This window comes from Cibotium barometz, chromosome 24 (assembly GCF_041138505.1).
Source record: "Cibotium barometz isolate CiBa-2024 chromosome 24, ASM4113850v1, whole genome shotgun sequence".
In the NCBI taxonomy this organism is placed as follows: Eukaryota; Viridiplantae; Streptophyta; class Polypodiopsida; order Cyatheales; family Cibotiaceae; genus Cibotium; species Cibotium barometz.
In genome coordinates this window covers 56274498-56346586 of record NC_141069.1, presented here as the reverse complement: position 1 = coordinate 56346586, position 72089 = coordinate 56274498, and the positions used below count along the sequence as shown (strand labels likewise).

General features: G+C 42.5%; 1 protein-coding gene, 2 long non-coding RNA genes and 2 pseudogenes across 3 annotated transcripts; 4 read left to right on the top strand and 1 right to left on the bottom strand.

Annotated features, from left to right (window-relative positions):
• Nucleotides 1–27163: 27163 nt before the first annotated feature.
• LOC147625485 (uncharacterized) lies at nt 27164–30010 on the top strand (annotated as a pseudogene).
• A 784-nt stretch (nt 30011–30794) lies between these two features.
• Nucleotides 30795–31484, top strand: LOC147625484 (uncharacterized; annotated as a pseudogene).
• Nucleotides 31485–58742: 27258 nt separating this feature from the next.
• On the bottom strand, nt 58743–61897 carry LOC147625483 (uncharacterized). Its single transcript, XR_015269002.1, has 3 exons — nt 60476–61897; nt 60089–60238; nt 58743–59974 (listed from the first exon to the last, which is right to left on the bottom strand). It is a non-coding gene; the product is annotated as an uncharacterized LOC147625483 (long non-coding RNA).
• LOC147625482 (uncharacterized) lies at nt 58744–63958 on the top strand. The gene is made up of 2 exons (XR_015269003.1): nt 58744–59009; nt 63439–63958. It is a non-coding gene; the product is annotated as an uncharacterized LOC147625482 (long non-coding RNA).
• A 4342-nt stretch (nt 63959–68300) lies between these two features.
• LOC147625481 (putative L-type lectin-domain containing receptor kinase S.7) lies at nt 68301–70748 on the top strand. Its single transcript, XM_086819036.1, has one exon. The coding sequence runs from the start codon at nt 68463–68465 to the stop codon at nt 70638–70640; it is 2178 nt and encodes a 725-aa protein (XP_086675162.1). The 5' UTR covers nt 68301–68462; the 3' UTR covers nt 70641–70748.
• The last annotated feature ends 1341 nt before the right edge of the window (nt 70749–72089 follow it).

Below are 72089 nucleotides of genomic sequence, written 5' to 3'. Positions count from 1 at the left end.
ACCATAGAGCGTGTTATGTTGAAAAGCATGGATCTAGGCTAGGTTATGGGGGATCAAAATAAATCAACAACACCATAATGAAGATTAAGAAAATTTCCAACTTCACCTTTTACAAATGACCATACAAATCAACCTTTGCTAATGTACCCTTAGTCTATCCTTTTCTAATGTGCATGCTCCTCCCCTTGCTCTACTCATGTTGCACCCTCACACATTGTATTTCTCAATGCCTCCCCTCAATGAGGGTTTAACACCTAACATGTATTGACCTAACCTACAGTCCATCCTCATATGGTTGGAGCGGTCCATCTAGGTTTCTCTTTTAGTTACATTGTTGGCTTTGTCTAGACACTTTACACATCAGAGACTGGGGTTACAACTAGGGGTTAGAAGCCACTCCATTTCTTTACTAGCACCCTTGGTTCCCTTCATTTGTTGGGCTCTTTGACTTGTTCTTCACCTTGGACTCAGAGGCTTTTAGCTTGTTCCTTTTGCTTGTGAAGACTCAGTGGCTCTTGCCCATTTCTTTCCCAATAGCTCTTTCTTTGCCCTCACACACTTACTCCATGCGTACTCATTTGGCTGCCTTTCATCTCACGGGTTACATTTTCTTAAATTCTTGGTTTTCATCTTCCTCATGCAGCTCCATCATCATGAGCCCATCCATCATCTTGACCCATGAGTATTCATGAATCTCATACATGATAATGCATGGCATTGTAGGAAGCATCTTGACATGACATCTCACCAACATAACGACATACTAAAAATAACATGAGGTCATTAAAATGCTGCATAGTTTCATGTAGCATCAATACGCATGGCCCAATGATAGTGACATGTAGAAGGCCCATACAACTTCTAAACCCCATGTGAACAGCCTCTTCTTCTAAAGCTATTTTACACCAAGATTTAAATAGAACCTTAATCTTATCTATAGATTGTGTGGTGGAGACGGGAAAGGGTGATTGTGGCTATCCTTCTAAATGACTGCAATGGCGATGGCGTAGATGACAATCCTCTGCTCTGTCGAGACTGCTATGTTGTCTATGCTTTAAATGCTCTCTGCCGAGACTGCTATGTTGTCTATGCTTTAAATGCTCTCTCTTTCGGCTCATTGCTCGGCGGTTGAAAAACGAGGTGGTAAAAACCTTGGTCTCCGCCTGCTGTGCTGTTGACCGCCAGCTTGGCTGATATGCCACGCAGGCACCAAGTCAACAGCAGGCCGATTTCTAGTGTGAGCCCTTGTTCTTACACAAGCTTCAGTTGCCATTTCTTTGCTGTTCAGCCTTTTGCACTTTGGGCAGTTCTTCAGAGTCCTCAGTGTCTTTGTCGGAGGGGTCACTAGGTAAGGCAGCATCATCTTCCATCTTAGAACACGCTTTATCTATTTTAGCCCGACTTTCAATTCTTGTTGTGGGCTTCCTCTTTACTTCCCCTACTTCCTTTTACTACTTCTTTTCTTCTTTCTCTCTCTGTTCCCACTATACCTTGCTTTTTGGTTTTGCTCTTATTTTTCCCATTATCACTATGCCTGCAGGTACTTCCCATGAAGATGGTAAGTCATCTGGTCTTTCTAAGGCAAAATAGATAATTCTTGTGATAGCTAGGACCAGGGATTTCATATTCACGTGATCACAGCCTTTTTTCTTGTGATCACAGCTATTGTTCACAAATCTCAATGTTCACAAAATTCACAGTTCTCAAATCCTAGAGGGTGGGATGACCTGGTAACCCACAATTGGCCCGCCGGGCTACAAGTCTGGACCGCCGGGCCCGCCGGGCGCGCAGAAGCCCGCCGGGCCCGACTCCCGGCCCGGCGGGCTATATTGTGGTATAAAAGGGTGGTCCAGGGGGTCACTGTTCACAGAATCTTCCTTGTACTTGGTGTCAGTGGTGCTAGTGTGATCAATTTGAGGTAATTTTTAAGTTGAAAGTGTTGGTGTCATTTAATTTTTTGAATACGCTTAAGTTTAACGTTGTTTGTGATGCATGTGCATGTGTCGTTAAATGTTAAGAGGCCCGCTGCAGATGGCCGAGCGATTGGCTAGGTCTGCTGATGTGCACTCTTAATATTTAACTTATGTAGAAGTTTTCGTTGTGGCACGGTATCTGCAAATGGTCGGTTTACTGACTAGGTTTGCAGTTACCAAGTTACAATGCGGCTTTGTTTTTGTTAAATGCTTTGAGAGCCCGCTCTGCAGATGGCCGGTTTACTGGCTAGGTCTGCTGATGTGCACTCGTAGCATTTGACATGTGTGATGCTTTGCTACTTAGTACGGTATCTGCAGATGGTCGGTTTACTGACTAGGTCTGCTGACACCAAGCTATGTGGTGAAGTTTGTTTTTGTTATTTGGTTTGATAGTCATCTGCAAACAGATGGTCGGTATACTGACTAGGTCTGCTGACGATGTGTCAAAGCATTTAACTTGTGCCATAGTTTTCATCTTAATGCGATATCTGCAGATAGTCGGTATACTGACTAGGTCTGCTGACGTCAAGTTAAGTCGTAAACTTGTGTTTTGTGTTTGTTTTTGACGATGACTGTGATTATTTAGTTTGCATGACATGAGTCATAAGTGTGTTGGATGTAGAAATCTCTTAGTTAGCTTACAAATAGCATTTTTTGTGGTTATAAATGTTGCAACTATTTGTCAATTATATTGTGCAGATTGATGTGGCGACGCTTGCACTTACTCCTGAAATCAAGAAATCAATTCGTATCAAACTCGTTACCCTCATTAGTTGCTTGTCACCTAATCACATCGAGGGTATTGTGTCTGATAGGAATCGATTTGAGCAAATATTAGGTGAGGTTGTCCGCGCAGTGAAAAATATCCATGAGGGTGCTGATGGAGCAGCCATCAAGCATTTTGTTACTAGCATTGTGGGCAACATGCCTAGATGCGCTGTTGACCTAGGTGACGACAGACCAGCGGAAACAAATGAATCCAAGCTGGAGCACTTCCACACAAAATGGAAGGTAGAGAAAGAGAGGTCCAAGCGTGCAAAGGCCATAGACACCCAAGCTATCCTGAGCAAGAGAGCTCGCAAAGAGCTGGACCGGCCTGCTGATGAACAAGAAGATTTATCATCTGGTGCACGTGAGGTCTCTAAAGGCACCCACTTGCAGCGCACAATGCATAATACTAACTGCAGCATGACAATTGGGTTGCCTGCAGAGGCCATCATCACAGAAAAGAAGATGGGCTCTGGATCGTACGGCGTTGTACATAAATGCCATATTCAAGGTGTCTCCTGGTTTCCAGAAGGCATTTCTTATTGTGCAAAGCAATTCCTTGGTAGCCGAAGGGCTCAATTGAAGTCTTTTGCTCAGGAGGCTTCAATCGACCTAACCCACAGGGGCATAGTGCGCGCCATTGGGCACACAAGGAAGGAGCCATGGATACTGCTCTTCCCCCTCTTTAATGGGGAAAGTCTTGGAGATATAATGGAGTGTGTTCCGCCTCCTAAGGGGACCCTCAGTTCCATGCTTGCTGCAGGCAAAGGCAACAGATACAAGAAAAAACAAGTGGCTCCTCATGAAATGGAGCGATACAAGTCTTTGATTTTTCATGCTCCCGAGCTTATCTGTGCCCTTGTGAATACCATGGCCTTTGCACATGCTGAAGGGATCATCCACAATGATTGCCACCCCTGGAATATAATGATAGATTTCACCAAAGAAGGGGTGCCACGAGTAGGCATCATTGGCTGGGGTCTTGCATTGAGGGATGGGATTGAGTTCAAACCCACAAATATCGCCAACAAAGCAGAGCACGATCAACGCCCCTGGAGAGCCCCTGAGCTCGCAGATGTAAGGTCCCCTTGTCCATGGAGCAAGGCATCAGATGTCTTCTGCTTGGCTTGGGTGATTGAAAAGTTTACATTATTTTGTGCTGAGTTTGCAGAAATGACCAAAGTGCCGTGGGTGGGTAAAACTGCCATCCACACAAATTTGATTAAGGAATGGACGGCTGCCTATATGACGCCATCAAAGGAAGATAGGAAGACCATGGCAGATTTTGAGGAGCAATTGAAGAATTTGGAAGTGTCACCTGCTGCATGCTTACGTCCACTATCTGAGATGACACCACACTTATTATAAAGCCTCTTGTAAATGATATGTTTTGGTTGGCTATCTATTCCATGACCTGCCTTTAATCGACTGACATTATTTTGGTCCCGATTGTTAAATATTATTTTGTTCCCAATTCTCTCTCTCTCTCTCTCTCTCTCTCTCTCTCTCTCTCTCTCTCTCTCTCTCTATGAGTATTTGAAAATAACAAGTTTGCAGTAAATAAACATTGATTTTATAAACTTATACCTAACATCTGAAAATAACTTTAAAGCTATTCCTAAATTAACTTTGATTCTATAAACTTAAAGTGTACATACTTTTTCTCAGATGGCTGATAATAATGAAGCCGCAAAGAAGGCATTTGAACGCTTAAAGCAAATCTCGAGCAGTGGCACTGTGAATGATGCGGCACGTATTGCCGGACGCACCTCCAAATGGGCACCGGCCCATGGATTACAGTATGCCCAAGTAAACAAGAATGTGTCCAAAGAGATGGTCAAGAGCATCTGGCCTGACGTCTCCAATGATGCCATAAAAAAAGGGCGCTTGAAGCTGACACAATGTAGTGTTCCTTTAATTATCGAGCATGCGGAGCGCATTTTTGTGGATGTCATGGCCCAACCCATGCATCACGGTGACTGTCCCCTCTGGTTTGCTAAAATGCTATATGCACAATTTGTGCAGAATTCAGTTGTAGACTTTAGCTCTCGACCTCCTCATCTACATGTGGAAGACATTCGGAGTGAGTCAATCACTATGCCTCGAGATGAGTTGCAAGTGGCCATTCTTGGAGCCTCAATGGAAGTTCATCACACGGTTGATGAGCTTCAAACTCAAATCAACCAAATTAGAGGCACCCAAGGCCCTCAACAGACGGAAGCAGCACCAGAGCGCGGGCAAGCACCTGAAAGTTCTAGCGCTAGAGATATACTAAGAGAGAACAAGCTCTTGAAGAGACGCATAACGCAAATGGAGGAGCAAGGCCATGCAAACTCTCCTATGACGGCATTTGAACACCCGAATAGTTTGGAGCAACCACCTCTACATGGGCACGAAAGTGGCGGACCATGCCCTATTTGTTATAGTTTCTTTCACTCATGGTCTGGCCACTACACTGCCCCATGTGGGCACATGTACCACTTGACCTGTCTTTTGCAACACATGGTCAACAGTACTACGTGTGCTTTGTGCGGCAAAGAATTTCACAAAAATTTGTATATATGTTTTAAATTGGGTGCCGACTATGATCGGTTGACCAATGCACGACACATGGACGAGTTAGAGCCGCATTTAAACTTATCTCTCTCTTAAATGCAACCCTGGAATTTAACAATATTCGGCAACTTTGTTCAAAAGATTTCCAATGCTCTCTCTCTCTCTCTCTCTCTCTCTCTCTCTCTCGCACACACACAAACACATGCACACAGATTACTTTGGAGTGTGTCAAAACTAACATGATTTCGTATTCTAAGTTTAACATGACATGACTAAAAACCATACTCTCTAAATTGACACTAACATGTTTGATATCCAGTTGTTGCAAGACGGATTACTTTGGAGTGTCTCAAAACTAAAATGATTTCGTATTCTAAGTTTAACATGACATGACTAAAAACCATACTCTCTAAATTGATCACCAACATGTTTGATATCCAGTTGTTGCAAGACGGATTACATTGGAGTGTGTCAAAACTAACATGATTTCGTATTCTAAGTTTAACATGACATGACTAAAAACCATTCTCTCTAAAATGTTCACCAACATGTTTGATATCCAGTTGTTGCAAGACGGATTACATTGGAGTGTGTCAAAACTAACATGATTTCGTATTCTAAGTTTAATTTGACATGACTAAAAACCATACTCTCTAAATTGATCACCAACATGTTTGATATCCAGTTGTTGCAAGACAGATTACATTGGAGTGTGTCAAAACTAACATGATTTCGTATTCTAAGTTTAACATGACATGACCAAAAACCATACTCTCTAAATTGACACTAACATGTTTGATATCCAGTTGTTGCAAGACGGATTACTTTGGAGTGTCTCAAAACTAACATGATTTCGTATTCTAAGTTTAACATGACATGACTAAAAACCATTCTCTCTAAAATGTTCACCAACATGTTTGATATCCAGTTGTTACAAGACGGATTACATTGGAGTGTGTCAAAACTAACATGATTTCGTATTCTAAGTTTAATTTGACATGACTAAAAACCATACTCTCTAAATTGATCACCAACATGTTTGATATCCAGTTGTTGCAAGACGGATTACATTGGAGTGTGTCAAAACTAACATGATTTCGTATTCTAAGTTTAATTTGACATGACTAAAAACCATACTCTCTAAATTGATCACCAACATGTTTGATATCCAGTTGTTGCAAGACGGATTACATTGGAGTGTGTCAAAACTAACATGATTTCGTATTCTAAGTTTAACATGACAAGACTAAAAACCATTCTCTCTAAAATGCTCACCAACATGTTTGATATCCAGTTGTTGCAAGACGGATTACATTGGAGTGTGTCAACTAACATGATTACATCAAACGTGACGAGCGTCTGCGGGTGGCTTTACTAACACCAAAATCGGGTTGCAAGTTTTCTTCTATCTCTTCAATAAAGCACAAGTTATCGCTCGTATGTGGGACATTAGGCTCTACATCTCCATTCTCTTCTGCATCATACTCATCCTGAGTAATGTCATATGTCCACTTAGGCATCTCTTCGTTGTAATCATCTGACTCAATTGACTTCACCAATTTATCATTACAATACATATACACCAACTTCTCAGCTCTATCACTCAATAAACGATTTCTGCTAATAGAATGCACATACTTGTAACTGCTCCAATTACGTTCAGAACTAGAATTTGAAGCACATTGCGCAAGCACTCTCACAGCTAAGCGTCGCAAAGTTGGAACACTTCCCCCATTCAACATCCACCATTTCCAAGCAGGCTGTTCCTTAGCAAGCTTTTGCACAAACTCCAAGGCAAATCTACCTTCTTTCAATTTATACTTGGTTAGCTCAATTACCGCTGTTGCTTGCTCATCTGGACCTTCATAAAATCGCTCCACAACATCATAGAAATCATCGATTACCTCCTCATCTAGGGCATTCACGTCCATATGCCAGTATTCTGGGTCAAGACAATATGCAACACTATGCAATGGACTATGTGCTCCTACCCACCGAGCGCTTACATACTTGGCCAAGATATTTCTCCTTGCTCTGGTGAATGGAGGACTCCAATGCTTGACAACAGTTTTAGTGGGCTCCTCTGGGTTTGCGAGGCTTTCTTGAATGGACCACCACGCCATCCAAACCTTCCCGATATTTGGCAATCTAGAATCCAACTGGCGCAAAGCAAGCATAACTGGCATCATAACATGATAACAATCTACTGCTTCCTCCCATAAACTACAATCCGATATCAAAGATCGCATGTACCTCACCTTTTCTTTAACCTTTTCGGACTGGTCAACCTCCCACTCAGAGAAGCCAGCACACACAAAGGTTTCCATCACTGCATTCCTATTTCTTAGGAGAGATTGAAGCATATAAAAATTAGTGCAAAATCTGGTTTCACAAGGCAACTTTAGCATTGTTTCCATGCGTTGACGATACATATCTAAAACACGTTGCCGTTTGAGCACAAATTTGACAATCTTACTTGCACTATCGATAATCTCCTTGAACCACTCTGTATCAGCATTTTTGTACCAATCTTGTAACACCAAGTTAAGGCTATGAGTGTTACAACCAAATGTATAGATATTGGAAAATCGAGATTCCAACATATGACCTGCTGCTCGACAATTAGCTGCATTATCCATAATCACTTGAAGTACATTTTCAGACCCAACTTGGTCGATAACATCACCAATGATATCGGCGATAAATTGACCAGATTTAACTTCCCCGGAGCTATCAACAGCTTTGATAAAGCATTCCCCACGAGGACATACCAACATTACATTTATCAATGGACGTCTTTGGGCATTCGACCAACCATCACTGACAATTCTGCATCCAGACTGATTTGTGGTGTCAATTATGAGTCTTTGAACGCTTTCCCGTGTGTTGTCATAGCACTTGTCAAGTAATTGATTTCGCATGTGGTGATAAGTTGGTGGACAAAACCCAGGTCCATATTCTCCAATCTTCTTCCAAGCCATCTTCCATGAATCTTTCGTGACCATAGACAATGAAGAACCAGTAAAGAAGATCGCTTTCGCTAAAGCAAGTTGAGCATCCTCTAAAGCAGTGGCACGAAAGCTGTCAACTAGATTAGTTTGTCTGGTACGAAACATACCCACCTGAAACTCAGGAGATGCATCCATCGGTATTGAGACATCTGGACCTTGGGTGTCATTTTGGCAAGTAGTATGTGTTGGAGTCACTCCTTGGTTGGAGATCCCTCCACTTGATGCTGCCAAATTCGGCGATTGGTGATTTCTTGCACAGAGATTGGGCCTCTTGTTTTGTGATACTTGTTTACTTATCAAAGCTCTAAGGCGCTTTGCAGCATCATCAGCTCCTGCACCCTTGCATTTACCTCCGGGATTTTTTGTGTTAGTGCCAAGCAAATGCTCCCTTATTCTGGGAGCACCCCCAGATTTTACCAAGCCACAAAAATTACACTTCCATTCGACAAATCTAGAAAGATTGGAAGCAAATTGCCATTCAGGTCCCGGTGATTTTCCTCCGCTCCTCCTCTTGCCACTTTGAGACGCAACATTCAAAGTTTGTGTTGTCATATCTCGTTGCAAGGAAACTCCACTAGTTTCTAATGGTCTGTTGCTTCGTTGGGTTGATGTGCCGCAATTAGAAGCAACCATTGTAACACCTAAACAACAATCATGCAAGATTTGAGATCCAAAACAACCTGAGTAAAACCAAAATATGCAATTATAAAGTCTAAAACCCACTTCTTGCCAATGCAACCGAACGTTTGGTGAGATGCATTTGAGGCAATCCATCCCTAAATAGAGATGATGTCCCGAACATCTCACCACCTATATCCTCCTCTAGAGAAGCTCCTACCCAGACCAAATGGCACTCGAGTAGACCACCCAAGAGGAGGTAATTGCTAGTCGACCTAAAGAAATCAAACGTTTGGTGAGATGCATTTGAGACAATCCATCCCTAAATAGAGATGATGTCCCGAACATCTCACCACCTATATCCTCCTCTAGAGAAGCTTCTACCCAGACCAAATGGCACTCGAGTAGACCACCCAAGAGGAGGTATTGCTAGTCGACCTAAAGAAACCAAACGTTTGGTGAGATGCATTTGAGGCAATCCATCCCTAGATAGAGATGATGTCCCGAACATCTCACCACCTATACCCTCCTCTAGGGAAGCTCCTACCCAGACCAATTGGCACTCGAGTAGACCACCCAAGAGGAGACATTGCTAGTCCACGTAACAAATACGGTAAACCATTTACAATCAAAATCTTATAAAATACAAAATATTATTAACAAGCTTCAAACAAAAATCCAGAATATTTATACTCACCTCTTGTGTCTTTTAGCCTGAGGTGAGCCACCCAAGTACGTTGGTAAAGTACATTTGGAAGTGAGGGGAAACCCTTTATATAGGTCTCTCCAAAACGGCGAAATTTTTGGCGCAAAAAAAGGCCCGCCGGGCTAGATAAGCAGCCCGCCGGGCTGAATAGTGGCCCGCCGGGCCAAGCTAGTAGCCCGCCGGGAAAACCGGGATAGCAAGTTTCTCCTGGTTGTGTGAATATCTATGATATTAACAAGTGTGTGAGAGTGTTATTAACTAGTGTTATTACCACTTCGCGGTTAACGTGATCACGTGAATGAAATCCCTGGCTAGGACACCTCCCAAGTATGGATTTGGAGGGTGATGTGCTTTGCTCTCCGCCTTGGTGATGCTACTTCTAACACCCTTGTGGATTTCCCATAGCAAATAAACTGTGTAGTCCAAGTTTAAAGGAGGATTGTGTACCAGCCTCAAAGTGTATTCTATTGCTAGATCTTTCTCTTGTTGGCTCCACCAATGTGGGTGTGTCATATGAAGATGTTGCATATGCAGCTGCAGTGCTAAGAAAATTTCTTGGTTCCTTAGCTTGTACCAATGGGGTTGCTTGACCCATGAACACAATTGGCACTCCTCTTCATTGTGGGACTTGATGTTGAAGGATAGGTTGCCTTTTGTGAGGTTCAGAGCTATCCTCACTAAGTCTTTGGCGATCCTCAGTCACTTTGGCCTGCCCTCAAAGTCTATCTTTTTGCAATAGTAATCTTTTGTCATAGTGCACTAGGCTTCCCATGCTCTCCTTAGGTTGAAACCCCATGGAGGTAATCTAAAATAACGATCACATTAGCGGGACAAAGTTGTGCCATTCTTGGTAAATAATTTTACCAAATGGAACAAAGGATAGGTGGCACCTATATCGGTGGTCCACCCAAATTTACGCAATTCCTTCATTCTTATCCCCTGTCTGCTTGATGTAGTGTTGATGAAAATGGAAACAGGGTAGGTTGCAGTTATATAGGATGCAAGTATTATTGTGGTATATACAAATGACATGTAGGATGAAGGGAAAAAACCAAGTGGGAAAAAATTTCCTTCATCTTTATTTATGACCATGCTCGTGTTGGTAATATGTGCAATGCATATGTACATGGGTAAGAATCACAAAAGCATGCCTAATGCATGCATTCAATCTTGGAATTCCCTATGTGCACAAATTGGAATAAATGCAGTGCAAGTGAGAAATATTGATAGCATCCTCAAGGTACAGATAGCACACTAACCATACAAGACAGTCCATGAGCTAGCATTTGTACGGTCGAGGGGCTTTTGATGTCCAAGTTATCCAATTAGATTTGTACATGCTCAGTGTGTGCATGAAGGGACTCTCCACCACTCCTCCAATTAAAAGTAATATAATTTGACTCTTTGCTTACCCATCTAGCATAAGCGACAAAACATACATAGTCCAACTCTCCAACTTGGATGTAAAACAAGCATACAAAATACAAAATAAAGAACAAAACTATGTACATGTAGTCTAGTCACATAATATTACTTTAAGCATTAGGACTAATATACAAGCACGTTTTGCTTGAAATGCCCGACTCTAGACTCTTATGCCAAAACTAACCAGTAGATTGGCAATTTGACTATTGTTGGTGGACCAATTGGCCCAAGTTTGCCAAGATTTATTGCAGTTGTCTGGCACTGTTGAAGTGGTGTGGGCTCTTGTTCTTACCGCCGAGGAGTTTGTAGTACTTTGAAAATTTTCCATGTGAGGGGTTGGGAGAGTATTGATGACTTCTCAGAATTTAGCTTTGGCCCAGCTGTTAAATGTTGACGGCAAAGGAGTAGCACTGGTGGGTGGCTTGGCTGTTGCTTGAACGAGTGTCGGGAGACGTAGTCATGGTAGCCATCCCAGCATTCTGTTTAGCTTTGGGAACCCACTTCAACTTGCATTGATTGATGATTTGGGTATTTGGGGCTAAAATGGTTGGATTGATTATCAAGCTTGATTTTGATGTCCCGTCAATATTGACCCTAGTAGTTGGTGTACGGTCCTAGCCCAAGTTTTTTTTTGTACTTTTTAAGTGTGTAGACTAAGACCAAAATCCCGTTTGTGAAACTCCTTGGTACGTACATTGCAATCATGCCATCATTTTTTGCATACAAGCCAATCATAGTTTGTCTACACTGCTCATCCAATCGCTCCTGCTCTTCGGAACTATCAAAGAATTTGTGGCCTGTCTATCCTAGTGACGTAGCAACATGTAAAATTGGTATTTAAAAGTCTATAGGGAGGATAGCATCTAGTCCATACACTAGATTGTATGGTGTAGTCCCGATAGATGTCCTGTAAGCTATGTGATACGCCCAAATAACACTCTGGCGCTTTTTCTCCTAGTTGCTCCTCGAGCCTTCTACAATCTTGGTGAGAGCTGTGCAGAGAACTTTGTTAGTGCTCTCAGGTTGGCCATTGGCTTGTGGGTGATAAGGTGCCAACTTATGGTGTATGACCATGAACTCTCATAGCAGATGCTTAATGACTTTGTTAATGAAGTGCATCCCCTGATCACTCACAAGCTCAATTGGTAGTCCATAATGTGTGAACACATATTCATAGAAAAACTTGGCTGTTGTGCAAGCATCATTCTTGATTGTGGCTTTAGCTTCCACCCAATTGGTAGTCCATAATGTGTGAACACATATTCATAGAAAAACTTGGCTGTTGTGCAAGCATCATTCTTGATTGTGGCTTTAGCTTCCACCCAATTGGTTAGGTAGTTCGTAGCTACCAAGGTATACTCTACATGCATGCTCTTAGTTGGTGGTTTTATCAGTCCTACAAAGTCCAGTCCCCACTTTGCAAACACTCTTGTGCTTATGATTGGACATTTCTGTCATACATGGTTGGAACTTTGTAACATTGACACTCTTCACAACTCTAACTACTATCCTACAGCCCAATTTCTTGTAGCTTAATTGGGGGCATATATACTCTCTCTCTCTCTCTCTCTCTCTCTCTCTCTCTCTCTCTCTCCCTCTCTCTCTCTCTCTCTCTCTCTCTCTCTCTCTCACACACACACACACACACACACACACACACACACATACTCCCACACACATATACATCTCTCATTTCTTATGCAACTCTAATTGCTATCATGCAGCCCAATTTCTTGTAGCTTCATTGGGGGCATATACTCTCTCTCTCTCTCTCTCTCTCTCTCTCTCTCTCTCTCTCTCTCTCTCTCTCTCTCTCTCTCTCACACACACACACACACACACACATATTGTCAATTGTCATGGACGGTGGACATGGTGGTGGAGGCATCGTTGTTGCTACCTTCGCCGTCTTGCGGGCCACTGTCTCTAGGTTGACATGGCCATGAAGCTCCTACAAGGGACAAAGAAAACATCTTAAATAAATCATACTTAAAATTGTCATTGATCTTTTAAATATATACTTGCATGGGTGATGAGCAATTAACTAGTTACCTCGTGTGCTCATGGAGGCGTGTCATGCTGGAGTGCCTTGTAGCTCCCATAAAGTGCCGATACTGTGGCCTCTCATCCATAGTCCTTTGCCTAGTTAACAAAAAAATAAGAAGAACTTTTTAAAAACCATCTAACATGATTCTTTTGCATGTCGTGTGCAATGCTTTTTAAATAGCTATATCTATAAATAAGGCACGTAGCCCTGCGTATCCAGCCCTTTTAAGCCGTGAGTAGCTTCTGCAGTCTTCATCTTGCTCCAACTTCTTTTCTAGCAGACCTCATGCCTAAAGAAATTCCATGAATCTTTTGACATGGTCATTGGGTGTGTATTGCTAGGCTTGTCTACCCATTGCTTGCACAACTCAAATATTTTGTATTTGTATAAGAAAGTGTAAGTTCTAAACTCATGGTAGTCATACACAAAACTGCACCAATGCCTAACAATGGGGGTAGATTCATATATTCTCCCACACACACACTCCCTACACCACATGTGCTACCATAGCGCATATGGGCTTATGGTCAGTCCATATACTCTATGGTAGTACATATAGTGCATTTGGAGAGTGTTTTGGCTCTCCAAATGCACCATATGTACATATGGGCTTATGGTCAACCCATATGCGCTATGGTAGCACATATGGTGCATTTGGAAAGTGTTTTTGCTCTAGAAATACACCATATCCATAGTGCATATGGACTTATGGTCAACCTATCTACACTATGGTAGCACATATGGACTTATGGTCAACCTATCTACACTATGGTAGCACATGTGGTGCATTTAGAAAGTTTTTGGCTCTCCAAATGCACCATATGGGCTACCATAGTGCATATGGCCTTATGGTCAGTCCATATGTGCTATGTTTGCACATATGGTACATTTGGAAAGCATTTTAAACCCATATGTACTATGGTAGGACATATGGTGTATTTGGAGAGCCAAAACGCTCCCCAAATGCACCATATGCACTACCATAGCACATATGGGCTGACCATAAGCCCATATGCAGTATGGTAGTGCATATGGTGCATTTGGAAATCGTTTTAAGTCCATATGCACTATGGTAGTGCATATGGTGCATTTGGAGAGAAAAAACGCTCTCCAAATCAACCAAATGTGCTACCATAGAGCATATGGGTTGACCATAGCACATATGGTGCATATGGAGAGCAAAAAGACTCTCTAAAAGCACAATATGCATTGCCATAGCTCACATGGGCTAGCTATAGCCCATATGGTGCATATGGAGAACCAAAATGCTCTCCAAATGCACCATATGCACTACCATAGTGTATATAGGCTAACCATAATCTCATATGCACTATGGTAGGACATATGCTACATTTGGAGAGCAGTTTGGCTCTCCAAATGTCCCATATGCACTATGGTCAGTCTAGATGCATTATGGTAGTGCATATGGTGCATTTAGAGAGCATTTTGGCTCTCCAAATGCACCATATGTGCTACCATAGCACATATGGGCTGATGGTCAGTCCATATGTGCTATGGTAGCACATATGGTGCATTTGGAGAGCCAATACGCTCCCCGCACACACACACACACACACACAAGAGCATACATTCATACAAAGGAGTGTTTTTTTGTGTGTTTCAATATAAGTGCTACTTAGCATGTTGATATGTTATCTTTGTAGGTTGAATATAGTCTCTCTTCTCATTGTCTAACTTGCACGACACTCCATCACCCATGCTTTGACCTGCTCCTTTACCATGTCGAGCCTTGTCACCATTATGAATTAAACAACAATCACACCACCCATGTTCATCCTCTTCCTCCTAGTCTACCGACCATGATCACGATGACTACTAGGAGATAAGAGTATAGTGTTGATGTACTATTTGCAATGGAGACAGAAGGCATGCTTGTTGAATTTGCGCAGATCACATTTTTAAAAATGGTAGATGCATTGGAGAGCCACCAGAATGGCACAACTACCATGTGTGGGTAGGCCTAATTGTCCATACTACATACAAATCCATGTAATTGTGCATGTGTGTGCATGCACACGTTAGTGCATGTGAGAGTCTATAAATAAGCAATGTGTGTTCTAGACAAAGAACAATGGTGTAATCCAAAATTCACTTGTTTGTAGGAATTTCATTACGCAAATCTACCCCATGTGGCCTCTTTTTTTCTTGCATTCCTTGGAGAGCTAGAGGAGGAGGAGGATAGGACACCACATCTTGATTTGTCCTTGACTTGTACTCAATGTGGACACAACATATTACACATCCAAACTTCTTTTATGAATCACGCTACTTCCCCTCCACCCAATCTACAATACCTAGTTCTTTTATGAATCACGCTACTTCCCCTCCACCCAATCTACAATACCTAGTTCTTTCTACATTTCAAGCGGATGTGAAACTTGAAGGAATGAATCCTGTCTGGATATTTTTCCAATCTGGAGGTAGTGCATCCTTTTTCATTCCCCAATCCTATGTACATCCATTGTATCATATCTAAGTCTTTGGAGACAAGCGCACTTAGATCTTTAAAGTGTTCTCACATGAGACAAAGATCCTACTCATGTAGGTGAAGCTCTCTGATAGGAATATTGGAAGAAAGCAATGGAGTGGGAGATTGATGCCATTGAGAGGAATCACACCTAGGAACTAGTACCTTGGCTAGCAAAACAAAAGGTAATTGGAGTTAAATGGGTTTATGAAACCAAGTATTGAGAGGAATCACACCTAGGAACTAGTACCTTGGCCAGCAAAACAAAAGGTAATTGGAGTTAAATGGGTTTATGAAACCAAGTATTGAAGTGATGGATCACTTAAAAAGCATAAGACTAGACTTGTAGCCAAGGGTTATCCTCAACATTCGTGAGTCAACTATCATGGTAGTTTTACTCAATTGCCACTTAGGAAGATACACTTTCGGGGGGTGACAACTCACAAGGTGGAGCCCCCGGGGTGACAACTCACAAGGTGGAGCCCCCGGGGTAACAGGACTCTCACCAATGTGTGTCCCCTAATTGCTTGTACACTCTCTCACCAGTACCAAGTTAGTCTCACTCTCAAGCTTAGTGTTACACACTTATGTTAGAGTGAGCATCCCCTAGATCAAGATTACCTCACTGTTAGCAGCACATACAAGAGACATAGTAGTACACATAACAAAGATGACAAGTGTAGACACAGAATACCATTGCTTTAATTAACATGAGTCATACATAACATTAAGGCTGTGTCTTACAATACTGGCTACTCAACACATCTAGTGTCAACAACCTACTCAGGGCGCCATGGTCTGTTAAATAGATGCACCCAGGGGTTCAAGGTGCCAGGTCACCCCACTCCCGTACTAGCCTTCTTCTAACGGCAAACCATTATTCACTTCCTATGGCGGGACCCCTCATGACCGTAGACCTTTCTACAAGTGGTGGTTCCTTTGGGTCAACACCTGGCATGCCCAGTTGGGCATGCCAGGTGTTTAGGTGCCTGGTTGGGCACCTAAACCAGATTTGGTTGCCCTTGTGAAAATAGTGGGTGAGAGTGTTGTTTATCTTCAAATGCCCCTAAGCCCATATTTTTCTTCCTTAGATGGGGTTCTACAACAATTGCTTCGGGGTGCCTTTCCTGGTATTCTTGGGTGAACCTTTGAGAAAAATCCTCACTTAGATGATTTTTCGGTGTCGTGTTGAGTCTTCCCACTGGGAACCTTCATTGTGAATTTCTCGGAGCCATAGCATGTAGCCTTTCTGCATAAGGATGGCTTGGAGGCAAGGGCTCCTCCCATATTTTGGCTATCAGTTGGTGTTCTTCCTTGTAAAACGGTGGGAAAGGAGAAAATGATGTTAGTGTCTCATCCAATATTATTTAAGTAAACAAATATGTTAAATTTTTTTCCCTAGACACTTTAATGAACCTAATTGAAGAGTCTACTCTCTTTTATCTTTTGGGTATTTCAAAATTCATTCATGTTATGTTAAAATGTAATGAACCTAATTGAAGAGTCTTATCATACTTTACCAGTGTTGTGCGAGAAAGTTTTTTTCCCCAAACGGATGGAATTCCTCCTTGTAAAGATTCCAATAAGAAATACTAAGAAAATTTTAAAATTTTTTTGGCTTTTTGAATTATTTTCTTGTATTTTATATAGGTTTTTTCTCCTCTCAAACCATCTAATTTACATTTTCATGCGGCTCTAGGCTAGGCTAAGCAGAGGCAAACCTTTCGTACACAATGTACTTTACTCTCTTTTATCTTTTGGGTATTTCAAAATTCATTTATGTTATCATTTTATGTTTTGTTGTTAAAATGGAGTCTTGGGTATGTGTATAACATCTTCTCTAAAATATTCAATTTTTGAATGGAAGGTTGTGAACTCTTTAAAACTCTACTCTAAGTAGTGTAAGTAGGCGTAATCAAGACTTATTTTTAAATGGTGAACCCCAGGTTAAATTCTATTATGCCTTTTTTAAAACTTATATATAAGGAGGGTTACTTAAGGAATGTTAAATAGCAAATGTTTTTAGAAAATGAGTGTTTATACTATGATTTAATTATCATGTATTTTCTTTCCATTCCCAGACTAGCCCTTTACCCTCATAGGTCCCCTTTCCCACACACAAGGTGAGTTTCTCCTAGTAGATTGGTTAGCCCAATTTGCTCATAGAAGCGAGATTGGACACATTGTGTGTTCAAATCTCACAACCCATTGGATAGATCATTGTGGTCTCTTGGATTGTTCCTACGACGTTAAAATACTATCCCTCATGGGGTGTGTGTGTGTGTGCATAATAAAATGGACAAACTAGGCTAACCTTTCTATCACCCAAGTGTGGTAAATTGATTAATCCAATTTGTTGAACACTTTGTGTGTTCAAATCTCACAACCTATTGGATAGATCATCGTGGGATTGTTCCTATGACGTTAAAATATTGTCTCTCTCTCTCTCTCTCTCTCTCTAGATTCTCTTTGCTCTCTCTATCAAAATTATCTTGTAGATTTTTGAATTATTTTGCTTGTTCTTCCTTATCTTTTCTAAAATAGCAAGCCCTCTTTAATTGTTAGAGGGTGAGGTCTCTCTTGGTACTCATGCTTGACACTTTATCGAGGCTAAAGTGTATTTGTTAGAGGGTGTGGTTGATGAGGAACATAGACTTGTGGAAGTTCGCATCTGAAGTTGAGTATCGAGGAGGGGAGCCCCGGATGTGGAGGACCTTCAGTGCATTTGTTGTTGAAGAGATCGGTCTCAGAACTTTGACGAGACGCACATCTCCACTTTTGAGGAGATGCGCATGATCACATCCTTGGCTTGTTCTTTGATCTTCATCTCCACCTCAATGGCCTTTGTGATGGCAAAGGATGCCATCTCTTTGAGGTTTGGCCTCTAGCATGCCAAGGCATGCTTTGAGGTCTCGATTCTCATCAAGTACCTTATCAAGGGTGGCTTGGAGCCTCTCGATACGATCTTGCTTACTTGGGGCGGTGAGAATGGAGGCAAAAGTGGGTCGGTTGGTTGGGGGGGACCCTCCCCTTTGTCATTACTCTTGTGAGATGAGAATAAGAAACCCTAGCCAAAAAGGAGAAGGCGACTTATCTCTTATGTTGGTGGGGCGGCAACGGTGGAGAGAGAGAGAGAGAGAGAGAGAGAAACGTTTATGTAGGTATCGCGATGAGCACATGGGGGGAGAGAGAGAAAAATAAACATATATCAAAAGCCCAAAATGCCTATGAGACAATTTTGTTAAAATGCAAATCACTAAAAAATCAAGGCAATGTAGATTAAGCTCTAATACAATAAGTTTAACCTCCCTAATGCCTTCTCATCATTTAACCCCCCTTTCTCTCATCCCCCTTGTCTAGTGCTTGCCCCTTCTCTCTCCTCTCCTTCCCCCTTCTCCTTCTCTCTCCTCCCTCCTCCCCTCCCTACCCCTTCTCTCTCCTCAATCACCACCCTGCCATTGCCAATCTCCCTCTATAGCTCGAAGTAAGGCACACTATCTGGCGTGACACAGCATAGAGAACTACTTGATTATGTGTATTGGCAAAGAGAGAAAAAAGGCAAGTTCACAGTCAAGGAGGGAGAAAAAGAACAAGCAACTCAGATGACAAGAAGACATAGAAAGAAGGCTAGAGAGGCTATGAGCACTTTTGCAGACGTGGACCAAAATCTATTAATAGGGCTACAGCTTCCTCCTGCTCTCGCTACCCCTCGTAAATTCAATAGTCTTGATCGACTGTGAGTTTCTGCAAGCTTTCAGAAAGTCTTTCCCCTCCTTTGCCATCTTTGTCACTTTAGAACCGGGCTCCTCTTCCAATTTGCCAAGCACGCTCTGCATTGCAGGTTTCATGGCCTATGTGAAGCCTTGCATGAAGCCATCACTTCTACTCTTTCATCTTTCAAGGAAGCCGATGAGCTAGGCTCTATCTTCTCGAGGAAGAGGGTTGCTGGGATATCTACAATGAAAATTGGCTCCTACAAGTGCACTACATCAAGGCATTGAAGAGGAGAGAGCTTGAATGGTAGAGAGGGGGACTTGGTAGCCTATTGGAGAACTCCTACGTGTGTGCCATTTTGCAGGTGTTGCTCATCTAGAGAGAGAGAGAGGGGGGGGAGAGAGAGAGAGAGAGAGAGAGAGAGAGAGAGAGAGAGAGAGAGGCGGAGAGAGAGAGAGAGGATAACTTTCACCTATTCAAGTTTCTTTTATTAACACACACTCAATACCCTTCAATTAAAATTTAAAAAAAACCTTACTCCTCCTTTAATTAAAAGTAAAGTATGGGTATCCTATTACAATAAGTTTTTGTTCTAGGCTTGCAGAGTCCAGTATTAGGTTATTGAAGTGCTTCTCTTAATTGGTGTAGTACCAATCCTACTACTTTGGCAAATTACTTTGAGCTTTACGTTCCTCTTTTCTCCCATGTTAGACCAACCCTTTGTACCGTTCCTTACATTTCTTTGCAAATGAATTTCTCACATTTCTCGAAAAAAGCAAAGTTGCTTATTTGTGGAAGAGTCCTGATGGGCTATAGTTTTCTTAGGCTTTTCACATCAATAAATAAGTTTAAGCACTAATCCCAAACATGCTACAAACTACTATGTTTTTTCACGTGTAAAGTGCTCTATTCTTTACATGTAAAGTAATGTGTTTTCTCATAATCCTATGCTAGAACTTGCTATACGAGCATGGCCAACTTCACAATAGACATTTATCCAGAAATTCCCCATGTTTTTTTACATATATCATAGATGAAGATGCAATAATCTCATGTGTCATAAGTTGATTTGCAAGGGACGACCTTAACTTGATCATCTTATGTATAAGATTAAAAAAATTCATCTTCAGGTTGCCACGTGTCAACACCTAAGATGTGTGCCACGTGTCAACACCTAAGTAAGCAGGCAGCATTTAGCATACCTCTCTCTCCCTCTCATGGGCTCATTGTCTAACGCACAAACACACACATGTGTTTATTGTAAGTAAATCCAATGTGCTGAGAAAAGTAAGACTTTTGTTCACGTACACTCTAGAGGTAAAGAAGTCCAAAAAAGTTAAAAATTATTTAATGGCATTAACCTTAACCTGCGAATAAATTTGGTAGTTCCGGCGGAACAAAAGGTATGTGTGTGTGAGTGTGTGTAGAAGTGAATGGGCGTGGTTGAAAATGTGTGTCCCTAAGTGGTGGGTGTGATTGAGCTAGAAGAGCGCTCGGGGGGTGCACTACTAGAAAACCCCTTGTATAACGTGCGTTCAAGAGGTATTAAAAAAACCCCTTACCTAAAATTTTTCCCCTAATAAAATAACCCCTATTTACATATAAACTAACGGATGTTTTTTCTAAAGTTGAATTAAAAAACCCCTTCTGTTAATATAATCCTGTTAAATTTCCTCAATTTATCATTAATTTGAGAGCTTTTATGCATAAATTTGTGAGAGAAAAAGATCGCACAGATTCGCACTAGCAACAGCTGGAAGTGACAGTGGGGGTGGAGAAAGAGAGACTGCTTGATGAGAGCCTATAGTTGGGAAAGTAGGATGTGAGACCATACAATACTTTCTTTCCTCCATGAAGCTGCTACTACAGTGCTACCTTACACACCCCATACCTGGCAAAGAGGGGGAGAGAGATCAGGTGGGCGAGAGAGAGCGAAAGAGACAGTTTGTGTGAGCATGTGCATGTCCGCCACGCACAGTCTGAGATCGCCCACCAGCACGAATGCTAATATGTTGAGTAGAGGACCTCAGGGAGGGCTCACTGTCCATGCACGACCATAGGAGGGAGGGAGAGAGAGAGAAACTCTGCACGATAACCATGTGTAAGCCATTGCCTCAGGTATCACACGTAGGTCTCACTAGCCTCAAGAGGTGTTTCTCCACCAGCGCCTGAATAGGTCATCTCTCTCTCTCTCTCTCTCTCTCTCTCTCTCTCTCTCTCTGCGTTAAAAATCACACACAAGGGTTTCTCAATACACGCCTCAAGAGGTACAATGCCTGTGTTAAAAATCACACACAGGGGTTTCTCAATACACACCTCAAGAGGTACAGTTGCCTGAACAGGTCATCTCTCTCTCTCTCTCTCTCTCTCTCTCTCTCTCTCTCTCTCTCTCTCTCTCTCTTCTACTATGCGAGGGAAGTGTGACGAATACACAGCGCCTGAATAGGTCATCTCTGTGTGTGTGTGACGAATACACAGCGCCTGAATAGGTCATCTCTGTGTGTGTGTGTGTGTGTGTGTGTGTGTGTGTGTGTTCTACTATGCGAGGGAAGTGTCTGCCTATCTGAGAGAGAGAGAGAGAAAGAGAGAGGGAGAAAGAGGTGTTGCTGCCGTGTGTGCATGAGAGGGAGGGCAGGAAGGGGATTGGACTGGCGAGAGAGAGAGAGAGAGAGAGAGAGAGAGAGAGAGAAGACATAGGACGAAAAGGTGAGATTTGAACAACAAACATGCCAACGAGAGTTTCTAAAGAAATCATCCTCTTTAATTTGCTTTAAAGTTCACCTCCGCATGCCTCCCCCACGACGCCAAATCTTATCGTTCTCGCAACCACTCTTGATTTTCCTCCTCCAGGTTCTCATCATTGTCCTCTTACTATAGGAGTGTGTGCGCATGTGAGAGAGAGAGAGAGAGAGAGAGAGAGAGAGAGAGAGAGAGAGAGAGAGAGAGAGAGAGAGAGGCACAAGCGCAGGTGCTCTCTCTCTCTCTCTGCGCGTATGCATGTGTGCTCAAAATATGCAATACACACGCGAATGTGTGTGTGTGTGTGCGTATGTGTGTGTGAGAGAGAGAGAGAGAGAGAGATAATCATAATATTGATGTAGAGAGAGAGAGAGAGAGAGAGAGAGCACCTGTACTTGAGAGAGAGAGAGAGATAATCATAATATTGATGTAGAGAGAGAGAGATAATCATAATATTGATGTAGAGAGAGAGAGAGAGAGAGAGAGAGAGATAATCATAATATTGATGTAGAGAGAGAGAGAGAGAGAGAGAGAAAGGGGGCACAAGTGCAGGTGCTCTCTCTCTCTCTCTCTCTCTCTCTCTCTCTCTCTCTCTCTTTGCGCACACGCATGTGTGCTCAAAATCTGCAATACACACATGAATGAGTGTGTGTGTGTGCGTGTGTGTGTGTGTGAGAGAGAGAGAGAGAGAGAGAGAATCATAATATTGATGCAGAGAGAGAGAGAGCACCTGCGCCCCGAGTAATCCCAGACACTGAAACCCAAGAAAGCCACGAGTGCATCGAGCCTCCAGAATGGGCACGAAACCACAACAACATGGATTGGGAAGTCATTGAAGTGATTATAGAGTGTCCAACATACATTCCGATTTTAATAGAGACCATAATCACTTCAGATATTGGCTCAACAGTCAAACCCAACAAGGAGATCCTAATGCTAACATCTTCATCTGTTCAAGAAGAGGCACAATTTTGTGTCATTGTAGAATCAGGTATATCAGTAGGACACTTCAAGTGCCAACCGATCTCCACCCACTCAAGAACCTGCAAAACCAAGTCCAAGACTAAAGAACATTCAGAAGGACTTAGGTGCAAGCTCACAAATAGGTACAAAACCATCAAAGATTGAAGAGCAAGCACAACCAAACCGACAAGATGCAAATAGTGCAAATAAGCATGTCAAAATCTCTATTCCACCCACAAGAATTGGTATCGACATGTAAGGTACGAATGGCTTTCAAATTCAAAGTATATCTTTACTTGATAGAGTTGTGATGGAGAACTTAATGTCTTATCAAACTTGGCATTTTCTTGGCAAGTTGATCCTGCACCCGAGTTTGTAAGAAGTTCATGCAACTCTGCTAGTGAATGTATCAAAGCGTTAAACTTTGTTTTGAGAGTACACTCTCACTTCGAAAGTGGAAAGTTTTTTGTCATGGCTCTAGGTCACTTGCATGAGGAAGTCGTACTTGGTAGATATTGGATGGCGCAATGTCAATGCTACAGAGGAATAACCAAGTTTCTTCTATCGACACCCAATGACAAAGAACTAAGCATGAGCGTTCCACTGGTGCTAGATCACCCAACAACATTTTCAGGTGCTTCAAGTGCTCAGGAGTCTCAAAGATGTAAGGCCAAGGGCACTACAAGTACATACGTGGATAAAGGGAAGACCAGAGCCGAGCAAAGCCAACAGGAGATATCAAAGCATCAAAAAGCAATATGGGTGCCTCAAAAACTGATTAAAGCACAAGAAGGCCAACAATTAATGTGGGTACTAAAATATTTGTGTCCAGCATAGAAAACTTTCCCCCTTATGACACAAAGAAGGTACCTAAGAAGAAGCAAAAAGATAAAAAGCGACGGCCCAGATCTCGCAAAAAGTCAAGACAATCAACAAGGCCATGGTATGCTACAAAACATCCAACTACTCAATTTTGGGTACCAAAGGAGCTTCTTGCCGCACAGCAAAATTCAAGACTCATATGGATCCCCAAGAAGCTTAGGACTCCAGTAGCAAGCCAACCAATAAGAGTCCTACCATCTAAACAGAAGAAGTATTGAAAACAAACAGCTTCAAGGGGGGAAGCACACCTAGAAAGTGCCCATGTTGATATTCAATGAAAGTTTGCAGATATCTTTATACCAAATGGACTCAATCAATTTTGACAAGAAAGACTAGCATCAAGAGGGGTAGATATAGAGTATCAATATTTCCACATACTACTGTGCAAGAATTATCTAAACTCTTTTAAAATCTTTCAAAAATAAGGTACTAGTAGCTCTCGAAGATTCTAGGGGATAAACCCATTAAAGTTAAGTGGTTGTATGGAACCATAATTTAGGAGCATTTCAAAGGTGCACTAAAGCAGCTAAAGCCAACTGGGACAACATTGATATGCTTTGATATAGAGAGAAAAAGGGGCATGCATAGTAGTAGATCGAAAAATCATTTCAGTACTACTCTAACATAGTCATGCATTGGATGATGAGAGACATGCCCTACTTAAAACAATTCACGTAGTATGTGTTCTTGTGTCAACGAGTGTAAAGGGTTTAAATTGCATGCATTGTAAGACGTCACTAAAGATCATGGGGGTGCATTCCCCCTTTTATTTGGTTTTGCAAGAATCTATTGAACTAAATTTGTGGTTGCTTAGGATCAATACCACAAAATACAAAAATTAATTTTTTGATCACATTGATCTAGCATAGAACTCTTGCCTAACCGTGCAACATGTTTGACCACTTTGCCAAGCTATTTTTTATTGGGACCATCTTAACTAGTGGGTTGGCCATTGTCTCATGTGCTTTTTACAAAGAATTTCAAAACTTATAAGGTGGTAGATAAAGTCAAAGAAAGGCAAACTTCAATTATATACTTGGGCTAAAAAGAATATTGATAATGCAACGTCAGATGCATTTGCTATAGGCTTGTGTGCATCAACAATCCTAAGAGTGTACTTGAAAATAAATTGACATTTAATCTTGCATGTGAAAGGTTAAAACACACAACCTTAGTTGTTATCATAGCTTTTTTAAAAGTATCTATCAAGTAAGAAAAGAAAATGATGCTCACTTTATCTCTCACCTTGTGAAGACTAGTGTGACAGACCGGCCTACCGGCCGATCTGTTCCCCTTTTTTCGGGCCGCTTCGTGGCCAAGACAAACATCATGGGGCTCTTTCCTTTATAGATCAAAAGAGCTGCGAAGATAAGAGATTCTTACATAAGATATATAAGATTAAAAAAAATTTTACATGTTGAGGTCTGGCAACAATGAATTTTTTTTATCTTATATATCTTATGTATCAATTTTTTGCTTAGCCCTTCTCTCTCTCTCTCTCTCTCTCTCTCTCTCTCTCTCTCTCTCTCTCTCTCTTGCTCAATGAGTGTAGCCGAGGCCACATGTGTGTCTGTGTGCGTGAGAGAGAGAGAGAGAGAGAGAGAGTCGTCACAAAAGATAGTAGGAGTTATTTCATTCACGCACACATCTAGAGTAGCTAGGATATCCCTCCATCCTATTGGCTCTAATTCTACTTCTGGAAAAGGTTTTGGGATGTACACGTCATCACACATATCATTTTCGTTAGTTTCCAGTTCCTTTTCTAAGCCTCCTGCTTCCGAAGCTCCACACATCTAGATCTCCTTTTGTTTACTTATCCAAGATGGAACTGAGAATCTCTCTCACGTAGTAGCTGACTCAAAGTCTTCTACTGGAGTTCTAGCCATATCTCGATAATAGGAGTGATTGGCCAGATCGATTCTTGTGATGGCCTCTTGTTAACGTAGATAGATGTAGTTGTAACCCCAATCTTGAATCATCTTCAGTTGTCACTTCAGAGTCATGTGAAAAAATATGTGCTAGATGTAGTTGTAACCCCAATCTTGAATCATCTTCAGTTGTCACTTCAGAGTCATCTTCAGTTGTTACTTCAGAGTCATGTGAAAAAATATGTGCTATATGTTGAGGTGTAAGAAATCGTGATTCCTTATTCTGGTCCAAAATTTCAGCTTTCAATTGCATCTCTCTACCACAGCTCTAACATGATAAAATAAGTTGTTCTATGATGCCAAAATCATTATGAACACTTACATGCAAGTCTAGACCAGAAAAAGAGTGTTTTTAGCGCTTTTGATACTGTTCTGGTGATAACAGGTGATTTAGAGGTCACATTCATACAATAGCATCATCATTGTGCTCAGCTAACATAGGCCTTCAGGGTCATGCAAAAAATGTATATTGTATGTTGAGCAATAAGAAATCGCGATTTCTTGTCTGATACACAGTGGTATATTCTAAAGTGCTAGGCATGTAGAGCACATCCACTAGAGTCTAAGAAGTATATTGCCACTCAAAAGTGAGATCATTAAGCATATCAGAACATAAGAAATGTGTCAGACAATGCGCTACACTGATGATAAGAGGTGAATTAGAGCTCACATTCATGTACCAACATGCTCAGTGTACTCCTTAGACATAGGCCAACACAGCCATGCAAAAATATCAATGCTATATGTAGATGACAAGAAATCGCGATTTCTTGTTCTGGGATAAATTTTTAAAAATCAACTCTAGCTCTCTATCACAGCTCAATCATGCAAAAATAGACTGTTCTATCATACCAAAACCATTCTACACCCTCTCAAGCTCATATAACAAGCATTGGACACTATTCAAGTACTTTTTTCTGAGTTATGGTCAACAAGCCGATTTTATGGTTTATGCACCAATCCGTTGGTTCAGTATGGCCTACCTAACCTACTCCTATTGCGGAAATGAAGATACAAAGAAAGAAACAACAAAAAACAAGCAAAACATAATGAAAAACATCGAAAGGGGTTGTTCTAAAATTCTATAGTCTCATGGTTCAATGAAGCGGACAATGCAACATTCTCTATTGCACTAACTCACCACACACAACCTTACCTAATCCTATGAGGTCCTTGAGAGTCCCACTCTCTGGCTACCTCGAGAGCTTTGAAGTCCCACTCCAACCTCTCACCTAATCTAACGTAAACATAAAGAATGAACTCTAGATGTGAATCTAGAGGAACCTTCGACGGTGCTAAGAAGACAAGACCCGCTAATCTAAGGACATCGTCCCCGGCAGCAGCGATGCCAATGTTAGCGGACCGCCACGACGGACGTCAGAGCTTGAGTCGCTCAGAGACAGGTACTGCAGTTTGGACACAGATTTGCAGAGGTTTATGCATGTATATTGAGTGCGGATTTTGATGCGTATTGGATGCTCATGGTCTTGAGCTTGCAAGCAGACTTGGTTATATTGGTTTTATAGCCGTTTTGCTGCAAGAACTCTGGCGAAATTTTCCCAGGTTTTTTTATGCGCATTGGTTGCTGCTACGATCCAGTTTGTGATTGCAGGTAGCACTCAGGGTTTACGTGCGGTGTTCTCTGCAGACAGGTGGGAGATTAGTGCATGTATGCATCAATATCGCACATTGTGAGCTTGGCGATAAGCTCACGGGTGAGCATAGCGATTCGCTCATAGCGATAGTCTCACAGATTTGCATCTCGGTTTTGCCATATTTGTACACATTTGGCAGATGCTTTTGATCAGCGATTTGGCCTTCTAGTGTGCTACATGGTTCTCATGGCAGAGACAGGTGATCAGTCAGATTGTGACCTCTCACAGATGCGCATGTTTGATGGGTTAGACTTTGCGGCATGGCGAGAGTGTATGCTTGTTGCATTGACACAGAAAGGGTTGCATGGACCATCGAGTGGTGATGTAGGTAGACCTTCTAGTATGTCTGACGATCAGTGTGGCAGGAGCTAGATGAGCTGCCATCATCTCTACGATCTACTTGCACCTTGTGGAGTCTATTTTTGCTCTTGTTATGCATGAGACGACTATGAGAGCATTGTGGTAGCGATTATATGAGATGTATGATGGATCTGAGTCATCCAGGACTCAGATCTTGTTATGCATGAGACGACTACGAGAGCATTGTGGTAGCGATTCTATGAGATGTATGATGGATCTGAGTCATCCAGGACTTGTATGAGACAGAGGCATTCACATATACGTCGACAGGTTACATGTTGGCATTGTAGTCATTCATCGACGGCATTGTTTTCGTCGTATGCGACAGTGCAAGAGACATGGTTGTCTCGGAGATGCAGTTAGCTCAGTTGATTTGACAGTTGAGGGAGCAAATGTAGTGTCTGAGTACACGAGTGACGGTGATATCACATTTGCTTCGAGTTATGCACTAGATGTTGTTATGCATGCGGATTGTGCAAGAGACATGGTTGTCTCGGAGATGCAGTTAGCTCAGTTGATTTGACAGTTGAGGGAGCAGATGTAGTGTCTGAGTACACGAGTGACGGTGATATCACATTTGCTTCGAGTTATGCACTAGATGTTGTTATGCATGCGGATTGTGCACGTCCTTTGCAGTGGTTGCTAGATGCGGATGCTACGTTTCATGTCACGTCATGTCATGAGTGGTTTTGTAGCTATTCTAGCGGAATGCTTGGCAGTGTGCACTTGTCTGATGGTTCAGTGCATGACATAGTTGGTGCAGGAGACGTGAGACTGTCATTGTCGAGTGGTGCATCATATTTACTGCGACATGTGTCGCGATATGTGCCAGACTTGAGAGCGAGTTTGATCTCGGTTGGTCAGCTCAGAGATTGTGGATGCCAGATTTCGCTTTGAGAGCAATCTTTTACGATGCATTTGGGTTTGCTGGTCATTGCGAGAGGTGCCAGGGTTGGCATGGTTTACCCTATGCACGTGGATCAGGTACGAGATGGCATAGTCTCGATTTTTATGCAGCCAGGTAGAGAGCGAGAGAGCAGGAGAGAGTCTTTTGCGCATGGTCTGCAGGATGCTTTGCCAGTGAGCAGAGCAATGAGCTTGTTGTGCATGATACTCCTATGCCAGATAGACAGGTAGAGCGGTTTTGCTCTAGTGAGACACGATAGGAGGTAGTTGTGCGGGAGTCTATGCATGGAGAGTTAGAGCAGGAGTGCTCTAGTGAGTCATAGTAGGATGAGACGTCAGATATGGATGCTGAGACATTGGCAGTGATGCAGTCATTTCTTGAGATACTCGAGATTGAGCATGATGCTGTGCAAGATATATCTATAGGTGCAAAGGTAGAGCGAGATTGCTCTAGTGAGACACAGCAGTTGTTAGAGTTTGTGCATACAGAGGTAGAGCTGGTCTGCTCCCTACAGACACAGATTGACAGGATTGACTTGACTGCTAGTATAGATGTTGATGCGGCATCCGTGACACAGTCTGACTTTGATATGCTCATGTTAGAGGCTGATCTCGTTATGTCAGGACATGTGGATCCAGTCCTTATGGATGTCAGGGAGGTGATGACCATCCCCCGGGGAGTCAGCTAGTATGCAGTCATTCATCACTATGTTTGACATTGAGCATGAGGATTTAGTTGTGCAGGATTTGTCTTCTAGTAGACACCTGGAGTAGCAAGCTTGCTCTGAGGTCGCACAACAGGTTGATTCATCTTTTGTGGACACTCAGGAGATGCATGGGGTTGACATGCCTAGTCAACCAGAGATGCCTATTGCCAGGGACATTCATGTTGATGCATGTTCAGTACGGCTAGCAGGTTTAGCTAGTGTCGCATGGGGTTGACATGCCTAGTAAACCAGAGATGCCTATTGCCAGGGACATTCATGTTGATGCATGTTCAGTACGGCTAGCAGGTTTAGCTAGTGTCGCATCAGCATTTGGTGGTCTCATGTATGAGATGTTGATCTCGAGACCGAATTTAGCAGTTGCTGTGGGAGCATTTGCTGTCAGTCTATCGGTGAACTGATGCTGGCATAGCGCATGGGGGAGTTATGCAGGTATTGCATACATACTTGCAGGATGTGTGTGGTATGTCTAGTGGTGTATAGACTTACACGGGAGCAGGACAGCCGGATACACACGATCATAGACCATCTGTGGGCATTGGATGAGTGTGGTTCTCACTCATCAGTCTTGTACATTAGTCATTAGACTAGGTGCTCTTATTCAGAGGCACATTCGCCTTTGAGTGTGGTTCTCACTCATCAGTCTTGTACATTAGTCATTAGACTAGGTGCTCTTATTCAGAGGCACATTCGCCTTTGAGTGGGAGGTTGTTGGGGTCAGAGGCTCATTGCCTTTGATGACTGACCGCCCATGTCTTGGGCGAGCGCCCACTGATGATTGTACCTAACCCATATATATACTTATAGTGTGTATAGGGGGTTGCCACTTTGAGGTTTCCCCACCCACATCTTGTGTGTTCCTCTTCTCCATCTCCTCTCTTGCACCGCACAGCATCCTTGCGCGCACCCCACAATCCCTTCAATTCTTGCAACCCTAATTCCAACAATTGGTATCAGAGCAAGCATCTACTCCTTGAGCAGCGCCGCCAGCACCCTCTGACCTCTGTTCTCTGATTGAGGTGAGCTTTCATGAGCGCGTACAGGTCCCTAATCTCTGCAAGCTAGCCCGTAGGGCTTTTTGTTATGTCAAAAATCCCATTTTTGACTGTTTCGGGCTCCGTTTTTGCATCAAAAGCTTTGCACAGGTATTTTCATCATTTTCTGTAAAATTTTGGACAGTGTAGGTTTTTGCAAAATAGGCATACGTATACTATTATGGACTGTGCTACATAGGACGTGCTGTATTCTATTCAGTCCTTGTTGTTACAAGCAGCTTTTACATCAGTTTCAGTCATCGGCCATGGCTGATAACGGCAATGATGTATTCTGCATGGCTGATAACGGCAATGATGTATTCCGCATGTTGTCTACTGATGATAAATTGGATGGGGACAACAATTACCCACTGTGGGCATACATGATACAACATGTTTTGGTTTCAAAAGCAGTGTGGAACATTGTGCAGGGTTTGGAAGTACGTCCAGGTTCTGTGGATGCAGGATCTATTGAGGATGCTACTGGTCCCGGCGGTAGCTCTACTGCTCCTTCTGTTATTACAGGTTCACACAGCACTGCTGCTGCTGCTACTATTTTACCCACTATTGAACAAGCTTGTTGGGATGGTAAAGATGCACAGGCTCATGCCTTGATTGCACTTTCTGTCAAACGAAATATCACCCTACACATTCGTTCAGCTAAAATAGCAAAATAGGCTTGGGATACTCTAGCTCATTTATATGCAGGTCATAATAATGAGGCAAAAATCTCATACCTGCGTAAAGATCTAGAGTCGAAGATTATGCAGGAAGATGATGACATGAATGTTTTTCTTGCTGAGATTAAAGATCTCAAAGAGCAGTTGATTGCTGCAAGTGAGAATATTCCAGACCATCCTCTTGTGCAAACTGTTCTTGATGCATTACCAGAGTCGTATCAGACTTTTGCTTCCACTTGGAGACTTGTTACTAAGGACAGACCTGATGCTATCAATGATGATTCATTGGTAAACAAGCTTTTGTAGGAGGCGCAGTCTATGCAAAACAGAGCAGCGTGCAGTTGATCAGGCATTTGTTGCTGCATAGCAAAGAAGAAGTGGCAAGTTTGCCAACTCCAATATTTCTTCTCCTTCTAGCAGGCATACTATTGCATCTTCTTCTACAGGTAATAGCAATAAGTCTGAGAAAACAGGTGACAAAGGCAAGAAAAAGATTAGGTGCAATTATTGCAAGGCAGCTGATCATGTCATTAAGAATTGCCCTAAGCTTAAGGCTAAAGAGGCTAAGAAGAAAGAGTCTAATGCAGCCACCATAGCGGATGCTTCTACTAATTCAGATTTAGCAAATGTTATGCAGGATACAGAGTGGGTGTTTAGTGCGTATTGCCAGTATGAACCATCTGTACATGATGCATGTTTGGCAGTTTTTGATGACTCTTATGTATGGTATTTTGACAGTGGTGCTACTAGGCACATTACCTCGCATCGTGATATGTTCACTTGTCTTGAGGCTGTCCCCAATGGGAATACTGTCACATGTGCCAACAATGCTTCTTACCCCGGCGTTGGTAAAATTGTACTTACTGCTGCAAATGGCAGCTCTTTCACACTTGCAGATGCTTTGTATGTACCACGGATTAATTGTTAGTCTTTGCGCTTGCAAGACTTGGACTTGCAGATGCTTTGTATGTACCACGGATTAAGAAGAATCTTTTGTCAGTCTCTCTGCGCTTGCTAGACTTGGACTTGTAGTCAATTTTGTGGATGACAGATGTACTGTTCATGATTTGACTTCTGGTGATACAATTATTGCATTTGGCACTTTGTTTCGTGGGTTGTATAGGCTCAATTCGTATGACAAGTGTGTGGAAGATTCAGCAAATGCAGTCTCTAATCAGAAAGCAGTTTCAGATGCAAAACTTTGGCATGCTCGTTTTGGTCATCTGAATTTTGCTAGTTTGCTGCGTTTGCAGAAATCTGATATGGTTGCTTCGTTGCCCCCTCTTGAGGCACCATTGAAACATGTTTGTGAAGGCTGTATTTTGGGAAAAATGCAGCGTTCTTCGTTTCCAAAGGATGGTTTTGTGTGGGCTACTCGTAAATTGGAACTTGTACATAGCGATGTATGTGGTCCTATGCAAACTGCATCTGATCGAGGGGGAGAGTACGTCTAAAGAGTTGGATGCATTTCTGGCTGGTCGTGGGATAAAACACCAGTTTACAGTGTCATGTACTCTGCAACAAAATGGTATTGCTGAGAGGAGAAAGAACAGGTCTTTAATGGAAATGGCATGATGTATGGTTAAAAGCCAACAACAGTTGGTGCATGCATTTTGGCTTGAGGCTGTTATGTGTGCAGCATATATTTTAAACAGGTGTCCTACTAAGGCTTTGAAGTCTATCACTCCATATGAGGCTTGGCATGGCAAGAAGCCATTGATTGGTCGACCACTTGCGTGTATTTGGTTGTTTGGCCTATGCTCTAGTGCCTATACAACAACGTCGCAAATTGGATGACAAGGCTTTCAAATGTATCTTTATTGGTTACAATGATGAGAGCAAGGGGTACAGGTTATATCATCCGCAATCAAAGCGTATCTTGATTAGTTGGGATGTTGTTTTTGTGGAAGATGCTGTGCAGCCTTTGTTATCATGTACCAAAGAGACAGGTATTAGCTCACAGGATGTATTTGATACTTTGTTGCCTCTATTTATAGGTGGAACATCAATTGTAAGTCCTAATGAGGCACATGTATAGCCTATGCAAGTTTAAAATGACATCACATATCAGCCCATTTCTGATGCAGATTTATAGCATGTAGTTGATGAGGACATGGCTAAACATTAGGAAAATTCTGGACTCAAAAGAGGGCTGTTTCAACAATAATATAATAATAGACACATAGATTGAGTGACATGTAATCTACGAACGAGATTCACCGATGGTGGGACCTCTGTACAAACCCACCCAAAACGTGGAGAAACTCTTATCTTCATGAAATATTAAAAAAAACCATCACCTTGTCTTAAAATATTTAAAACCGTTTTTTTGTCAGAAACTAACACAATAAAAGAATGTTTTCCACATTCCTGTGTTAGACGTGGAGCACTAAAAAATTCTTTCCACCACCCCTAGAACTAATGAAGCTTGAATGCTTGGAATAGATAGATACACATTCTCCCGGTTATTCCCTCAACTTGGTTCCACTTTTGAATCTTGAAACATCTTTGGCGCCCAAAAAGAACACACCGTCCCTCATTTCATCCTCCCTCCTTGATCCACAAAAGCGGTTAGCCCAGTCATCCACTTTCTGCTACTTCTTCTTTCTCATACGTCTGTTATTCTATCATGGCACCCGAAAGTGGACTGAAACGAGCAAGGAGCAGTATCTCATCTGTTGTGTTGTATAACATAAAAGACGAGAACGAAGAATGGATTCCCCAAGTATACAGGAAGTACTCTTGGGTCACTATGCAGCCAGGAAAACAAGGCCACTACCGAGTGAAGGGAAAGGCATCTGAAGACTTGGCCAAACATTGGAAAGGAAGGATCCTTGACTTTAAGATGGCACCAGGAGGGAAAACTGTCAAAGAAGTGTTGATCCAGCATGTATTCATGCAAAAAGAGATCAACGTGGGACCATTGGAAGGACTTCCAAGACACAGACCACATTGTAAGTGCTTGTGTTTTGTATTTCAACGTTGCAAATAAGGTGATTGATATACATTTTTCTGCCTTGCACAGATTTGTACCCATCCAACCTTCAGGAGTGGGAGCCTGCACAATGCTTGACGGGGTTCTTGAATGTCGTACATGGTGAGGTGGGGGAACTTCAATATGAAGGTCGTGCACCAAGTGATCTCGCAAGAAGTAGAACATATTTCTATGACTCATTTTATACCTTGCCCACTCAATCGAGTCGACATGGAAAGTTGGAACGTATTCCGTTGCCCGCACTTGATAGTCCGGAGTGGCCATTGCTTGACACAGAAGTGATAGAGTCATACAGGACCAAAATGTTTAATGATATTAAATGTGCTATGAAGCCTAGCATTGGTGCAAGAAATGTGCACTTAAGTTTGTTTGTTCCAATTGCATGCTTTGTTCATTTATTTTCTAATTGTAAACAATTGAGAAAAACTAGAACAACTTTTGTGTGCAAAGATGTAGATGAAGTCTGGCTTGATCATTTGTTTGACAAAGGTTGGAGAGTGAAATCATCAAAGGGAGATGATTTGATCGAATGTCGATTGAACACCTCCGACATTGCATTTCGGTGAGTGTTAAAACATTAAAATGTATTTTTGTGAAACAGTTACAACGCTTATTTGATTATACTCGGAAAATTATCCTAATGATATTTTGGAATCAGATACTATATTGCCAGGCAACATCTGTGCATGTCATTTACTTATAGAAGGTGGCGATGGATCAACAACAACTGGGAAAGCATGGACCAAGATACAAGAGATGGCAGCCACTCTTGCTTGATAGATATAGTTATGATTCGACAGGGTCACCCATCTTTGACATTGGAAGTGGAAGAGAATTGGACTCTCGAATATGTTAGGAAGGAATTAGAAGTAGCTATTCAGAATCCTCCAGATCAATTTTGCTTCAAGCTCGATGGTCGGAAGCTAAGTAAAAGAAGAGAGTATCAGATCATTTGTAAAGATGTTGCAGCCCCACATGAATTAGAGGCACTAGAAGATATATGATGTGACCATGTATACGGTGACAATGTATTTTCCATATGCAATAAACTTATCTATTCAGAACATTGCTTTTGTAATGCTTTATTGTTTAAAACAATGTAATGAAGGCAAGAATTCCCCAATTGAATTTTTATGTACACAAAAAAAGGCTTAAAGTAAGAAAGCAAGCAGTGAAGGAACACAGTAGCAAATTTGATCCTCTGATTTTCAAATGATAAGTGTATTTACATTTGATGTTCTCCCTCCAATACATGTATAGCTGCATATTTACAAACGTACATTTGTTGGAAGAAGGAAAAAACTATTTATGGCTGGAACCCATAGGTATCGGCTTCAGGATGGAGCCAGGGCTCTTCTCCCAAGTATGGAGCCCATGTAAGAGGCTCAGGGGGGCCTATCCCCCCTCGTGGATTGGGCGGGATGAAGTCCACTGGCCCGTCTGGAGGCATAACTTCAGCGACCTCGATCAATTTCGCAATCGTTTCCTCCCTAAACGTTTGGACGTCTAGGTCCACGTAGCGAGACATTGATGGAAACTGCCATCACAATTCATCAAGGCATAAATAAGATCAACATGACAATATATAAGAAGATAAACAAGCGCACAAATGCGTATGGGAGCTGAAAATGCTTACATCCTCTGAAGGGAGCTGAAAAATGCTTCGTAGCAGCAACATTGCATTAAGTGCAACCCTCCACCCACAGCTGTAGCCATCTTCTTGTTTGGGGACACTAACCCTACGGATGGTCGATCGATCCAGGGTGTTGATGTCCATGCTGAGGCTCTCGTAAGCTGCCATTAGTTTCCTGACTCCACTGTAAACAGAGACCAATCATTATCCTGATCAATCCGGACTTCTAACTCAAACAATAATATGTATCTTAATGATTTTTACTTACAGCAAAACATTTCCATGGACACCAGATGTCGAATTTGCAAGGTAAATGACATTTTCTTGCACGTCGACTAGTAGAAGACTCCAATGGGAACTGCACAATAGAATTCTATTAGTTTCAATCCAAAGGAAGCACTATATAACTCGTGTACGGTGATTCCTATAAACATCATGCGAGAGAGAGAGAGAGAGAGAGAGAGAGAGAGAGAGAGAGAGAGAGAGAGAGAGAGACAAACTCACTTTTCATGATATGCCAAAAAAAAATACTCGGGCATCGTCCAGCTGGACCTCCCGAAACCAGTTCAGCACATCGAGGTACGGAACTGACTCTACTAGCAACAGTGTTGAGACCAGTGAATCAATCTGGAACACTCATTGTTGTACATCCTCGGGCAATAGCGAAATAACAAAACTTCACAAGGAAACATATCAAGAGTGAGGCATCAACTTTAAGAGACAAGAATGAAAAATTGTGGGAGGACAGAGAAAAGAGTATACCTTAAAACACATCTGAGCACTTTGTCGTTGACTTCAGTTTTGGGATCAAACAAAATGTTGATTTCTTCAGCATGAATCGGGAAATAACATCTATGCCCTCTAATATTAAAGGGTACATAGAACTCCGGCAACAAAAATTGCAGCGCCTCCCGATTCATGGCGTGGAGTGCGCGAACATTTTCCCTTTTTGTTTGCAATGCAAGCATTGCAGCTTGATGTTCCCTTTGAGCGCCTGTCATTAAATTTTCCCGAGTCTGATGCTCATGATCTGGACCTCCCTCGGTCACCTCTTCAATTCTCACTTTTTGTACAGGCCGGACATCCAAAATTTGTAACATTCGTTCATCAGTAAACGTAACTGGTCTAAGTGACTTATCGTATCTGAAACGAAGGGCTATTAGGCTGAAAAAATCCTTGTTCATTACTGTCACCCTGTGTGCGTGGGCAGCAAGAACGTAACTATCCAAAAAAAATTCGATCATCCAATCTTCTGTGGCCTCTTGCAAGCAAAACAAGGCCGATGCCTTCCACCTAAACAAAATTCCATTCTGCTCACAAATTCTCCTGGCAAGCCTCTGGAAAGGCAATCTGGGAATAGCAGCTGTCGGGTGCTTCATAAACTTTTTGATTTCTCGCAGGGCTGCCGAATGCTCTGCGAAACGCCTGAGTCTAGGCTGCGTTTTGGACAATCGGGAAGGACTGCTTGATTTTCTTGATCTTGAGGCTTTCAGAACGCCCATCTTCTTCCCAGTAGATGAGGGAGCTGCATTATCAATGCGTCTAGCTGTATGCCTTACACGAGCCATCTGAAAACGCAAGAAAAAGCAGAAAACTTTGCTATTCAGTAGTACACGATTAACAATTCACCATAAAGCGAGAGAGGGGGGCCAAGAAAGCAATATGCACTTCCTCGCGTTATGGTGAATCCATTCACCATAACGAGAGATGAAGGTCCACAGAAACACAATAATTTTTCTCGCATTATGGTGAATTCATTGACAACAATAAGAGGCGGATTATCATGCATTCTTTGAGCTTCGATCTTGCGTTAAAGTGATTTGATTCACTATAACGCGAGACTAAGAGCCAATCAAATCAAAACAATCCTCCTCGCGTTATAGTGAATCGATCTACTACAACGGGAGAAGGGTTCTCCCGAATCTCTTATCTTTCCGTCTTGCAGTTTGGTGAGTCGATTCACCATAACACATAGAGCAGTATTGAGATTCTAATGACTCGTCGTCTGCTTTACGGTGAATCGAATCACCATGACGGAGGGCAAACAGTCGAAGAGAAAACAATGGCAGGGGGCAAACAGTCGAAGGAAAAACAAAACAATCAAGTATTATACAAGAAACACAAAACAATCAAGTAATACACTTTCATCACATTCTATGAGTGGGAATGGATGGAGACTGTCGTGTAGGAGGTGATTTAATTGACACCAATAAGAGGTGGATTATCGTGAATCCTTTGCCCTTTGGTCATGCGTTATGGTGAATTCACCATAACGCGAGTCTAAGGGCCAATCAAAGCAAAACAATCCTCTTCGCGTTATAGTGAATCGATTTTCGCGAATCTCTTACGTTTGCCTTCTGCCATGGTGATTCGATCCACCATAAGACATGGAGCTTATTGAGATTCTAATGGCCCGTCGTGTGCTTTAAGGTGAATCGAATCACCACGGCAGAAGGCAAACAGTCGAAGAATAAACAATGGCACAGGACAAACAGTCGAAGAAAAAACAAAACAAACAAGCAATATACAAGAAACTTACAAAACAATCAAGTATTATACAAAAACTTACATTTCTTGCGTGTGAATGGATGGAGACTGTCGTGCAGGTGTTGGAAAGTCGGTTCAGTACTGTGGCGGTAGTCGGAAGTCAGCTGGAGGCAAGCAGGAGGACGGACAAGGCAAAATCGATAAGAGGACGAAAAGGTGGCGTGATTAACGGCTTTGATTAGTCTTTAGAGCGAACACACGTGCTGGCGGACTGCCAGGGCGACTAGGCGGCGCTAACGTGTCGTATAGCATTAAAAAGGGCTTTGATTAAACTTTATAGCTTGTACACGTGCTAGGTACACGGCGGGATGCCACGTGGCATTCATGGAATGGCGGGTGAAAACGCGGTGCTGACGTGTCGCGTAGCATTAAAAACGGATTTTCTAGGATACTCATCTCATTTATTGCCTCTTTTGGAGTTCGTATTCTCATTTATCTCCCCACCAACGGCCTTTATCTCCATCAACGACTGACTATCTCCTCCAACCCTCCTTCATCAATCATCCTCCTGTATCCAACGTCAAAGACAAACCTCCAACCTCCTTCATCTCCATCTCCTGCGACGATTGTATACAATTCGTTTTCCTGGTATTTTTATCTCCTTTGTGCTTTTTTCTTCTTTTGTTATTTCGTTGTTTTAGTTTCAGTCGTGGAGAACTTCTTGCTTTGTCTTTTCATCGCGTTAAGGTGAATTGAAAACCTATGACTCCTCGCCTTATGGTGAATTGACTGCGAAGAAGAGTATTTTAATTCGTTTGACACCTCCTCTCTCAGTATGGGTACTGGAGAACTATCTTTATTTTTAATTCAACATAACGTTAGAGGCGTTGCCAAAGGATGATAAAGTCGTCATATTGCGGTGAATCAATTCACCACAACGCGAGCGAAAGTCCCATAGGAAGCACAATACTCCTCCTCGCATTATGGTGAATCGATTCACCATAACGCGAGAAGAGGTCCTTGACTTAGCTGCAATTTTATTTGCGTTAGGGAAAATAGATTCACTACAACGCGAGGAGGAATACCTGGATTCCTCTGGCGTCTCCTCTCGCGTTATGTTGAATCCATTTTCATTTTCTTCTTTTGTTATTTCGTTGTTTTGGTTTCAGTCGTGGAGAACTTCTTGCTTTGTCTTTTCATCGCGTTAAGGTGAATTGAAAACCTATGACTCCTCGCCTTATGGTGAATTGACTGCGAAGAAGAGTATTTTAATTCGTTTGACACCTCCTCTCTCAGTATGGGAACTGGAGAACTATCTTTATTTTTAATTCAACATAACGTTAGAGGCGTTGCCAAAGGATGATAAAGTCGTCATATTGCGGTGAATCAATTCACTACAACGCGAGCGAAGGTCCCATAGGAAGCACAATACTCCTCCTCGCATTATGGTGAATCGATTCACCATAACACGAGAAGAGGTCCTTGACTTAGCTGCAATTTTATTTGCGTTAGGGAAAATAGATTCACTACAACGCGAGGAGGAATACCTGGATTCCTCTGGCATCTCCTCTCGCGTTATGTTGACTCCATTTACACCACACAGAGATTTGTTGTTTAAGATCGACTGTCTCTTGATTCATTGCCTGAACTAATATTTTCCATGTCTTTTCTACAGACTTGAATTCAGCCATGGCGCAAGTTCAAGTCGAATTTGATGTGGACGAAGAGATCAAAGAAACTCCTGCAACTCTATTATATGACTTCCTGTACAAATGTCGACATCATGATTTGCACCCTGCAATTTCGTTGATGTTCAATAGCGATTTTTCTCTGGAGGATACATTGTCTAGCCATCATGGATACTTCGAAGAGGCAAAGCAAGAGTTTGACGAGCTCACAAATGAAGAACCAATGATGATTGATGGGAAAAGTCACATTCATTTTAATCTCAAGGTTTCGCCGGAGAAGAAGCAGAGGTTAAACAGGGATTGGCACAAGGTGCCATGTGACAAGAAGAGAGCCTTGCTTTGCCCTTTTCACAAAAGAAAGTGCCGCTTGATGGAATACTCCTACGCCTTCTTATGCTTCTTGCACATGAACGTGCAATTAACAGATGAAGAATGTACAGAGCCGCTTGCAAAAATTGAAAGTGAAGACACGATTTCTCGTCAGGCAAGTCCCATCGTTGAGGATGCTGCTGAAGAGGAGGACACTCCTCATGTCATTGAGGAGTTCAATGTTGAAGAAGAGAGGAAGCTTAGTTCGGTGGTTGATATTGAGGCAGTTAGAGAACAAAACAGTGATGTAGGTCAGCTTGTGATTGAATCAGATGACTCCTCCCCCATTCCAACGCCATTACTCCCCTCCTACCAAGTAGGAGATTCAGAGTATATATTGCTGACAGACATACAACGTGTATTTAACTTAAGGGAGGATCATTGCATAGCTTTCATAGCCCAGAATCTGGAGGTCGATGACAATTTTGTAGATGATGATGGGATAGACAAGTACCTACTAGTGGATAGCCATGTGAAAGACACCGAGTTCCTTTCTGCTGCAGCAACACTAAATATGATCTATGCTGATGCCCTTAGATATGAAGGAAAAGATGCCACAGAGGAAGAGCTACAAGAAGCAAGGGACAGATTGAATATCACCAACATGGGAGGGTGTAGGGATGTGCCAAATAAGTCAGCGGAAAACGTTCCTAGTTCGAGCACTAATTTATGGCAAGACGCCTTGCTTGAAGCAGATGAGAACCAAGAGGTTAGTTTTTTTTTGTTGTGGATTTGGCTTTATCAACTTTGTCGTGAAATGTTTGGTGATATTGTTTCTGGATAATGCTCCTTTATTTTTTCAATTGGAAATATATGAAGACACATTCCTCAAACGTGCTTCAGGCAAGCGTATGGCGGGATTGGGCCACGATTCGACACTAGGAACATATATACACCGCCTAAAATTCCCTCAAATTGTGATATTTCACGCTAGCTACTCCAATGACAATGCCAGTTTTCCTCTGATGGCGATAAAGACTTTATCCAGGTATTTAGGTGGCTACCACGTAAGGCTGAATGCAAACAAGGCAATACTTCTGGAGCGGCAAGCAGCTGTTCGAATTTTTGGAAAGGGACCTGGAGTATATTCGTTAAGATGTAAATATTATTTTAACATATGCTGCTTACGGGTTGGCATGTGGAATCACAGATCCCAATCTGTTGAGTGATTGCGGGAAGAAGCATCTTCTTAGAACAGCAAGGCCAAAGGTCCCTCTTGTGCCATTAATAGAGGATGAAGAAGATGATGCAGAAACGTCAACAAAAAAGGCTCGGCTGGGGGAAGTCTCTGTTCCAGATTAACAAATTTAGATTGTTCCAGTTGCTAAGAAGTTTCGTCATATTTCTCAATACTCTTCTTGTTTACCATTGCAAACTATGAAATGTATATATATTGGAAACATTTATATGGGACATAGATGAAAGCTCTTGTTCTTTTAAAATCTTTCACAGTTACATCATTGTTTTACAATATATATTTCAATGATCAATTTTCTTCCACACTCTGCCCTGTCTTTGTCGTTGTCTTAGCCATTCAGCATGATTCTGCTTTCCCTGTGAGGAGACATATATTGAACGTCTCCGTTCAGCCTGAACCTTTCTTATTGCACATGACACAGCTGATTCAGCATGTTTGATCTTCACACAAGCCCTCACTTGAATCCGCCTATACCACCACTGACATAGTTGCTTCATGGGATTACTTTTCTTTATTCCTCCTCCATGTTGAGTGGCCCTTTGATAGGCACAACGTGCTTGCCAATGAGATCTTTCCATGCCTTGGGTAGACCAAATCCCAAGGCTTCCAAACTCTTCCGCAAAAAAGGTTCCATGTGCATGCAAAATGTGCTACAAATGCTCAACAACAACAAGACATTTAGTATCGTACAATATTTTTTGAACAACAAAAAATACTCAAAGCTGTAGGTTTTCAAGTAATAACCATGTATTGTGTCAAGTTTGTCGCACCCCATGCCTTTTCATAGCTAGTGTAGAACTCTGTCACAACTGCCTCAAATTTCTCAACATCCCCATCTTCAAACCTTGCTTTTTGCAACAAAGGTGCTAGGCGATCAAGTGCCAACCACGCTTTGGCCTTTGCCACCCTTGCTTGTCCTGAAGAGCCTCGGTCAAGTACAGCTGCATGAAGCTTCCTCCACACCTCAAAATCTGTACCCAGATGACCTCTCTGGGTATGATTAGATAAGAACTTTCTGGCTTTTGCACCTCCAAAACATGGTTTGCTAGGAACATTTCCGGTCTTCCCTGATCTTCTCAAGTCCTTCTCAATCTTCACTTGACCACAATGTAAACCTGCATCTGAAAGCACTTGCTCTATTTTTTTAATAGTTCTTTCACTCTCTACTGCTGGTTTCATATTCCATGAAAATTCGATGTACATGTAGACTAGTTTCTCAATTATTCTAACCAGCACATGCAAAACACAAATATGAACTCTGATCAAAGGGATAGGAAGAATTGGATCCCAAGTAGGATCCACTCCTGGAGCATCACGATTTGGGGGTTCACGCCTATTACTGATTGCATTTGGGCATTTCCATTCTCTCTTTTCCTCCTTTGGAGACACCTCGTTCGGTCATACAATACAGGCAAGGATACTTGGCCATTGCTCCTTGGGAAATACCAAACATGCATTTCAAGGTTTTAAGATCTGCAGCCAGGTGCCATTCAACCTCATATTCACCATATCCTTCTACATAAAGCTTTTCGCCATTCGACTGCTGCTGGATAGTGGAAGGAAGCTCAGTCTGGTTGAAGTACCACTTCAGAATTTCATGGGTCTCTGTTGGAACCTGTTAACAACAACTGTTAGATTGTCTACAACATCATAACAAGAGGATAGCAACATAATATTCTTTATTTAAAAATGGATAGCACGTCACCTCAAATGCAGCCAGCCACCAAATCTCATTTTCGGATTGTACACTAAAGTGCTTCTCATCAGCATTACTGATACTTGCATCCAAAGCTCTATTCATTAAAGTAATGCTAACCCTTTCCAGCTTCTGTCCTTTGATCACCTCACTCTCATCAAGTTTCAAAACAAATTTCAGCCTTCCATTGCACTCATGTACACTGATGTCATAAAATTTCACCATAGCCATTTGTAATTTCCGAACATCCATGATGAAATTGTTGAACTCTGTAAGCTCTATAATTTTCTGTTCCCCGCTCTTTTTAGTCACTGTCAATGTGCTAGACACGTGACAAGGCTCTCCAACAAGTTCGACCATTCCCAAGTTGAGAATATTTCGAGCTTTGTTTACGTGAAATGGTTTTGGAATGGGAATTACTGTTTTTTTTCCAAGCTTGCAATTGAAACCCTCTTTTACTTTATTAAACAACATCCTGTAAGACTTTGTGCTTATACCAGCCATGTCACATATACCTTGTGCATCTGCTGCAGGCGTGAATGCTTCACTCACCTCTTGCAAGGATTGCTTTGCTATGTCTGATCGAAGTCTTGCAAACTTAGGATGCTGTATTGCTGACTCCACGATGTCTTTTGTCAGAACTTTGCCAAATATATCAGAACCTTGCTCTTTTGGACCCACAACATCTGTGACCATCCTGAAGCAACAACGATAGCTATTTCAGTCCACCATTCATCTAACTATACCACCCCCACACCCAATCCCCCATCTCCAAGAAAGGAACTAAAGATGAAAATGAAAGTGAGTGCTCAAAGAAATTTAAGCTCAAAGAAATTATAGATCCCAATACCTGCAAGCTTTTACACGACGCTTCCATTAGCCACCTCCAACATTGAGTTCTTCCAATGGTTTGATCTTTCTCTTGCGTAATCGAGCACCTAATGGCGTGTCTTTCAAATATTGCAATTTTCTGTTGAACTTTTCAAGTTGTTTTCGAAGGTGTGCATTCTCACTCTCCAATGTGAAATTGTTGATTTCTCGAACTGCCAAAATTTCATTCTTCTCCTTTATAGTGTCCTGCATCTTACAAATAGTCTGCTGCTGCAAATGATCAAACTCTTTTTGTAACCCAGCACAAACTTTTGCCTTGTCCTCGTTTGAAGCTTGCAAAGCTGGTGTGATCGATGCCAAGTAAAAATTCGCACCTTCAAGCATTTTTATCCTGGCATCTCTATCACTCAAATGTCTTTCAAAGATACTTTGACATTGGCCAAACAGTCTTTTGCAATACCCAAGCAATCCATTTTCACCCTCACACACAAACTTGAAGAAACTTGTCAACCCAAAGAATGATGGAGATTGAGAGGAGGTTGGATCTGGTGGGTAAATACTACCATCCAACCAAAGGTCCATATTTTTCTTTCCTTCATTTCGAAGCTCAGTAATGCGGGCTTCGCATGCTGGCCTAGACCAATTTCTCTTACAGCAGGGAGCATAATCGGGTTCTACTTGGAAGTGGATGTCCACCTTTTTCCTCTTTTGCTGCACAGGTTCCATTGCATTGTTCTGTGCTTTAACAACACCAAAAAGCATAATGAACTCACACTTTAACCAAAAAAAACCAAAGATATTACACTTATCTCCCGTGAAGAAGATTGCTTCATTAAAACCAAAAGACAACATCACTAAATAATACCTCCTTGTCCATCAAACAAACTTGTTGGTATCCTGGATGAACCAAAATGTACAGAGTACTTGTAAGCACAACCCTCACTTGAAAAAGGTAAGAAATGGGATTGTTATTCATGCACAAGCAGGTATGGCGCATGAAGAACAAATACTTTTCCATCCTTTTTCAAAACTTGCCGCCTTGAGAAGAAGAGAAAATCAAAAACCTCCCGCTCAAAAAAACTCGGATTTGGAGTGGTAGTGGTTGTGCAATCGAGAAGACAATGAAGGAGACAATGCAAGATGATGGGTTGCAGGGACGAAGTTCGGTTAGCAGAGTTGGATTCGTTACATTCAAAAGTGTAATGAAGAAAGAGAGTGGTGTCTTTTTTCAATAAAATAAGGCACCATAGTGGGAATAAAAAACTATACTCAAGATGCATTGTTTTGAATTAAAAAACACCCTACATGTCAGTTAATGGAATAAAGAACTCAAAAACGACGCACGTGCCCTCCAATATTATATGTGGATTTATTGGCTTGCTTTGTCCACATCACCATCCCAAGGGATCTCTTACAAGGCCCCTTTTTGAGTCCAAATTTTCCCTAATGAATGAGCAGGCTAGAAATATGCCAAGGTGGCTGGTGTAGACTTTGCGTGATAGTAAATTAGATGCACCTATGTCTAGTCATACTCGTTCAAGTTTTCAGCATGGTTCTTATGCATCAGATTGCTATGCTTTGGTTGTGTCTAATTTGTGTGATGAAGAAGAGCCACTGTCATTTGATGAGGCACAAAATTTAGAAAATTGGTTGGCTGCAATGCAAAATGAATATGATGTTATCATGAAGAATGGAACATGGTCTTTACGCAATTTGCCTATTGGTAAAAAGACCATTGGATGTAAGTGGTTTTTCAAGTTGAAACGAAAGCCTCATGGCAGTGTTGACCGCTATAAGGCGAGGCTTGTTGCAAAGGGTTATGCCCAAGAAAAGGGTGTTGATTATGAGAAAACCTTGTTGCAAAGGGTTATGCCCAAGAAAAGGGTGTTGATTATGAGGAAACCTTTGCTCCCACTTGTCGTATGACTACCATTCGTAGCATTTGTGCATTGGAATGTACATCAGTTGGACATCAAGACTGCGTTTTTGAATGGTGATTTGCATGAGAAGGTGTATGTAATTCAGCCTCGTGGTTTTATTCAAAAAGGCCAGGAAAACAAAGTGTGCAGGTTGAAAAGGGCATTGTATGGCTTAAAGCAAGCTCCACGAGCTTGGTATGAGAAGATACATGCTTATTTGAGTACACATGGTTTTCTGAATAGTCCAACTGAGAGCACTTTGTATGTAAATAGTAATGTAAATGCCCCATGTCTGTGACATCAAATGCATGCTGCAAATCAGCTTTAAAAGCTGAAATATCACCCTCTTCAGGGCCAGTGTGATGAGCATGTCATCCACATAAAGAATAAGGATGAGAACATTGTTCCCAATGTGGCATACATAAAGTGTACTCTCAGCTGAACTATTCTGAAACCCTTTGGCAGTCAAGTATGTATAAATTTTGTGGTACCAAGCACGAGGGGCCTGTTTAAGACCATACAGTGCTTTATGTAAACGGCATACTTTATTTTCTGCACCTTTTTGAACAAAGCTAGGAGGCTGAGACACATAAAATTCCTCTTGCAAATCGCCATTCAAAAAAGCAATTTTAACATCCAAATGATGTACATGTCACTGCTTGTGGATAGCCAATGCAATAACAGTACGTATGGTAGTCATACGTGAAGTGGGAGCAAAGGTCTCCTCATAGTCAATGCCCTCACGTTGGGCATACCCTTTGGCGACCAAGCGAGCCTTATGGCGATCAACTGAACCATCAGGCTTACGCTCAAGTTTGAAAACCCATTTTGTGCCAATAGCACGCTTGCCCGGGGGCAAGTCACATAACTCCCAAGTACCGTTTTTGTCAATGGAGTCTAACTCCAAACGCATGGCTGCCACCCAATGGTCATCCTCCACCAATGCATCAACATGAGAAATGGGTTCCTCATTACAAGCGGTGGCAACAAGAGCTGTATCCACATAATGTGAAGATGCATGGCGAGAAGCAGCATGTGCACGTGTACGACCTGGCATAAATGTAGACTGTTTGCTATCACGCAAAGTGTCAACCAGCCATCTAGGAACAATTTTTGACTTCCTAGTATGTGCATCTTCCTCTGCCAATGCATCACGCGAGGTATCTTGATGAATTTGGGGCATTTCAGGATCAATTTCAGCTGCTGATTTTGCTGGTTTTCAGCAGGCATAGGTGGCTGTAAATGAGCTGAAACTGGCTCTACATTGTCCACATTTGAATTGAATAAAGGCAACAAAGTATCAAAGACATCTTCCGGCCCAATAGACGGCTGTTTGGTACATGAGACAAGTGGTTGAGATGCATATTCGTCAAAGATAACATCTCTTGACACAATGATCTTACCTGTATTAGGCACATAGAGTCTGTATCCTTTACTCTCAGTACTATAACCAATGAAAATGCATTTGATTGCCTTTGCATCAAGCTTGTGTCTTTGTTGTGTGGGCACATGCATATATGCCAAACACCCAAAGACTCTCATATGAGTCACCACTGGAATCCTGCCATTCCATGCTTCATAGGCAGCCTTAGATTTCAAGGCTTTAACGGGGCAACGGTTAAGCACATAATTGGCACACATAACCGCCTCAAGCCAAAACTTACTGGGCAGATCCTTGCTTTTGAGCATGCAACGTGCCATCTCCATGAGTGTACGATTACGTCTCTCTGCAACTCCATTTTGCTGAGGAGTATAGGGAGTAGTACACTGATGAGAAATACCATGTAACTGCATGTAAGCTGTGAACTGATTTGACAAATATTCCCCCTCTCGATCCGCACGCAATGTGACAAGCTTGTGTCCACAAGCATTTTCAGCCATGGGACGGAAGTCTCTAAATGCTGTAAAGGCACCTAACTTTATAGATGGAGCCCTCATGGGGCCACAAAGATCACTATGAACAAGCTGTAATGGTCGGACAGTCCTCATAGCCCCATCTTTAGGAAAGGAATTCCTGTGCATCTTTCCAAGGATGCATCCCTCACATACATGCTTGAAGGGAACCTACATAGGAGGAAGCTCATGCACCATACCTTGCTTCTGCAAGCGTACAAGAGATGGGAAGTTCAAGTGACCAAACCGAGCATGCCATAACTCAGTGTCACTCATCACACGGGATGTGGAGACAATCATAGCATCATGAGAATAAGTACTCTTGTCATACATATCAAGCTTATACAAGCCACTGTATAATGTCCCAGAAAGCATAAGAGAAGGTGAATCTTTGCTGTCATACACTGAGCAACAATGATTAGAAAACTGAACCTTAAACCCAGATAATGCAAGGGCTGAAACAAAAATGAGATTCTTCTTAATGCCTAGTACATATAAAGTGTCACAAAGAGTAAAGCTATCCCCATCACATGTTGTTAGCTCCACATTGCCGCGGATGATGTACATCTAATCATTGCACTTTATGTCGACGATGACATGCTGCTCTCTCTCATTGGACCGAATGAGACTCATATTACTATTTTTAAGGCTAATTTGAATGCCTCTTTTGAGATGTCAGGTTTGGGGCATTTGCATCATTATTTGGGGATACAATTCAAGCAGTGTGATGGAGGGATTGCTTTGTGTTAAACAAAGTATATCGAGACATTGTTGCATAGATTCGACCTTGAAGATTGCAAGCCTATGGCTACTCCTATGAGCCAGGCTTGAAGCTAAGTCTTCATGATGCTGGAGATCATTTTGATGTCATTATCTATCATCTGTTGGTTGCCTCATTTATGTATGCATTACGAGGTCGGACATTCAGTTTGCAGTCTCCCAGGTGAGCAGGTTCATGCATAGCCCAGGGTCTCAGTATTGGAAGGGAGTGAAATGGATCTTTCACTACTTGAGTGGCACCATACATCTTGGGTTGTTTTATCCCAAGGGGGGATCATTACCGTCAGATTTACATGTGTTCTCAGACTCAGACTGGGCTGGTTACTATGACACAAGAGTGTCCACCAGTGGTTTTTGTTTCATGCTCAGCAGCTCAAGCATATCTTGGTTCAGCAAGAAGTAGCCTACTATGTCCACTTCTAGAAGTGAAGCTGAGTACAGGGCAGCTTTCACAGCTACAGTTGAGGGTGTATGAGTCAGATGGCTTATGGCTGATTTGAGTGTTGGACACGATTCTACCACCATTATCTACACTGACAGTCAGAGTGCATTGGCAGTTGCGAGGAACCCAATGTTTCATGCTCGCACAAAGCACATTGAGGTGCATTATCACTATGTCAGGGAGAGACTCTCAGCAGGAGAGATCAACTTGGCTTATGTGCCAACACAGGACAACCTCGTTGATCTTTTCACAAAGGCACATCCTCATGAGAAGTTTGAAGCTTTTCGCAAAGCTTTGGGCTTGCTTCCCTTTGTGGATTGATCTACATAGGGCATGGCACTTCCCTATACATGAGTGCCAGCTCTCGTTCACACCATCACTCCCAGGGGGGATTTGTTGATATACATAGGTAGTGATGTGTGTGAACACACTTAGGACCGTTGGGGTACTTTTTCCCTCACTAGGAGGTTTTTTCCCCCGTGCATTGTATATACGCCCACTCATTCTAGGGCTACCTAATCTTTGTATTTGCACACCTATCAATACACTCCTGCGTTGTGTGCTCTTGAGCTTCTTCTTCTCCAAGCTTATGTTCATTCCTGCAACCCTAATTCCAACATCATGGATCATGCCGTATTCACGCATGAATGGACGACGGCCTAGGATCATCTCGTAGGAGTACACTTTATCATCAAAATCCATTACTGCAAATGTATGATGCACATAATGGTCTAGGACCTTGACTTTGAAATTTCTGTGCAATCCCAAAGCTTTCACTACCATTGGCCAACATTAGGAAGTGAATGGGGTCTTCTTGGGCCCTTTAATTTGCCCAAGCCTAATCAAGGTGATTAAGGAATAGCCAAATGGGGGGTTGCCATGTAGACTGAAATGTTGGGTTTTTAAGAGAGGTGTAAGAGTGGTCAAAGGGTGCACTTTTTCCCCAAAAAGGGGAGGGGGGCAATTTTACAATTTTTGGACCTCCATAACTTCTACATACAAGCTCCGATTTGAGCGGAGATTACAGATCCGTGATCTACGCATCAAGAGCTTTCCATAGATATGTTACATGATATGGTTTTATCCACTAGATTTTAAATTCTATTTTTTCCCCAAAATTCAAATTCAAATAAAGTAGTCGTTTTGAAGCTTCTAATTAGAAAACGTTTCTTCTTAAGAGAAAAGGTTTGACTCCCTTAAATTGCCAAATAAAAGGGCCCAAGAAGCCTTCCATTGAGGTCCTAATGTTTCACCTTGAGGTTAGCAACTTCCCTGGATGGTTTGCTCAGTTTTTCCCAGCAACGCTTTGTTACAATACTCACACCGGCACCACCGTCAAGGACTACCATGACAATATTGCCTTTGCAAACAAGTGGTAACACTGCATTTGAATCATCACCTTCAAAATAATCTCCAAGTGTGTTGACACAGAGTTTAAACAGGGACTGGGGATCTTCCTCTACATGGGCTTCATTGTCTGGCAATGGTTCTAGTGCTTGTTCTTTGAGTGGCTTCTGTGATGGCCAATTTTCGATAGGGGTTTCTTGTAGGCTCGCTAGGTTTATAACCAACTCATCTTTTAAAAAGGATCATAAGGTTTCTGCCAACTCTTGATCCCCTTATTAACATGGTGGTAGTGGTAGGCATAGCCAGAAAATTCATAAGTTTCGGGGCATTTAGTTGGGCATCTATGACACTCCGTCCTTCCGAGGGGGTTTGTGGGGGCAATTGCATTTCCCATAGATCTTGCACATCATTTTCTAACATGTTTTCATGCATATCACCTAGATGTACATCTTTAGGCTCATGTTCCCTCAATTGTGCATTAAGCTTGTGCTTAGGTCTAGTGGTTTCGAGCATGTCCTTGCATCATCCTTCGAATCATGCATCCGGCCCTTGTTTAGAGTTTTCTGAGATCACACTAGTAGGGATCTATAGGGGTTTGCCGGTTTAAAGAGGTTTGTAAAGAGTAGTTGGGGACTTCCGAGGAATTAGAATAGACTGAGGGGGATGTTCCTTGGCAACTTGCGTGTCATTTTTCGTAGTTGTGGCCTCATTCAACTCCTCCTTAGGTATCGGATAAACACCAAGCTTGTTCGTATTGGTCTTCTTTTGAGGCGGGGTCTTGGGGGCTTGTATGCCTACCATCTTGGGGGACTCCTTGGCAACTTGTTTACTTGCATCCTTATGCAGCTCCTTTGGTACTTGCTTGCCTAGAACTTTGGGTGGATTTTTAGTGCATGGTCACCGGATCCTTGGTGCCAATAACTTTCTTCTTACCCTTTTTTGACTACTTCTTCTTCTTGCGACGTCTTTTGACAGTCTTAGTGCTCTCGTTGTCCTTGGCATTTTCAACTTCAATCACAGGCGTAGCTCCTGCTTGCATCCTAGTAATAGCGTTGAGATTCACAAATCCCTTGGGTTTTTCACTAGTCACTAGTCGACTTAGCATGTGTACAGGTACCGTGAATGGGCTTTTAGTCGATTTCCTCGGACATTGAGCGAACAAATGGTCTATGCCGCATTAATCACAGGTGGCTATGGGCATACTAAGATTGAGAGGGTATGGCGGGCCACTAGCCGTAGAAGGACAATCTGTCGCTTTCTGTGGTGGCTGATTTTGTTGGCAGCTTACAAGAGTACTTTTAGTAGAGAACTCTGCCATTTGATTTGCCCTTTGGTATTTATAGCCTGTTGGACGGCGGCCGATGTGTAGAAACATGGGTTTGCCCCCTTCCTATAGCTGTCACACGATACACAGGTATGAGTCCTTCCGAATCTTGCAGGTAACAAGCCGGGAATATCCGATGACCCTGTATGTCATACTAGGGGGTGGTGGCTATGTACTCATGTATATACTCGCGTTGAGATTCTCCCATCATCTAAATGATTGGAGCGATCGGGGACATACGAGTGAGACTATGCTTTATTGGAGCACAGAATTTGGGGGCGATTACATATCTTAAAGCTGTGGGGGGCACAATAGATGCGGATGCCACTAGGATAGGTTGAAGATCTGATGTGGTTAGGCAATTTTGGTCCTTATGGCCTTGAATGCCCCATTCTCTGCAGATTTCGGTGTTGCTCAGCCAAAGCATATGCGCTCGAGCCTCAAAACCGGGAGGTATATTATGCGCGAGTGCCGTGTAAGCGGGCCTCATGGCTCTAGATGCAATGCTTGGTCTTCGATGTAGAGTTTTTGACCCGTATGCATGCAAACGACTTTAGAATGCTCACTTGAGTGTGCATTTACATCCAAGGGCTGACAAGAGATGAGTGTGTGGACAAGGTTCCTTCTTCGTGAGGCTTGAATTACAGAAAAACTGTATTTTTTGTCCAAAAATTTTGCTCAGCGCGTGAATGCGAGCTAATAGAGCGCAATTGGGTGCGAAGTGACTTAGGATATGTTAAAATAATTAAGACTCACTAGCATGTCCAATCTTGGTCCGTTCTGGTTTCGTTCAGTTCAACAGTTTAAGCCTTGTAGTCGAAAAGACTGCCCTGCGCATGAACGTGACCTAAAAGCTCAGAATAAGCTAAGCTTGGGTCCATCTATGCGAAGTGGCATGAGGATGCCTCGTTTTAATTTATATCCCAACCCGAGTCTGTTTGGCTAGCCGTTTAGATCTAATCGACAAATAACTAGTCTCACGTATGAACGCGGGTTAACACAACCAGATTTTGCAAAATCTATTATGAATATGTAGTACTAGTTATGACGGAGGGGCTTGCTAAGTTTGGTCTCGTTCCGATCAAGTTAGGTCGTTCGTTGGAGGCCTCGTGCCCGAAAGATTGTGTGGCACATGAACGTGACCTAACTCAGTTGGATCTAGGTACGCTTGTGTAAATGTGTCGCACTAGGTAAGACCTACTAGGGGTTCACCAAGTCTAGGATCGTTCTCGGCTACGTTAGGCTGTCCGTTGAAGGTCTCGTGACCAAAAACTAGTTTTGCGCGAGAACGCGGTCTTAACTACTCAAAATTACTTGGGGTTTGTTCTAACTGTGCGAGGCAGTGTGAGGATGCCTCGTTTCAATTTTGGTCCAGATCCGAGTACGTTTTGTCAAGTTTGTAAGCCTTAGCGTTGAAAAGATGCTTATGCACATGAACGCGGCCTAAAAAGCTCAGAATTGGTCAATCTTGGTTCAGCCTATGGGGGACAATGTGTTGACCCCTCATTTCAAATTTGGTCCAATTTCGGTCTCGTTTGGTTAGGTTCCTATGACTACGAGTGAAAATCACCGTACTACACGTGAAACGTCTCTAGTTTATCAATTTCATCCAAGTGTGAGATTTTTCATGTCCCTAATAGTGTCCCGGATGGGCACGTGAATTGTGGTGCCAATCCGACTTCGTTTGTGTGGGTTTATATGGGTACGAGCAAAAATCATTGTACCACGCGCGAAATGCCTCTAAGTTACACATTTCAGCCAAGTAATGGCTTGCACGCGTGCGAATAGGTGTCCCAGATAGGCATACAATTTTTCACGCCGATCCAACTTTGTATGGGCAGGTTCACGCGGGTATGAAGGATTTCGCTTGCCTTTGGTCGCTTTTTGTGTGTTTTGTGGCCTATACGTGTGCGAGCGGGCTCACTATGGGGTCCAATTGTGTAACTGTGCATGTGTACATGTGTGTGCATGTGTGAAAGCACTCACTCTTATGTACGTGTGTATGTGTGCACACGCATGGGCAACGAAAGAGTACTCTTACATGGCGTGCGTCATGTGTGCGCATGCACGCGTACTCGAGTGTGGAGAGGGGGTTCGGTTTGGAGGACGTAAACGAGTGCGGGAGGGAGAACGGAGAATCCAAAGCCTTATATATCTACCCAAAAAAGCTTCAAAAAGCTTTATTAAAGCTTTCAAAAGCTTTTTTTGTTAAAAGCTTAGATCTTTTATGTGTGTGAGAGAGCAATGGAGAGCAACGGAGAGAGCAATGGAGCTTGTGTATGTGTGTGAGAGAGAGCAATGGAGAGCTTGGAGGAGAAGGCCTAAGCTTGTGTTGCAACCTATGCGCGTCACCTATGTGCATCCCCTACGCTCGTGGGAAGCTCAAGACTTGCAGTCTACATCAAACAAGAACGTGGTGAGTGACTCACCCCATCCCTCTGTTATTTCATGGTAACCCTATGTTGTGTGTGTGTGTGTGTGTGTGCCTCAAACGCACGCATAGTCATAGCCCAAGGCCCCAACGATCTTCTCTTCTTGTTGCTTTGCTTGCCTATGTAAGGGGGTGAAGCAACGAGAGGGAATGGTAAACACTTTTCCCACATCCGCTCCGCTTGCGTAAGGGGAGAGGAGGAGGGAAATCGGCTTAACATTGGCGTCGTTGCCGGGGAAATTATAGTGGCCAAATGTTAAGCACTCTCCCACCTGTCTCCCCTTACGTAGGCAGAGAGGATGCCGGAGACATGTTAAGCTCTCCCTCCATTGGTTCACCTCCTTACGCAGGCAAGTTACACAATGAAGAGAGGATAGAGAGGGGACTTGGGCTATGGCTATGCGCATGCATTCACCCACATACACACACACAATGAGAGGGAAACCCTTGACTCAAAGAGGAGGAGTTGAAGCATGTCACTCACCTCTTTGCTTGCCGTAGATAGCCGTTGAATCTTGGTAGCTCCACGCGCGTAGTGGGAGATCTTGAGAAGCCAAAGCACGAGAAGAGAAGCCCTTGCAAACCCCCTCACACACACAGGAACAAGATGCAACACTTACACAGTAGTCAAATCTCATTTTTTGCATCTTACCCAAAATTATGAGCTTCCACATTACAAATTGGGCTTTATAGTGGCCATGGAGATCGGCTCGGACGCCCATACTATGGACCTGGGCACTTTCTGGCACTAAATGGTGGTCATAGCCCACTATATCGATCTCGAAAAGTAGGACCAAAAGGTGAGCTTTTATGAAAGAAAACATACAAGGCACACTATAGCAAGCTTGCATAGCACATCATAAAAGGCAAAGAGAAGAAAATTTACCTGACGATGACGAATCTTTTCTGACGAATCTGTTAAAAAAAACTAAAAAAGAAGAAAAAAAACTTTGACGATTTTGCAGGTGTCTTAGACGATTCTGCATCTTCAGAAAAAATGTTGGAAATTGTGCTAGGAAGCAAGATTTTACCTACTACAAGCTGGGTAAACACTACATACAGCAAGTGGCTCACAAAGTGCATCTATGAAGCATGAAAAAGAGCACCTTTTCAAGATGATTCCGCTGCCATGCTACATGATTTTGCGCTCCAAGCTTTTTCCTTGAAAAAAAGCTGCTGTAAGAAGTCCCAAAGGGAATACACTTCACCCTTGAAATGCAAGAGAAAAGGCTTGCAAACTGATGAGCATCATCGGCTTGCTTCGACTCCAATTTTATATGCAAGGCAAGGACTCTGAATCAGTGCTCAAGGACCCAAAAACTCTCTTCACAGCTCAAACACATGTTTCAACAAAGGGGAATGGTATCTGCTATAACTTGATCTGTATTGGTAACAACTTTAGTCCATAGAGATTCTCTTCATAACTTGGTTGCTACTAACCTTGCATGCTAACACACCCGCTTACTAACTGCATAATTACACTACATCTACACTTTGGCAATGACCTACACAGTAGATTTGACATTACCAAGCACAATGATGCTACATTGAGATAGCTAAATACCAAAATCCCTACGGCTGTACTACATGGCTAATCTTTCTTTTTTTTTTTAGTGAAACAGCTGTATTAAAGAAAAAGTAATTACAAAAAGCTGCCTCATGTAGGGTCATGTAGGGGTTTACTGCCCCTACATGACTAATCTTGCCACTTTAAGGCTTGAAAGTCTATTATGCAGTTGCATCGCGACGACAGCCACAATCATCTTTCATTTGCCAAGTGTCACTAACTCTCATCATCCACCATCATTAATCTTACTAACAACCTGAAGCAACCAGTTTTGAATGGAATCTTCTATGTCTAATGTTGCATACTAGTACTGTGCTAATGTTTCCGTACAACAACCACAGAAAATTCTTGTCACTGAACAACAAGAATCCTCTCAACACTTGTTTCAAAAAACTTCCGGGTGCAACCAAGCATCTTCACAGAAACGCGCCCGAGGACATGCGCAATTTAGGAAGGGGGGAATGTTTCGTCGAGAACTAAAGGTTTCGTTGAGAACTCGACAAGCTATCAACACAGGAACTAAGTGTGTACTGAAACAGGTTGATATTCCAAAACACATAACCAATGCTTTTCTTCGAAAATGGTGCAAATGGAATCGGATGGACATGTGGGTTCATTCATTGTGGAGCCTACATCAAAAGCTTCGATTGGAGCACCTAACTTATTAATTGAGTGCATGAGCTAAAGATGGGAGAATAACTCGTGTTCAACGGGAATAATTAAACGGGAATGTTACCTATGCCAAAGTGCAATGTATACATTTATGACTAGCCTTGTTTGGGTTCATTGGAATTCCAAGTTGTATACTAGGGTACCCAATCTACTCAAGAATGACCCATTCGTAGTAAGTGTCCACCCACATGTGAAGAGAGTAAGTTTTGACCCAAAGAGAATAATTAAACGGGAATGTTACCTATGCCAAAGTGCAATGTATACATTTATGACTAGCCTTATTTGATACTAGGATACCCAATCTACTCGAGAATGACCCATTCATAGTAAGTGTCCGCCCACATGTGAAGAGAGTAAGTTTTGACCCAAAGAGATATAAGTGAACTCTCACTTATTTTAATGCACCTTTTACCCGTGATGAAGAGCTCTCAAGCTATGGTTACTCTTAAGCTCTCTCCTTTGTACTCCATTGAACACTCTAGCTCCATCAATCAATGAGTAAAACTCCTCATTCTTTCTCTTAATCTCCATTAGCATTGAAGTAGTTGAATGCTTCTTCTTCCCTCTTGTGTGTGCATGTTTGTACTGTGTGTGTGTGTAGTCTCCATTGGTGCATCATTGGATTGACTCCTCTATCGAGCTTGTGGGCATTGAATCTTGCATTCTATGTTTTCTTAAGCTTGTGGGTTAAGTAGATCTATGCATTAGGCATTGCATGCATTAGGGTAAGCTTGATTTAATCGATGCAATGTATGAGGCTAAGAATGTGTGAGAGTGTAGAATAGGTATGTGTGTGTGCATGTGGGATTGCCATACATTGCATTGCTTGTTCTCTTAATTGGTGTATGTGTATTAGGGATTGAGGATATGATTGAGTGCGTAGGAGTGGTAGAAGTGTCAAGTGGTAGGTTATGTGTGTGTGAACTCTCCCGTAACAAGGGATAAGCCTTCATGCACTAATTGGGTCTAGCCTCTAGTTGACATAGTGTTTTCCACACACTTTGTTCAATGAGTGTGGACATGCTATGCACTATATTGCAAGATAGAGAGCACAGTTGTTCACCCACCTTATCCGATCTATCAAGTTTCCAATGAACAAAGTAGGACGTTTGAGAAAATATATGGTATCCCAAGTATACGAGGCTATTTACAATAGCACTCCTTTTGACATGTAGCACTTGCTCCATCTAATCTAAGTTGGTTTCCCCATTGCTTCTAAATATTTATATTATCCTTGTGTACATGAAGTCATTTGAAACACATTTTACTTGAGATTTTATCCGTGTTGGTTTCTTGTCTACTTGAGATTTTATCTATGTTGCTTTCTTGTCTACTGTTCTGAAATGTCTTGCATTAACATAAGAGACAATATATGTAATGCTAAAGACACATCCAGCTACCAAAGATATAAAGAATATCTAAATAAATTGTTGCGCTGCGCAGAAGATAGAAAATAGAACTTATTCAAATAGTTGAGAGGTACCTGCGCAGAAGATAGAAAATAGAACTTATTCAAATAGTTGAGAGGTACCTGCCAAAGAAGAGTTTTAACATAGATAACAAAGGGCATCACATAGCTTCTAACAGTTGACACTTGTACCTTAGAGAATCCCAAGTGGTAGCTATCACTCCCAAACTGATAGCCACCACTATGGAGGTAGATACAAATAAAGACAATAATCAGAATATCATAGAAAATATAATTTCTGTCAAGTTGTGAAAGATTTACAGTGTCAAGATGCTAGCTACCAGTATCAAGGAGGTAGCTAGCAAAAAAGAACAAAAAACATAATAACATAGAGAGTAGAATTTCTCATAGGTGGTGGTAGCTACTAGTGAAAGCAGAGAAGAAATTTTCTGATAGATGGTAGTTGGGTGGTAGATACCATTGAAAGTAGAGAAAACATTTGCTCACAGGTGGTAGCTACCAGTATGAAGAAGGTAGCTACTAGTTAAAGCAGGGAAGACATTGTTTGATAGATGGTGGTTAGGTGGTAGCTACCATTGAAAGCAGAGAAAAGTTTTTCTCACAAGTGGTAGCTACCGGTATGAAGGTGGTAGCTACTAGTGAAAGCATGGAATGCATTTAAATTAATCCAACTTGTAGTATAGAAAACATATGAGGAAAAATAGAGCACAGATAACACATTACACATTACAAAGTCAGCATATTACTTAACTTGTACTTTCAACACCGAAACCTATTTACAAAAAAGCTGTAAAAATTTAACTGCACTTTGAAATTGTGCTATCTCCAATGATTGTATCAAAGTAGTGCATGGGGCAAACATATTTGATGATAATATTGTTCATTACAAGTATGAAAACTTCAGTGGATTACAAAAAGGTACCAAAACTAGCAAAAGACTTCAGGGTTCCTATTTACCATATTTTGATATATTTTGGCCTAAACTCTATCACAATAGTTATACTTCCATTGTGATATGACATGGTTACCTCAGGGTCTTCATTACGAGGCAAGGGGTGGGTGGTACAAAAATCCAAGCAATTGGGAGCTGCAAGCCACATAGTGAGCCAAAGACACACATCCCTGGAAAAGTAAGTCCTCATTTCGCTTGGATCTTGGTCTTTTAGTTTTTTCACAATGAGACTACTACCCTTGACATTCCGAATACATTTATATTCACTTTCATCAATCAATATAGTGTTTGAGGGGCCATGTGTTGGTACGTTGTTCCAAAAGTCCTGAAGCTTCTTGTAAAAAACTGGTTTGTTGCTTCCTTCTTGAACTGAAAATCTTTCCTCTCGCATGCAATGTTCTTGTGAGTAAATGGCTTTAATTTTCTTCGACTGCCTTGAAAAGCACCAATCCAATATTGATGACTGCCTTCTTGTGTATTGCACATGTCCAAACAGAGACATGAAACCACTCCAAGAAAGTTTTTGCATTAGCCTTGACATCAATATCTAACCCCTTTCTGCGTCCTACATGTACCGGCCTCATTTCATTGAAATAATTAGGGCACTTCTCTCCTAACCTGGAGTTTGTAGATGAGAGTAGTAACCCATTAAGATCAAATATCAGGGCTGGCTTGTTCTCAATGGCTTGTGGGATGTTTGACATCCTCCTAGGGATGACAGGCTTGGAATTCCAAACACCATACTTGCTGCATGTCACTGATGCATACAATTTGATTATCCATGTTAGCATGTTCAGTAAGCTCTTCATTTGCTCTACTATCTGCATCCCCATGTGTGACATCAAGATCACTATCAACAACCACCTTTTTAATTGAGCTGTCCTCTCCATCAATCACGTGTAACATCAATACCACTATCAGCAACCACCCCTTTATTTGATCTGTTCTCTGCATCACCATGTGTGACCTCCCCACCACTATCAGTAGGCATGGCTTTAATTGAGCTTTTCTTTGCATGTGTGCCCTCCTCCTCTAAGGCTTCATGTGCACCCCCTTCCTCCTTTGTAGCATAAACATCTCTATCTCCTGGGCTAGATTTTTGTGCAGCATTGTCCTTTGTAGCTTTGACTTTCTCCCTTGTGGCTTCAAAATCAGCACCAACAACCCTAAGTTTAATTTCATTTAGTAAAACTCATGTACTATAGGTCTCCAAGACAAAACCATGTTGATGGCATGCCTCAAGAATGGTTGCCATACCTTCGGCTCCCCATCACAACTTCCAAGAATCCTCGGAAACCCATAAACATGTAGTATCATCGGGCTCCTCATCTCTTGCCCAAATCTGTACCTTGTTCACAATGTCCTCTACCTGTTCTTCTAGTTGTTTAGTTTGTACATTGCAGTTATCTAAATAAATGAAACAAGCGTATCCTTGCATTACTATTACAATAAGTTAAAACTAACACTAAATTGCACTTAGAGAAGATGACATGAAAGACACACACATTCTTTCATTCATCAAAAAGCTATTACAAAGGCAAAATGGCCAGAGGCTTTTGATAACAAAATACACTAGCTTACAAAATGCTTGGGTAGATAGTTGCTAAGTTGGCCAACATTTTTTAGCTCTAGTAATTGTAGCACCTTTCCTCCCAGGTTCTTCCAGTCCCTTTGTTGAAGTGGCACGCTCACTTAAGTTTCTTTTGGCTCCTTTGTCATTGCAATAGGTTTTCCAACACCATCTCCTGTAACAAAAAGTGTAGATAATGAATGAAGGAAAGCTGCACTGTGCTTTGATGAAAAGCATGCCACCAGAGTTCACTCAAAGCCGACTTTCATTTCCTTTTGCATCATCGCAATGGTGTCAGCAAATGGAAGGACTTCCCTGTTTCCCCTTTCCAAACTTCTTCAATGTAGATGCTTATATCACCTCCTCTTCATGGGGAGTAGCATATGACTTTGTTGCATCCTCAGTTGCATGCTCTACTTCTTTACTAGAAGTGGCGCTAATAATCGCAATGTCTGCAACATCTTGCCTAGTCATTTTTTGCCCTTTCCACATGGTCCCCAAATCCCCATAGTTTTTCCACATGGTCCCCAAATAGGCAGAAAGTATGCTCAGTCTGTACATTGACATCATGGCTCAAGAGCGAAGCGGCTCCCTTTGCTAGAAAAAACAAGAAATAAAAAACATGTCCAACGACAACATGATACATACTCATCAAAAAATAATAACTGAGTTTCCTACCACTGAAAAATTTCATGGGTACACTTTGATTGGACACATTGCGGTTATCTTTTGCCTCTGCAAACACATACATAATCATAGCTTAACATTCTTATCACATTAGTGACATACACAAAAGTTCACTATCACTTACCATTCACGCAAAGTGCTAGCTACCAATCATTATTATAGCTAACAGTGCACGAGTGGTAGATTCCTTCGCGTGATGACAAGCGAGGTTTCTTCCATGAGCTAGCCGGGGTAAGCTCTTTGCCCACGATCGGAGTCCGGATGAGGGAGATTTGTCCCAAACAGTTTTCAGCCTTTCTACACTGCTTGTTGGCTCCCTGTAGCATTCTGCCTAAAACTGCGGGCGATTAGTTCAGAATTCCGGATCTTTCTTTTTGCGGTTGCGTGCGTGCCATCGGGCTCTCGAAAATGACCACTCACCCACCTCGATCGGAGTCCGGATGAGGGAGATACGAGCAAACCAGTATGCGTGCCTGCTAATAGGAGCAAAATCCTAACATCTAAGAGGTAGCTACCAGCCATTATTTGTAGCTACTAGTGCATGGGCTGCTAGCTACCAGGAGCAAAATCCTAATTGCAAAGTGGTAGCTACCAGTGCACCAGTGGTAGCTACCAAGAAAAAAAATCCTAATTGCAAAGTGGTAGGTACTAGCCATTATTGTAGCTACCATAAAAACAGTGGTAGCTACCAGTAAATAAGGATTGCTACCATAAAGGAGAACTCCCATATTCCATAGGTTCCCATCCACCAGTAGTGAGTACCACTTATTCAGACTAACTAGTGGTAGCTACCACCAAAAACAAAATATTAAAATTCACAGGTTGAAGCTATTAGTTATAGTAAGTTTTAGCTACCAATTGACAGTGGTAGCTACCATACAGGAGAAAATACATATTCCAAAGCTACCCAAAATAATTAGTGGTAGCTATCATAAAATTAGTGGTAGCTATCATAAAATAAGTGGTAGTTATCATAAAATAAATTCCATGGGTGTCATCAATCAGTGGTAGTTACCATAAAATAAATTGTGTCTACCACGAAAATAGACAAATAGACAGTGTAGAATCTCATAGATGGTATCTACCACGTATGAGGTGGTAGCTATCATATACAAGAAAGTAGATACCAGATTGAAGGTGGTAGCTACAATATAGTAGGTATTTACTAAAGGTAACCATCCAATTGTAGGTACCAAATAGTGTTTGGTAGGACATTCTTAACACCTATCACTAGTGTATATTACAAATTCAAATTGAAAAAGCTTGGGTGCATACCAGACTTTATGGTTTTGTATGATGCATCACACCCATTGAAGAGCACCAAAGATCGTACGCTCTGTGGAATCCCTTGGCTGCATCCAAGGCTGCATCCAATATGCATGCATGTATCCTTGCTGGCAACAAGATAAGAAAAATAATAGATATGGTAGGCATGCTTGCATGGTAGAATGAACACACCAAGTGCCTCATCATCATACATCGGCAACCCACAAGCTGAGCAAAGCTTATACACAGTAAAGATGTCCACATCAGCATGTGTAGCTTTTAGCTGCACCATCTTTGCTTCATCCTTTTCATTTCCACTTTCTTCCACCTCCCGCAAAGAATTCTCAGCAGTGAGCGGTTGTGTCTTGAGACCATCCACAAGTATTCTAGCACCCTCATCTCAGCGCATGTCTACCTTACGCATGTTAAGCGCCCGTGCTGCTTCTTTGCATTCTTGTACTGCCAATGCATGGTTGGCTTCCACCAATGCATGGTTGGCTTCCACCAATGCAAAGACACTATCCAAGTGTGCAAGAGGCGGTGGACCAAACAACACTTTCTTTGCATTGTGCAAATCTAAATCCTTACATGCTTCCTCTTCCTCCAAATCGGCAATCCTAGTCATTCAACATGAGTTGGGAGGTGCAGAAATAGAATGGAAAACTGCCCCCATTACTTTTCAGTTTCTCCTCAATTGGGAGGATTGCTATGAGCATGGTTTCCTTAGCATTATTTTGAATTTTTCTATGAGAACTAAGGAATCTTGATTGCATTATAAGAATTTTCAAGAAAGGATTTGTAAGTGGCATGTTCTCACGCTGTTAGGCATTTTTTTGAAGGCCAGTTTTGCCCTAGAATGGCCACTGCGGTTGCTGTGCTTCTGTTCAGGTGTTTGCAGGAGCCGGCATTTTGAATCCTCTCTAGCCCACCCCGTAGGAGTGGATCAAAAGTCTTTTGGTTTTAGATCATGTTTGTACAATGTGATGTAGATAGGGCAGTCAGAGATAGATCTAGTAGGTGTTTCAAGTAAAAAAACAATGTGTTTTCAGGAGGTCGGACACTCATTTTGGACATATTTTGGCAGAGGGTTCCGGCAATGCAGTCGAAGGTCTGAGGTGTCAAGATTGCAGTCAAACAGTTGCTCTACAAGCCGGTCTAGACGGTTTGTCAAACGGAGCATAGAGCAGAGAGATATGGTGCCTCTAGTTTGGAGAAAGTGTTGTGGAGCATGCATGTAGGGCCTAGCAGTCATTTTTGGTTGCAGATACTAGGAGCATGGAGTGTTGGATGGAGATGAAGCAAACATGTGGATTGTACTTGAAGACTTGGTCTACAGGGCCATGTGATTGGTTTTGTGATTGGATGTACAGGCAAAGAATGGCACAACCATGAAGAAGCACAAAAAAGCGCTTTAAAGAGATTTTTTTTTTAAAGATTGTATCTAAGCAAGGGGCTCCAAGCCTGGTTTTTTTGAGAGAGACACACAGAGAGCCCCACGTGGGTGTGTTGAAGAGCTCGACTGGTGGATTCTTGACGCACGCGTTGCGGTATTGCGCACTTGTATACCTTTATGACAAGCAATTAAAGTGGTGATTTGCGATAACCGTGTTGTCTCGTCTTGCAATGTGGTACACTCTTGTTGTATCGTGTGTGTATTGCAGGTGTATTCAATGAGTGGCATGTGTGGTTGAGATCTATGACGCGTGTGTGCTCTAGGCGAACGACTCCACACTCTCTCTCCTCTCTCTCGATATACTTCTTATCTATCATACATCCCGAAAAGGGCAGATTCCCTTGTGTGTGTGGTTGGTGTGTGTGGGTGGAAGTGTACTAAGGGTGTGAGTTGCAAGTTTACATGGGTGGGTGGTTGGTGTGTGTGGGTGGAAGTGTACTAAGGGTGTGAGTTGCAAGTTTACATGGGTGTGTAGAGTTGTGTTGTGTTTCCAGAGTGCGTACTGGTGGTGCACCTGATTTTGCATTTTGTTTTCAGACTGTGGAGAGAGAGCTATAGAGGCCGTCTTGCAGTTGTTGCAACCTCTCCACAGTTTTTGGTGCCCCCACTGAGAAGCATTGACCTTCAGTTTACAATTGTGCGGTTATGCGAGCTTTGCGACGATTGTGGATTGCAAGCAAGAGGCCATGCAAGACAGATATTTCCATGGCAAAGAAATTGAAGACATCTAGAAGTGGATTCAATTGGTGGAGGTGGAGATGGCGTGGTTAGAGATTTACAATGAAGTCGATCAAGCAGTTTATACCTGCCAAGGGCTAGTAGATGAAGCTGGGTGTTTTTACGAATCACTTGTTAAAGAAATTCAAGACAATTGGTTTGCACTGAAGACAACACTTCGTATCAGGTTTTTTCAATTGCCTCGGTTCTTTCGGTTGCCTCTATTAGGAGACAAGGAGACGCTTGCATTGATCAACGAATTTTGAGAGGCTCAGACGACCTACTGTACCGTTCTACAAAAAGGGAGTGATGGTTTTTCCTCTACCTCGGATGTAGATGCCTAAATGTGGGGTGACGAAGAAGCAGAAGTGAAAGAGACATGGATTACATCTTTGCAGTTAGAGGTCATGGACGCAGAGGATGACCCACATGATCTTGTAGTGTCTGGTTTGGAAAAGCAAGGAAGCTGCTTTGAAGAGGAATATGTAGACAAAACTGCTACTGGAAATCGAATGGCTATGGATGATTCGAATTGGAGTGTCAACAGACCCTACTTGGAGGTGGTTATGAGACCAGTAGTGAAAAGAGTTACTGCTCTTCAGATAAAGTGGATGAAGTGGAAGAAGAAACCGATGCATTAGATGCGGTCCAGGAAATGGCTCTTTGTATGGAGATGCTGCAATGGGAGAAGGTGGAGGACGATGCATAGGATGTGGAAGACATTACTGCTAAGCAAGAGGATGTGGTGTGTGAAGAGATTACTGGGAAAGATGAAGATTATTCTTCGAATCGATTTCCTTGTGTCGACTTTGGTGGTATGAATTTTTCTTCAGATACAGATTATTTTAGTGCTTGTGATGAGCACAATGTGATGGACGATTGGGACGAAAAGGAATTCTCCACAACAAGCGGGGACTTTAATGAAGAATAGCTTTTTGAAGACATGACGCGTGTGCAAATGGAGCCTTTTGAAGATACAAGGGGTTTGGGCTTCAAAGCACTTGTGGAAGACCGCAGATGAAGATGAACGAGGCGATGGAAATTAACATTCCCAAAGCCATGACAAGGCTGCAAACAATGCAAGGTAAATTTGACGTACCTTGTTTGGTTACTATGGATGCAAGTGAAGTACCTCTTGTTGAAGAGGAAAACAAAGCTGTGCTTCAAAGTGGAAAGCCTCTTGACGAGATGAGGTTGTTCAAGTTTGGTTGGAGCAATTAATAGATGAATCAGATGTGAAGCCTGAGGATGTAGAACCTGTGGATGATAATGCTTTTGTAGACACTTGGGAGGTGGGTAGGATGATGCCCCATGATGCAATATTGTTCAATGAAAGCACTACATTGGATGAAGCTAAAGACGTGGACAACCTTGTTCTTGAAGAAGTTTCTCTTAAGGGGAGGAGGGGAGTGACGGATGATATTTTTTCAAGGGGAGTGACCGATGATAATCTACTAAATAATGTAATGCACATGGTTTCTCTCATTTAGTACTTTTGTCCATGTGTCATAATACTAGAGGATAGCATGATTTTCCTGGTGAGTAAACCTACACAGTAAGTTTCTTACGTCCTTGACCCAAAAAGTATGGGAGAGTAGATTGAATGGAGGGATATCCTTACCTCATGGCCTTAATTTAGCTCAAAATTTCCAATGTGAATTGGCCTAGCCCATAGGTAACTAACGTGCTGAATTGCCTTGTTATTGTTTTAGTTTTAGCCTATAGAAAAAAGGAAATGCTAGTCTATCTTCTCTCTCCATACAACTCTGCAATACTCTCTATCTCTCTACGCGCACTCTCTCTCCACCGTCTCCCATCTCACTGCTCGCTCAACCCATCCTTCTGCTTCCCCCTCACTCCCTTCTGCACTTGCATTTCTCTGATGCTGCCCTGTGCAGAGTGAGAGGGCGAGCACCTCCTTCAAAAAGCACTCGCTCATTACTCGCTTTGCACACTACTATTAGAGGGCCTCCTCTCTCATGCAGAGAGAGAGAGAGAGAGAGAGAGAGAGAGAGAGAGAGAGAGGACCCTCATCCCTCCTGCTTCCCCTTTGTCACCATGCTGGGTGCCCCCCCTTGAGCTCTGAGCCAGGTCCATGCTCCCCCCTTTCTGCATTCACTTGTGCTCCTCCACACACTCTCTCTCCTTGTTGCATTGATCCAAAGGGCACCTGCCTTCAATCTACCCCTTGCATTATCTCTCTCGCTACCCGGCCATAGTTCCTCTTCTCTCTATGCTACTGTACAGGCCAAATCCAAGCTCCTATCGTCCTCTCTCCACGGTGATGAGGCATGGCAAGCTTTATGGGCAACTTTCCCTACAGTTTAAATGTCATGAGCTTCAAAGGAGGAGCCACACTTAGGTGGAGAGAGAGAGAGAGAGAGAGAGAGAGAGAGAGAGAGAGAGAGAGAGAGAGGAAAGCCCTTACCCCATGAGATTTTAGCAGACATTCATGCCTGTGTACACAAAAAGAGTGAAGAGAGAGAGTGAGGCCCTTGAGAGAGAGAGATGTCGGTTCTTCCAACTCACTGTCAATTGTGCCATTTATAGAAAGTTATCAAAAAGGAGCTCCACAGTCTACATGTTAGATTGAGGTTTCTTTTTCAATTTAAAAGGCATGCACCCAAACAAATGAAAAAACCCCCTTTTCATGGTTAGGGTATCTTATTTTTTCCTATTTTGTGTTTGTTACTTTTGGATTTTGTATTTTCTTGAGATTGTCTTGTACACATTTATGTAAAAGATATAAAATATGATAAATTTTAAATGAATAATAAGAAAAGCAAGATAAAGAGTGTTATCTCTCCATAAGTCTCTCTCTCTCTCTCTCTCTCTCTCTCTCTCTCTCTCTCTCATATGAAATTTTAATTTGGCCAGAAGAGTATCACCATACTCTTTTCAAAAGGGAACTCTCATTTTAATTTATTTATTTTTTAATGCAAAGAAGGTTCATCTCTCTCTCTCTCTCTCTCTCTCTCTCTCTCTCTCTCTCTCTCTCTCTCTCCCGAGGCCAGATTGGAGACAGGGTCACATGTAGTAGAGAGGAAGAAGAGAGCATTGCAATAGAAGAGGGGACGTTGAGGCAGGCGCTCAGAAGAGTGAGGGAGAGGTGGGAGCGTGCGCAGACAACAAGGTAGGTAAACATGAGAGAGAGAGAGAGAGAGAGAGAGAGAGAGTAGATATGGCGTTGCCATGTCTATGGCATATAGCGTAGAAAGGTTTTCGTTAAATATCGACCGGCAATTGGAAAAAGTAAACCCCCTCCGCCCCACCCTTTAGCGTTTAAACATATTGATGTTTAAACGAGCCATTGGCATCGAAACGATGCTATGCTAGTGGTAACGTCCATGCCTCTCACGCGCGCGGGGCTTCAAATCCCGACTATTGCATGTGTGATTGCCATTGGGTGACCTGCTATAGCAGGCACCCACTTATGCCATGTGTCAAGCAAGGATATCGGCCACCTCATAAGAGGCCGATATCTATCTAGAGCCGCGTAGCAATTGGGAGGAAGTTGGAGGAGGAGAGAGAGAGAGGGAAATAAAGACGATTCTGAAGCCTAGGAAGAACTCTCTCAAAATACAGACATCATCCGTTAATTAATGAACTCTCTCAAAATACATACATCATCGGTTAATTAATGAAAGAAGCCCTTTTTGAAGGTTTTGGTGCCTATTGGTTTGAATATCCTTTTTAGTAAATGCTAAAAGCATAAATTTTAACTCGGTTGTCCGAATAGATAAGAATCAAACTTTGAAGCCGGCATGTTTGTACGTTTCAATGTTTCGTGTAGATCTTAACGACGCGTAGTAGGAAGGAAGGGGAGATGCGGTCCTAATTATATGCCAGGATACTCCAGCCGGTGTAAGCAGAAATGAAGCAGCGCCGCATGCTAGCTAGCACTTCAGTTTAGCTGCTCCTTGCAGGGAAAGGAGATCATGTGGGCGCTTGTGCTGCTTCTTATATTGTTGGGTTCTGTAATTTTGCCGGTGGTGTCGGGAATGCAGTTTGTGTTCCAAGTGGGCGTGGGGGATTTTGATCTGCAGTCTGACAACAAAAGCGTGCCGCCCTCTTGGAGCAACAACCGGCTCTGGCTCACCCCAGATCCAGACACCACCAAGCCAAACCGGCAGAGACAAGCCGTGGGGCGGGTGGTGTACAATCATGCGCTGCCTCTCTTCAACAACAGCACTGGGCAGGTGGTCTCTTTCAACACCTCCTTCAATTTCACAATCGTAACAGCATGCGAATATAGCTCGTGCGGCGATGGCTTGGCGTTCTCTATTTCTCCCCTTCACGAGCTGCCGGCCGGCAGCAGCGGTGCAGCGCTGGGCATTGCAACGGAGAACGTAACGGATGCCACCAGCCGCCCGGATCGTCACTTGTTCGCTGTGGAGTTCGACACTTACATGAATTCCCAGTTCTCGGATCCCAGCTCTAGCCATATTGGCATTGATTTCAATGGCCTCACCTCCTCTTACACATTGGATACGGCCACCAACTCTTCAGATCTCTACCTGTATCGCAACTACACCATTTTTGCTTGGGTGGAGTACATCGCCTCTCTACATCAGATCCTAGTTCTGGCTGCTAACTCTAGCGACCGACCTTCAACACCATGCCTCACTGCTACTTACAACCTCTCCGACCTCTTCGCCTGGAATCAGAGTCTCTATGCTGCCATCTCAGCTTCCTCAGGTAATTCCGTTCAAGGCACTGCTCTCTTCTCGTGGAGTTTTGCAAGTGAGGATATCAACACCCCTCCCTCTCTCAACTCCCCTGCCAATCTGCCTGATCCCTCTCTGATCAGCTCCCCTCCTTCCTCTCTCAAATCCCCTGTAGCCCCTCCTCCCTCTCTCAACTCCCCTTCCCCTATAAGTCCTCCCTCTTATCCCGCCCTAGTCTTCCCTCTCACTGCAATATCACTGTCAAGCGTGCTCATCCTAGCAACAGGATGGGCCTTCGTCTACAAGAGAAGGAAGCAAATGCTCAGTCAGCGGTTCTTAGCCGTGATAGAAATGATCCCTTCCAATACCGGATCAGTGCCTCGCCACAGCTACAGAAAGCTCAAAAAAGCCACCCAGGGATTCAGCGACAAGCAAAAGGTCGGAGAAGGGGGCTTCAGCAACGTGTACAAGGGCACTCTTTCAACCGGAGAGGTAGTGGCAGTGAAAAGGCTGAAGGAGGGGTTGAGGATGGAGGTGGAATTTGCATCAGAGATACAAATAATCAGCCAGATTCGCCATCGCAATCTGCTGCAGCTGTGGGGATGGGGCTATGAGAGGGGCGAGGCGCTGCTGGTGTACCAGTACATGCCCAATGGGAGTCTTGACAGCTATCTGTATGGGAAGAAGAGAGGGAATCAAGAGCCGATGGACGGGGAGAAGAGGTTCAACATTCTGGTGGGGGTGGCGGCAGCCTTAGAGTATTTACACGAAGGGCTAGGGGAGTGTGTGCTACATAGGGATGTGAAAGCAGCAAATGTAATGCTAACAGAGAGCTTCCAGGCGATGCTGGGCGATTTTGGGATGGCGCGGCTCATAGCGCACAATCAAGCGGTGACCATGACAGCAGTGGGGACGCCGGGGTATATGGCCCCAGAGGTGGTGTACACAGGGAGGGCAACCGACAAGGCAGATGTGTATAGCTTTGGCTTGTTGGCATTGGAGGTAGCCTGCGGCAGGCGAGCCACAGATGAGTCTCTACCACCTCAAGAGATGCGCCTATTGGATTGGGTTTGGCTGCTCCAGCAAAGTGGCAAGATTATGGCTGCCCTTGATCCTGCGTGCTATACCCCTCAGGTCAAGGAGCAACAACATCACCAGCATATCCAAGCAGAAGTCGCTAATTGCACAGATGACTGCAGTACAGGCCAAATTGTAGACAAACCCGTGGCTGCTGCGGACAGTTTGCAAGAGCTCATGAAATGGCAATGCGTCCTCCATGTTGCCATGCTTTGCTGCAACCCTTGGCCCGAGGATCGCCCGACCATGCGCCAGGTGTCCCAAACCTTACGAGAAAGCTTACTCTTACCTCTGCCCTCTACCAAGCCTACTTACAGTCGATCTCCCTCCATGACAACCTCCGCCATTTTCTCTATATTTAGCAAGATATAATAAGCCCTCCCACCAAGTTCTTGACATGTATTTTCTCTAGCCAAATCCACATGTATTTTCACTATGTCGATACATTTCCCCATTCAGCCTCATGATGTTTTGGGATCATTGGGTACTTCAATCTTACAATGCATACACACATGGTGACGCTTATCTATGGTACGCAAGACATGAGGCTCTTTTTCCATACACATTTGTTAAATTATTTGGTGTCGTAGAGCACAAGTTGAGGCAAGGGAGTTTGTACGTGTGAACAATCTCTAGATTGAGAGTCACAAAGGACATCAAGCAGCATATGTGAGTAGGCAAGGGACATGTGGTGAGCCAATTCAATCGCTCAAGTGGCGAGCAAGAATGTGGCATTTTGCCCATCATTAGTGGTTACCAGTGGGGGTGTGAAATGTTCAAATTGCTCCATTGTGTAAACCACTTCAAAATTATACTATGTGCAAACAACCTTGAGTTGTGAGAAATTTCCTTGTAAATTGTTGAAACCACCCAATGCTGTAAAAAAATCCCTCGAGGGCTTGACCTAAAAGTATCTAAATGTAACATATGAGTTCATTAGGAGTTTCTCACTCGTGAAACCACCCAATACTATAAAAGTTCTAGCAAAACCACCCCAAAAACCACCTTGGAGATTTAATGAACTCTCCATAGGTGGCTTCATGGCATCGCCACCAATCCCATGAAATGTGGACATTTCATGGTATGTGTGATGTGAATCTATCGAAAGAGTCTATATATAAAGATGCATGAATCTATGTATTTCAAGAGAGAAGTTTTGGCCCATCATGACTTTTATCTCATGTTATGATTCAAAAGTGGAGGAGATATATATTCTTCGTCATGAGTATGAGCTTTTATTTTTCTCTATGATACTTTTCATCATTTTACATAAAGTTTATTTTTCTTTGATTTGTGTGTGCAAACTTAAGGATGTGCATGTGCTATAATCCAGTTATCTTCATGATTATGGGCTTTGATATTTTAAAATATTGGATACACTCACCACTCACACTCTGACGTGCGGTCTCGATATCTGATCGAGCTTTGCCACTGCTACTACAGGCAGCTCATGTGGGCCATTATAGGCTACGTGAGATTACAACACCCCCCAATAAGAGTTTTCGTCCACGAAAACAATCTGGGAAAAAAAGTTGATCAGTGTCCCTTGATTGCTCTCTGACAACTATGTAGGTTGATTACACCACCAATCTTGGCACTGTCGTATCTTAAGTCCTGCCTAAGCAGAGACTCTACGAGATGACATCACCTCACTCGAAGGTTACATTGTGAGCATTGTACATCTCTTTCTATACATCTTTACACAATCTTGTGCACCACGTATTTTCCCTTGTGCCTTCTCCTTCTAGCACTATGGCCATAGAAGATCTAGGTTACAAGACATACGTAAACATAACGGGGTTACGCCCAGTATCTATGGCT

Coding starts and splice junctions, on each gene's coding strand:
- LOC147625481 (XM_086819036.1), top strand. CDS start 68,463: ATGTGGGCGCTTGTGCTGCTTCTTATATTGTTGGGTTCTGTAATTTTG.